We start from the raw sequence: 63,941 nt of genomic DNA, 5'->3' as shown, positions 1-63,941 counted from the left end.
TCTTCTTCCTCTTCTCCTTCTTCTTCTTCTTCCTTCGTCTTCTTCTTCCTTCTTCTTCTTCTTCCTTCTTCTTCTTCCTTCTTCTCCTTCTTCTTCTTTTTCTTCCTTCTTCTTCTTCCTCCTCCTTCTTCTTCTTCTTCTCCTTCCTACTTCCTCCTCCTTCCTCCTCCTCCTCCTCCTTCTTCCTCCTCCTCTCCTTCTTCTTCCTCCTTCTTCTTCCTCCTTCCTCTTCCTCCTCCTTCTTCCTCCTTCTTCTTCCTCCTTCTTCTTCCTCCTCCTTCTTCCTCCTTCCTCCTCCTTCTTCCTGCTTCTTCTTCCTCCTTCTTCTTCTTCTTCCTCTTCCTTCTTCTTCTTCTTCTTCCTCCTTCTTATTCTTCCTTCTTCCTTCTTCTTCGTTCTTCCTTCTTCTTCCTTGATCTTCTTCTTCCTCCTTCTTCCTTCTTCTTCTTCTTCCTCCTTCTTCCTTGATCTTCTTCTTCCTCCTTCTTCCTTCTTCTTCCTTGATCTTCTTCTTCCTCCTTCTTCCTTCTTCTTCCTTGATCTTCTTCTTCCTCCTCCTTCCTTCTTCTTCCTTGATCTTCTTCTTCCTTCTGCTTCCTTGATCTTCTTCTTCCTCATTCTTCCTCCTTCTTCCTTCTTCTTCCTTGATCTTCTTCTTCCTCCTCTTCTTGCTTGATCTTCTTCTTCCTTCTTCTTTCTTCCTCTTCTTCCTTCTTCTTCCTTGATCTTCTTCTTTCCTCCTCCTTCCTTCTTTCTTCCTTGATCTTCTTCTTCCTCCTTCTTCCTTCTTCCTTGATCTTCTTCTTCCTCCTCCTTCCTCTTCCTTCTTCTTCCTTGATCTTCTTCTTCCTCCTCCTTCCTCTTCCCTTGATCTTCTTCTTCCTCCTCCTTCCTCTTCCTTCTTCTTCCTTGATCTTCCTCTTCCTCCTTCTTCCTCTTCCTTCTTCTTCCTTGATCTTCTTCTTCCTTCTTCTTCCTTCTTCTTCCTTGATCTTCTTCTTCCTCCTTCTTCCTTCTTCTTCCTTGATCTTCTTCTTCCTCCCTCTTCCTTCTTCCTTCTTCTTCTTGATCTTCTTCTTCCTCCTTCTTCCTTCTTCTTCCTTGATCTTCTTCTTCCTCCTTCTTCCTTCTTCTTCCTTGATCTTCTTCTTCCTCCTTCTTCCTTCTTCTTCCTTGATCTTCTTCCTTCCTTCTTCTTCCTTGATCTTCTTCTTCCTTGATCTTCTTCTTCCTCCTTCTTCCTTCTTCTTCCTTGATCATCTTCTTCCTCCTTCTTCTTCCTTGATCTTCTTCTTCCTCCTTCTTCTTCCTTGATCTTCTTCTTCCTCCTTCTTCCTTCTTCTTCCTTGATCTTCTACTTTCCTTTTTCTTCCTTCTTCTTCCTTGATCTTCTCTCTTCTTCCTTCTTCCTTCTTCTTCCTTGATCTTCTTCTTCCTCCTTCTTCCTTCTTCTTCCTTGATCTTCTTCTTCCTCCTTCTTCCTTCTTCTTGCTTGATCTTCTTCTTCCTCCTTCTTCCTTCTTCTTCCTTGATCTTCTTCTTCCTCCTCCTTTCCTCTTCCTTCTTCTTCCTTGATCTTCTTTCTTCCTCCTTCTTCCTCTTCCTTCTTCTTCCTTGATCTTCTTCTTCCTTCTTCTTCCTTCTTACTTCTTCTTCCTTGATCTTCTTCTTCCTCCTTCTTCCTTCTACTTCCTTGATTTCCTTCTTCCTCCCTCTTCCTTCTTCCTTCTTTTTCCTTGATCTTTCTTTTTCCTCCTTCTTCTTCCTTGATCTTCTTCTTCCTCCTTCTTCTTCCTTGATCTTCTTCTTCCTCCTTCTTCCTTGATCTTCTTCTTCCTCCTTCCTTCCTCTTCCTTGATCACTTCTTCCTCCTTCTTCCTTCTTCTTCCTTGATCTTCTTCTTCCTCTTCTTCTTCTTCTTCCTTGATCTTCTTCTTCCTCCTCTTCTTCTTTCTTCCTTGATCTTCTTCTTCCTCCTTCTTGCTTGATCTTCTGCTTCCTCCTCCTTCCTTCTTCTTTCTTCCTCCTTCTTCCTTCTTCTTCCTTGATCTTCCTCCTTCTTCCTTCTTCCTTCTTCTTCCTTGATCTTCTTCTTCCTCCTCCTTCCTCTTCCTTCTTCTTCCTTGATCTTCTTCTTCCTCCTCCTTCCTCTTCTTCTTCTTCCTTGATCTTCTTCTTCCTTGATCTTCTTCTTCCTCCTTCTTCCTCTTCCTTCTTCTTCCTTCTTCTTTTCTTGATCTTCTTCTTCCTCCCTCTTCCTTCCTTCCTTCTTCTTCCTTGATCTTCTTCTTCCTCCCACTTCCTTCTTCTTCCTTGATCTTCTTCTTCCTCCTTCTTCCTTCTTCTTCCTTGATCTTCTTCTTCCTCCTTCTTCCTTCTTCTTCCTTGATCTTCTTCTTCCTCCTTCTTCCTTGATCTTCTTCTTCCTCATTCTTCCTTCTTCTTCCTTGATCATCTTCTTCCTCCTTCCTTCCTTCTTCTTCCTTGATCTTCTTCTTCCTCCTTCTTCCTTCTTCTTTCTCCTTCTTCTTCCTTGATCTTCTACTTCCCTCCTTCTTCCTTCTTCTTCCTTGATCTTCTTCTTCCTCCTTCTTCCTTCTTCTTCCTTGATCTTCTTCTTCCTCCTTCTTCCTTCTTCTTCTTGATCTTCTTCTTCCCCTTCTTTCCTTCTTCTTGCTTGATCTTCTTCTTCCTCCTTCTTCCCTTCTTCTTCCTTGATCTTCTTCTTCCTCCTCCTTCCTCTTCCTTCTGCTTCCTTGATCTTCTTCTTCCTCCTTCTTCCTCTTCCTTCTTCTTTCTTCCTTGATCTTCTTCTTCCTTCTTCTTCCTTCTTCCTTCTTTCTTCCTTGATCTTCTTCTTCCCTCCTTCTTCCTTCCTACTTCCTTGATTTCCTTCTTCCTCCCTCTTCCTTCTTCCTTCTTCTTCCTTGATCTTCTTCTTCCTCCTTCTTCCTTCTTCTTCCTTTATCTTCTTCTTCCTCCTTCTTCCCTCTTCTTCCTTGATCTTCTTCTCTTCTTCCTTCTTCTTCCTCTTCTTCTTCCTTCTTCTTCTTCCTTATTCCTCTTCTTCCTTCTTCTTCCTCCTTATTCCTCTTCTTCCTTCTTCTTCCTTCTTCTCCTTCTTCTTCTTCTTCCTTCGTCTTCTTCTTCTTCTTCTTCTTCTTCCTTCTTCTTCTTCCTTCTTCTCCTTCTTCTTCTTTTTCTTCCTTCTTCTTCTTCCTCCTCCTTCTTCTTCTTCTTCTCCTTCCTACTTCCTCCTCCTTCCTCCTCCTCCTCCTTCTTCCTCCTCCTCCTTCTTCTTCCTCCTTTCTTCCTCCTTCTTCTTCCTCCTTCCTCTTCCTCCTCCTTCTTCCTCCTTCTTCTTCCTCCTTCTTCTTCCTCCTCCTTCTTCCTCCTTCCTCCTCCTTCTTCCTGCTTCTTCTTCCTCCTTCTTCTTTCTTCCTCTTCCTTCTTCTTCTTCTTCTTCCTCCTTCTTATTCTTCCTTCTTCCTTCTTCTTCGTTCTTCCTTCTTCTTCCTTGATCTTCTTCTTCCTCCTTCTTCCTTCTTCCTTCTTCTTCCTTGATCTTCTTCTTCCTCCTTCTTCCTTGATCTTCTTCTTCCTCCTTCTTCCTTCTTCTTCCTTGATCATCTTCTTCCTCCTTCTTCCTTCTTCTTCCTTGATCTTCTCTTCCTCCTTCTTCCTTCTTCTTCTCCTTCTTCTTCCTTGATCTTCTACTTCCTCCTTCTTCCTTCTTCTTCCTTGATCTTCTTCTTCCTCCTTCTTCCTTTCTCTTCCTTGATCTTCTTCTTCCTCCTTCTTCCTTCTTCTTCCTTGATCTCTTCTTCCTCCTTCTTCCTTCTTCTTGCTTGATCTTCTTCTTCCTCCTTCTTCCTTCTTCTTCCTTGATCTTCTTCTTCCTCCTCCTTCCTCTTCCTTCTGCTTCCTTGATCTTCTTCTTCCTCCTTCTTCCTCTTCCTTCTTCTTCTTGATCTTCTTCTTCCTTCTTCCTTCTTCTTCCTTGATCTTCTTCTTCCTCCTTCTTCCTTCTACTTCCTTGATTTCCTTCTTCCTCCCTCTCCTTCTTCCTTCTTCTTCATTGACTCTTCTCATCCTTCCTTCCTTCTTCTTCCTTTATCTTCTTCTTCCTCCTTCTTCCTTCTTCTCCTTGTCTTCTTCTTCTTCTTCCTCTTCTTCCTCTTCTTCTTCCTTCTTCTTCTTCCTTATTCCTCTTCTTCTTCTTCTTCTCCTTTTCTTCTTCCTTCTTCTTCCCTTCTTCTCTCTTCTTCTTCGTCTCTTCGTCTTCTTCTTCTTCTTCTTCTTCTTCCTTCTTCTTCTTCCTTCTTCTCCTTCTTCTTCTTTTTCTTCCTTCTTCTTCTTCTTCCTCCCCTTCTCCTTCTTCTTCTCCTTCCTACTTCCTCCTCCTTCCTCCCTCCTCCTCCTTCTTCCTCCTCCTCCTTCTCTTCTTCCTCCTTCTTCTTCCTCCTTCCCCCTTCCTCCTCCTTCTCCTCCTTCTCTTCCTCCTTCTTCCCTCCTCCTTCTTCCTCCTTCCTCCTCCTTCTTCCTGCTTCTTCTTCTCTTCTCTTCTTCTTCCTCTTCCTTCTTCTTCTTCTTCTTCCTCCTTCTTATTCTTCCTTCTTCCTTCTTCTTCGTTCTTCCTTCTTCTTCCTTGATCTCTTCTTCCTCCTTCTTCCTTCTTCCTTTCTTCTTCTTCTTCCTCCTTCTTCCTTGATCTTCTTCTTCCTCCTTCTTCCTTCTTCTTCCTTGATCTTCTTCTTCCTCCTTCTTCCTCTTCTTCCTTCCTTTATCTTCTTCTTCCTCCTCCTTCCTTCTCTTCCTTGATCTTCTTCTTCCTTCTGCTTCCTTGATCTTCTTCTTCCTCATTCTTCCTCCTTCTTCCTTCTTCTTCCTTGATCTTCTTCTCCCTCCTTCTTCTTGCGTGATCTTCTTCTTCCTTCTTCTTTCTTCCTCCTTCTTCCTTCTTCTTCCTTGATCTTCTTCCTTCCTCCTCCTTCCTTCTTCTTCCTTGATCTTCTTCTTCCTCCTTCTTCCTTCTTCTTCCTTGATCTTCTTCTTCCTCCCTCCTTCCTCTTCCTTCTTCTTCCTTGATCTTCTTCTTCCTCCTCCTTCCTCTTCTTGATCTTCTTCTTCCTCCTCCTTCCTCTTCCTTCTTCTTCCTTGATCTTCCTCTTCCTCCTTCTTCCTCTTCCTTCTTCTTCCTTGATCTTCTTCTTCCTTCTTTCCTTCTTCTTCCTTGATCTTCTTCTTCCTCCTTCTTCCTTCTTCTTCCTTGATCTTCTTCTTCCTCCCTCTTCCTTCTTCCTTCTTCTTCCTTGATCTTCTTCTTCCTCCTTCTTCCTCCTTCTTCCTTGATCTTCTTCTTCCTCCTTCTTCCTTCTTCTTCCTTGATCTTCTTCTTCCTCCTTCTTCCCTTCTTCTTCCTTGATCTTCTTCTTCCTTCTTCTTCCTTGATCTTCTTCTTCCTCCTTCTTCCTTGATCTTCTTCTTCCTCCTTCTTCCTTCTTCTTCCTTGATCATCTTCTTCCTCCTTCTTCTTCCTTGATCTTCTTCTTCCTCCTTCTTCTTCCTTGATCTTCTTCTTCCTCCTTCTTCCTTCTTCTTCCTTGATCTTCTACTTCCTTTTTCTTCCTTCTTCTTCCTTGATCTTCTTCTTCCTCCTTCTTCCTTCTTCTTCCTTGATCTTCTTCTTCCTCCTTCTTCCTTCTTCTTCTTCCTTGATCTTCTTCTTCCTCCTTCTTCCTTCTTCTTGCTTGATCTTCTTCTTCCTCCTTCTTCCTTCTTTCTTCCTTGATCTTCTTCTTCCTCCTCCTTCCTCTTCCTTCTTCTTCCTTGATCTTCTTCTTCCTCCTTCTTCCTCTTCCTTCTTCTTCCTTGATCTTCTTCTTCTTCTTCTTCCTTCTTACTTCTTCTTCCTTGATCTTCTTCTTCCTCCTTCTTCCTTCTACTTCCTTGATTTCCTTCTTCCTCCCTCTTCCTTCTTCCTTCTTTTTCCTTGATCTTCTTTTTCCTCCTTCTTCTTCCTTGATCTTCTTCTTCCTTGATCTTCTTCTTCCTCCTTCTTCCTTGATCTTCTGCTTCCTCCTTCCTTCCTCTTCCTTGATCATCTTCTTCCTCCTTCTTCCTTCTTCTTCCTTGATCTTCTTCTTCCTCCTTCTTCCTTCTTCTTCCTTGATCTTCTTCTTTCTCCTTCTTCCTTCTTCTTTCCCTTGATCTTCTTCTTCCTCCTTCTTGCTTGATCTTCTGCTTCCTCCTCCTTCCTTCTTCTTTCTTCCTCCTTCTTCCTTCTTCTTCCTTGATCTTCCTCCTTCTTCCTTCTTCCTTCTTCTTCCTTGATCTTCTTCTTCCTCCTCCTTCCTCCCTCCTTCCTCTTCCTTCTTCTTCCTTGATCTTCTTCTTCCTCCTCCTTCCTCTTCCTTCTTCTTCCTTGATCTTCTTCTTCCTCCTTCTTCCTCTTCCTTCTTCTTCCTTGATCTTCTTCTTCCTCCTTCTTCCTTCTTCTTTCTTGATCTTCTTCTTCCTCCCTCTTCCTTCTTCCTTCTTCTTCCTTGATCTTCTTCTTCCTCCCACTTCCTTCTTCTTCCTTGATCTTCTTCTTCCTCCTTCTTCCTTCTTCTTCCTTGATCTTCTTCTTCCTCCTTCTTCCTTCTTCTTCCTTGATCTTCTTCTTCCTCCTTCTTCCTTGATCTTCTTCTTCCTCCTTCTTCCTTCTTCTTCCTTGATCATCTTCTTCCTCCTTCTTCCTTCTTCTTCCTTGATCTTCTTCTTCCTCCTTCTTCCTTCTCTTTCTCCTTCTTCTTCCTTGATCTTCTACTTCCTCCTTCTTCCTTCTTCTTCCTTGATCTTCTTCTTCCTCCTTCTTCCTTCTTCTTCCTTGATCTTCTTCTTCCTCCTTCTTCCTTCTTCTTCCTTGATCTTCTTCTTCCTCCTTCTTCCTTCTTCTTGCTTGATCTTCTTCTTCCTCCTTCTTCTTCTTCTTCCTTGATCTTCTTTCTTCCTCCTCCTTCCTTCCTTCCTCTGCTTCCTTGATCTTCTTCTTCCTCCTTCTTTCCTCTTCCTTCTTCTTCTTCCTTATCTTCTCTTCCTTCTTCTTCCTTCTTCCTTCTTCTTCCTTGATCTTCTTCTTCCTCCTTCTTCCTTCTACTTCCTTTATTTCCTTCTTCCTCCCTCTTCCTCTTTCTTCTTTCTTCCTTGTCTTCTTCTTCTCCTTTCCTTCTTCTTCCTTTTCTTCTTCTTCCTCCTTCTTCTTCTTTCTTCCTGTTTCTTCTTCTTCCTTCTTCTTCTTCTTCTTCTTCCTTCTTCTTCTTCCTTATTCCTCTTCTTCCTTCTTCTTCCTCCTTATTCCTCTTCTTCCTTTCTTCCTTCTTCTCCTTCTTCTTCTTCTTCCTTCGTCTTCTTCTTCCTTCTTCTTCTTCTTCCTTCTTCTTCTTCCTTCTTCTCCTTCTTCTTCTTTTTCTTCCTTCTTCTTCTTCTCCTCCTTCTTCTTCTTCTTCTCCTTCCTACTTCCTCCTCCTTCCTCCTCCTCCTCCTTCTTCCTCCTCCTCCTTCTTCTTCTTCCTCCTTCTTCCTCCTTCTTCTTCCTCCTTCCTCTTCCTCCTCCTTCTTCCTCCTTCTTCTTTCCTCCTTCTTCTTCCTCCTCCTTCTTCCTCCTTCCTCCTCCTTCTTCCTGCTTCTCTTCCTCCTTCTTCTTCTTCTTCCTCTTCCTTCTTCTTCTTCTTCTCCTCCTTCTTATTCTTCCTTCTTCCTTCTTCTTCGTTCTTCCTTCTTCTTCCTTGATCTTCTTCTTCCTCCTTCTTCCTTCTTCCTTTCTTCTTCCTTGATCTTCTTCTTCCTCCTTCTTCCTTGATCTTCTTCTTCCTCCTTCTTCCTTGATCTTCTTCTTCCTCCTTCTTCCTTCTTCTTCCTTGATCTTCTTCTTCCTCCTTCTTCCTTCTTCTTCCTTGATCTTCTTCTTCCTCCTCCTTCCTTCTTCTTCCTTGATCTTCTTCTTCCTTCTGCTTCCTTGATCTTCTTCTTCCTCATTCTTCCTTCTTTCTTCTTCTCTTCCTCCTTCTTCTTCTTCTTCCTTCTTCTTCCTCCTTCTTCTTCTTCTCTTCTCCTTCTTCCTCTTCTTCCTTCTTCTTCCTCCTCCTCCTTCTCTCTTCTTCCTCTCCTCTCTTCTTCCTCTTCTCCTCTTCTTCCTTTCTTTCCTTTCTTCTTCCTCTTCCTCCTCTCCTCCTTCCTTCTACTCTTCTTCTTCTCTCATCCTTCTCCTCCTTCCTTCTTCTTCTTCTTCCTTCTTCCTCCTTCCTTCTTCTTCTTCCTCTTCCTCCTTCTTCTTCCTCCTCCTTCCTCCTCCTTCTTCCTTCTTCTTCCTCTTCCTCTTCCTCTTCCTCTTCCTTCTTCCTTCTTCTTTCTTTTTCTTCTTCTTCCTCTTCCTCTTCTTCCTTCTTTCTTCCTTCTTCTTCTTCCTTCTTCTTCTTCTTCCTTCCTCTTCTTCTTCCTTCCTCCTCCTTCTTCCTTCTTCTTCCTTCCTCTTCATCCTTCTTCCTCCTTCCTTCTTCTTCTTCCTCCTTCTTCTTCCTCCTTCTTCTTCTTCCTCCTCCTTCCTCCTTCTTCCTCCTCCTTCTTCCTCCTACTTCCTCCTCCTTCCTCCTTCTTCCTCCTCCTTCCTCCTTCTTTCTTCCTCCTCCTCCTTCTTCCTCTTCCTCCTCCTTCCTCCTTCTTCTTCCTCCTCCTTCTTCCTCCTTCTTCCTCTTCCTCCTCCTTCTTCCTCCTTCTTCTTCTTCCTCCTTCTTCCTCCTTCTTCTTCTTCCTCCTTCCTCTTCCTCCTCCTTCTTCCTCCCTCTTCTTCCTGCCTCTTCTTCCTGCTTCTTCTTCCTCCTTTCTTCCTTCTTCTTCTTCCTCCTTCTTCTTCTTCCTCCCTTCTTATTCTTCCTTCTTCTTCCTTCTTCTTCCTACTTCCTTCTTCTTCTTCTTTGATCTTTTTCTTCCTCCTTCTTCCTTGATCTTCTTCTTCCTCCTTCTTCCTTCTTCTTCCTTGAACTTCTTCTTCCTCCTTCTTCCTTCTTTTTCCTTGAACTTCTTCTTCCTTGATCTTCTTCTTCCTCCTTCTTCCTTCTTCTTCCTTGATCTTCTTCTTCCTTCTTCTTCCTCCTTCTTCCTTGATCTTCTCTTCCTCCTTCTTCCTTCTTCTTCCTTGATCTTCTTCTTCCTCCTTCTTCCTCCTTCTTCCTTCTTCTTCCTTGATCTTCTTCTTCCTACTTCTTCCTTGATCTTCTTCTTCCTCCTTCTTCCTTCTTCTTCCTTGATCATCTTCTTCCTCCTTCTTCCTTCTTCTCCCTTGACCTTCTTCTTCCTCCTTCTTCCCTTCTTCTTCCTTGATCTTCTTCTTCCTCCTTCTTCCTTCTTCTTGCTTGATCTTCTTCTTCCTCCTTCTTCCTTGATCTTCCTCTTCCTCCTACTTCCTTCTTCCTTCTTCTTCCTTGATCTTCTTCTTCCTCCTTCTTCTTCCTTGATCTTCTTCTTCCTCCTTCTTCCTTGATCTTCTTCTTCCTCATTCCTTCTTCTTCCTTGATCACCTTCTTCCTCCTTCTTCCTTCTTCTTCCTCTTTCTTCTTCCTTGATCTTCTTCTTCCTCCTTCTTCCTTCTTCTTGCTTGATCTTCTTCTTCCTCCTTCTTCCTTCTTCTTTCTTCCTCCTTCTTCCTTCTTCTTCCTTGATCTTCTTCTTCCTCCTCTTCCTTCTTCTTCCTTGATCTTCTTCTTCCTCCTCCTTCCTTCTTCTTCCTTGATCTTCTTCTTCCTCCTTCTTCCTTCTTCCTTCTTCTTCCTTGATCTTCTTCTTCCTCCTCCTTCCTCTTCCTTCTTCTTCCTTGATCTTCTTCTTCCTCCTTCTTCCTCTTCCTTCTTCTTCTTCCTTGATCTTTTTCTTCCTTCTTCTTCCTTGATCTTCTTCTTCCTCCTTCTTCCTTGATCTTCTTCTTCCTCCTTCTTCCTTCTTCTTCCTTGATCTTCTTCTCCTCCCTTGATCTTGATCTTCTTCTTCCTCCTTCTTCCTTCTTCTTCCTTGATCTTCTTCTTCCTCCTCTTCCTTCCTTCTTCCTTGATCATCTTCTTCCTCCTTCTTCCTTCTTCTTCCTTGATCTTCTTCTTCCTTCTTCTTCCTCCTTCTTCTTCCTTGATCTTCTACTTCCTCCTTCTTCCTTCTTCTTCCTTGATCTTCTTCTTCCTCCTTCTTCCTTCTTCTTCCTTGATCTTCCTTCTTCCTCCTTCTTCCTTCTTCTTCTTTGATCTTCTTCTTCCTCCTTCTTCCTTCTTCTTGCTTGATCTTCTTCTTCCTCCTCCTTCCTCTTCCTTCTTCTTCCTTGATCTTCTTCTTTCTCCTTCTTCTCTTCCTTCTTCTTCCTTGATCTTCTTCTTCCTCCTTCTTCCTTCTACTTCCTTGATTTCCTTCTTCCTCCCTCTTCCTTCTTCCTTCTTCTTCTTCTTCTTCTTTTTCTTCCTTCTTCTTCTTCCTCCTTCTTCTTCCTCCTTCTTCTTCTTCTTCTCCTTCTTCCTTCTTCCTCCTCCTTCTTCCTCCTCCTTCTTCCTCCTCCTCCTTCTTCTTCTTCCTCCTTCTTTCCTCCTTCTTCTTCCTTCCTTCCTCTTCCTCCTTCTTCTTCCTCCCTTCTTCTTCCTCCTTCTTCTTCCTCCTCCTTCTTCCTCCTCCTTCTTCCTCCTTCCTCCTTCCTCCTCCTTCTTCCTGCCTTCTTCTTCCTCCTTCTTCTTCTTCCTCTTCCTTTTTCTTCTTCTTCTTCCTCTTCTTCCTCCTTTTTCTTCTTCCTCTTCTTCCTCCTTCTTATTCTTCCTTCTTCTTCGTTCTTCCTTCTTCTTCCTTGATCTTCTTCTTCCTCCTTCTTCCTTCTTCCTTCTTCTTCCTTGATCTTCTTCTTCCTCCTTCTTCCTTCTTCTTCCTTGATTCTTCTTCTTCCTCCTTCTTCCTTCTTCTTCCTTGATCTTCTTCTTCCTCCTTCTTCCTTCTTCTTTCTTGATCTTCTACTTCCTCCTCCTTCCTTCTTCTTCCTTGATCTTCTTCTTCCTTCTGCTTCCTTGATCTTCTTCCTTCCTCATTCTTCCTTCTTCTTCCTTCTTCTTCCTCTTTCTTCCTCCTTCTTCTTTCTTCTTCTTCCTCTTCCTTCTTCTTCCTCCTTCTTCTTCTTCCTCCTCCTTCTTCTTCTTCTTCCTTCTTCTTCCTCCTCCATCTTCTTCTTCTTCCTTCTTCTTCTTCCTTCTTCTCCTCCTCCTTCTTCCTCTTCTTCCTTCTTCTTCCTTCCTCTTCCTCCTTCTTCCTCCCTTCCTTCTTCTTCTTCTTCTTCTTCTTTTTCCTCCTTCTTCCTCCTTCCTTTTTCTTCCTCCTTCTTCCTCCTTCCTTCTTCTTCTTCTTCCTCCTTCTTCTTCCTCCTTCTTCTTCCTCCTCCTTCCTCCTTTTGCTTCTTCTTCTTCTTCCTCTTCCTTCTTCCTTCTTCTTCTTCTTCTTCTCCTCTTCCTCTTCTCCTACTTCCTTCTTCCTTCTTCCTTCTTCCTTCTTCTTTCTTCTTTCTTTCTTATTCTTCTTTCTTCCTTCTTCTTCTTCCTTCTTCTTCTTCTTCCTTCTCCTTCTTCTTCCTTCCTCTTCCTTCTCCTTCTTCTTCCTTCCTCCTCCTTCTTCCTTCTTCTTCCTTCCTCTTCATCTTCTTCCTCCTTCTCTTCTGCTTCCTCCTACTTCCTCCTCCTTCCTCCTTCTTCCTCCTCCTTCCTCCTTCTTCCTCCTCTTTCTTCCTCCTTCTTCCTCTTCCTCCTCCTTCTTCCTCCTTCTTCTTCTTCCTCCTCCTTCTTCCTCCTTCTTCTTCTTCCTCCTCCTTCTTCCTCCTTCTTCTTCTTCCTCCTTCTTCCTCCTTCTTCTTCTTCCTCCTCCTTCTTCCTCCTTCCTCTCCTCCCTCTTCTTCCTGCCTCTTCTTCCTGACTCTTCTTCCTGCTTCTTCTTCTTCCTCCTTCTTCTCCTTCCTCCTTCTTATTCTTCCTTCTTCTTCCTCTTCTTCCTCCTTCTTCTTCTTCCTTCTTCCTTCTTCTTCCTACTTCCTTCTTCTTCCTTGATCTTCTTCTTCCTCCTTCTTCCTTCTTCTTCCTTGATCTTCTTCTTCCTCCTTCTTCCTTCTTCTTCCTTGATTTTCTTCTTCCTCCTTCTTCCTTCTTCTTCCTTGAACTTCTTCTTCCTCCTTCTTCCTTCTACTTCCTTGATGTTCTTCTTCCTTCTCCTCCTCTTCCTTCTTTTTCCTTGATCTTCTTCTTCTTCCTTCTTCTTCCTTGATCTTCTTCTTCCTCCTTCTTCCTCTTTCTTCTTCCTTCTTCTTCTTCCTTCTTTTTCCTTCTTCTTCCTTCCTCTTCCTCCTTCCTTCCTCTTCCTCCTTCCTTCTTCTTCTTCTTCCTCCTTTTTCCTTCTTCTTTCCTTCTTCTTCTTCTTCTTCTTCTCCTTCCTCCTTCTTCCTCCTCCTTCCTCCTTCTTCCTCCTCCTTCTTCTTCCTTCTTCCTTCTTCTTCCTTCTTCTTCTTCTTCTCCCTCCTCCTTCTTCTTCCTCCTTCCTCCTTCTTCCTCCTCCTTCTTCTTCTTCCTTCTTCTTCCTTCCTCTTCCTCCTTCTTCCTCCCTTCTTCTTCTTCTTCCTCCTTCCTTCTTCTTCTTCTTCCTCCTGCTTCTTCCTCCTTCTTCTTCCTCCCCCTTCCTCCCCCTTCCTCCTTCTTCCTTCTTCCTCTTCCTTCTTCCTTCTTCTTTTTCTTCTCCTTCCTCCTCCTTCCTCCTTCCTCCTTCCTCCTTCTTCCTCCTCCTTCTTCCTTCCTTCTTCTTCCTTCTTCTTCTTCTTCCTTCTTCCTCCTTCTTCTTCTTCCTTCTTCCTCTTCTTCCTCCTTCTTCTTCTTCCTTCTACTTCTTCCTCCTCCTTCTTCCTCCTCTTCCTCCTTCTTCCTTCTTCTTCCTTCCTCTTCATCCTTCTTCCTCCTTCCTGCTTCTTCTTCCTCCTTCCTTCTTCTTCCTCCTTCCTGCTTCTTCTTCCTCCTTCTTCCTTCTTCTTCCTTCTCCTTCTTCCTCCTTCTTCTTCCTCCCTCCTTCTTCTTCTTCCTTCCTCTTCCTTCTTCTTCTTCCTTCTTCTTCCTCTTCCTTCTTCTTCCTCTTCCTACTTCCTTCTTCTTCCTTCTTCTTCTTCTTCCTTCTTCTTCTTCTTCCTTCTTCTTCTTCCTTCTTCTTCTTCCCATTTCCCAATTTCCCTTTGAAAGTCTATGGGGTTGGGGCTCGATTTGCCATTGAAGTCTATGGGGCTCGATTTGCCATTGAAGTCTATGGGCTCGATTTGCCATTGAAGTCTATGGGGCTCGATTTGCCATTGAAGTCTATGGGGCTCGATTTCCCATTGAAGTCTATGGGGCTCAATTTCCCATTGAAGTCTATGGGGCTCAATTTCCCATTGAAGTCTATGGGGCTCAATTTCCATTGAAGTCTATGGGGCTCAATTTCCCATTGAAGTCTATGGGGCTCAATTTCCCATTGAAGTCTAGGGGGCTCAATTTCCCATTGAAGTCTATGGGGCTCGATTTCCCATTGAAGTCTATGGGGCTCGATTTCCCATTGAAGTCTATGGGGCTCGATTTCCCATTGAAGTCTATGGGGCTCGATTTGCCATTGAAGTCTATGGGGCTCGATTTCCCATGAAGTCTATGGGGCTCAATTTCCCATTGAAGTCTATGGGGCTCAATTTCCCATTGAAGTCTATGGGGCTCAATTTCCCATTGAAGTCTATGGGGCTCAATTTCCCATTGAAGTCTATGGGGCTCAATTTCCCATTGAAGTCTATGGGGCTCAATTTCCCATTGAAGTCTATGGGGCTCAATTTCCCATTGAAGTCTATGGGGCTCAATTTCCCATTGAAGTCTATGGGGCTCAATTTCCCATTGAAATCTATGGGGCTCAATTTCCCATTGAAGTCTATGGGGCTCAATTTCCCATTGAAGTCTAGGGGCTCAATTTCCCATTGAAGTCTATGGGGCTCAATTTCCCATTGAAGTCTATGGGGCTCAATTTCCCATTATTGCTATGGGGCTCGATTTGCCATTGAAGTCTATGGGGTTGGGGCTCGATTTGCCATTTAAGTCTATGGGGCTCGATTTGCCATTGAAGGCTATGGGGCTCGATTTGCCATTGAAGTCTATGGGGCTCGATTTGCCATTGAAGTCTATGGGGCTCGATTTGCCATTTGAAGTCTATGGGGCTCGATTTGCCATTTGAAGTCTATGGGGCTCGATTTGCCATTGAAGTCTATGGGGCTCGATTTGCCATTGAAGTCTATGGGGTTGGGGCTCGATTTGCCATTGAAGTCTATGGGACTCGATTTGCCATTGAAGTCTATGGGGCTCGATTTGCCATTATTGCTATGGGGCTCGATTTGCCATTGAAGTCTATGGGGCTCGATTTGCCATTGAAGTCTATGGGGCTCGATTTGCCATTGAAGTCTATGGGGCTCGATTTCCCATTGAAGGCTATGGGGCTCGATTTCCCATTGAAGGCTATGGGGCTCGATTTGCCATTGAAGTCTATGGGGCTCGATTTGCCATTGAAGTCTATGAGGCGCGATTTCCCATTGTAGTCAGTGGGAGGCAGGGTGTGAACCCAGGCGCCAAGATGCAGTTTCTAGACCTGATGCTTGGGATTTGTTGAGCTCTGTGCTACAGGACACAGCAAAGGGGTCAGAAGAAGGGACCAGAAACAGCAGGGGGGACACAGGTCTCCAACGCTCTGAGAATACTGAAGAGTCTTACGGAGGCAGCAGAGCTGGAACGTAGGGGAGGGAGGAGACCGGCAGTCCCCCGGATAGGTGAGTATAATGGCTCTTCCATTGCAGGGAAGGCTGTATTCAGAATTATTTTAAACTGATGGGGTCATATTAAAGAGAAGCACAGACACCTTGCAGAGCGGAGCTAAAAGTCTGGTATTGGTAAGACTGGCTTCTGAATTCTTCATTAACCTCTTCTGCCTGGCCCATGTCAATAAACAGCCGACGGGAGCGCTGCCATTGCGGGTGGATGTTTCTAAACGTCACCCCGCACCCATTGCCTGTGCATGATCCCCTGTCCTCGGGACACAGCAGAACACAGATCGCTGTACGGAACCTCTGTGCGAGGTCCCGATCATGTGATCACTGATTGGCCAATCAGTGATCACATGCAGAGTAGTAAGCAAGATGTCACTGTTGACATCATTGCTTACTACGTGTGAAATCTGTTGTACCATGTGACAAGCTGTGACCAATCACAGCTCACACAGTATTTCTCAATGGCTGCAAGAATGCAACCAGAGAGGAGTAGAAAAGATTGCTTTTACAGCCTTTATGGGTGTAAAAGCAATCAGTGTTAAAAATAAACATTTCATCACCCCACACAAGTAGTAGTGTCACCATGGTGACACTGTACTGCTAGGGTGACAGTATGTTTACAAAAAAAAACCATAATAATATAAAAAAAATAAAAATGTAAAAAAAATTTTTTAATTATATTATTTGGTTATAAACTAATTTGGGTTATTTTTTTTTTACTAAGAAGATAGTTGAATACATTTTGGCCAAGATTTTTGAAGAAAATTATTTTTTTGCAAAATTTTAGAAGAAAAACACTTTTTTTTCCAAATTTTTGGACTTTTTCATTTATATAGAAAAAAAAATTAAAATCCCAGCGGTGAATAAATACCACCAAAATAAAGTTTTATCTGTCTCAAAAAAATGCTAAAAAATTCATATGGGTACAGTGTTGCATGACCGCGCAATTGTCATTCAAAGTGTCATAGCGCTGAAAGCTGAAAATTGGCCTGGACTGGAAGGGGGGGAAAGTGTCCGGACTGGAAGGGGGGAAAGTGTCCGGACTGGAAGGGGGGGAAAGCGTCCGGACTGGAAGGGGGGGAAAGTGCCCGGACTGGAAGGGGGGGAAAGTGTCCGGACTGGAAGGGGGGGAAAGCGTCCGGACTGGAAGGGGGGGAAAGTGTCCGGACTGGAAGGGGGGAAAGCGTCTGGACTGGAAGGGGGGGGGAAGTGTCCAGACTGGAAGGGGGGAAAGTGTCCGGACTGGAAGGGGGTGAAAGTGTCCGGACTGGAAGGGGGGAAAGCGTCTGGACTGGAAGGGGGGGGAAAGTGTCCGGACTGGAAGGGGGGAAAGTGTCCGGACTGGAAGGGGTGAAAGCGTCCGGACTGGAAGGGGTGAAAGCGTCCGGACTGGAAGGGGGGGAAAGCGTCCGGACTGGAAGAGGGGAAAGCGTCCGGACTGGAAGGGGTGAAAGCGTCCGGACTGGAAGAGGGGAAAGTGTCCGGACTGGAAGGGGGGGAAAGTTTCCGGACTGGAAGGGGGGGGGGGGAAAAGTGTCCGGACTGGAAGGGGGTGAAAGCGTCCGGACTTGAAGGGGTGAAAGCGTCCAGACTGGAAGGGGGGGGAAAGTGTCCCAACTGGAAGGGGGGGAAAGTGTCCAGACTGGAAGGGGTGAAAGCGTCCGGACTGGAAGGGGGGAAAGCGTCCGGACTGGAAGGGGTGAAAGCGTCCGGACTGGAAGGGGTGAAAGCGTCCGGACTGGAAGGGGGGAAAGTGTCCGGACTGGAAGAGGGGAAAGTGTCCGGACTGGAAGGGGGGGAAAGTGTCCGGACTGGAAGGGGTGAAAGCGTCCGGACTGGAAGGGGTGAAAGCGTCCGGACTGGAAGGGGTGAAAGCGTCCGGACTGGAAGAGGGGAAAGTGTCCGGACTGGAAGGGGGGGAAAGTGTCCGGACTGGAAGGGGGGGGGAAAGTGTCCGGACTGGAAGGGGGGGAAAGTGTCCGGACTGGAAGGGGGTGAAAGCATCCGGACTGGAAGGGGTGAAAGCGTCCGGACTGGAAGGGGGGGAAAGTGTCCGGACTGGAAGGGGGTGAAAGCGTCCGGACTGGAAGGGGGGAAAGTGTCCGGACTGGAAGGGGTGAAAGCGTCCGGACTGGAAGGGGGTGAAAGTGTCCGGACTGGAAGGGGGTGAAAGTGTCCGGACTGGAAGGGGGTGAAAGTGTCCGGACTGGAAGGGGGGGGGAAGTGTCCGGACTGGAAGGGGGTGAAAGTGTCCGGACTGGAAGGGGGTGAAAGCGTCCGGACTGGAAGGGGGTGAAAGCGTCCGGACTGGAAGGGGGGGAGAAGTGTCCGGACTGGAAGGGGTGAAAGCGTCCGGACTGGAAGGGGGGAGAAGTGTCCGGACTGGAAGGGGGTGAAAGTGTCCGGACTGGAAGGGGGGGAAAGTGTCCGGACTGGAAGGGGTGAAAGTGTCCGGACTGGAAGGGGGGGAAAGTGTCCGGACTGGAAGGGGGGGAGAAGTGTCTGGACTGGAAGGGGTTAATCAGTCCCAGCAATGGACATCAGTAATACATTCTTACTAGATCCTGTCTGTCAGGCAGCAATAAATCCTGGCGGAGTGGCGGATACAATATAGTGTAATGTGTCTGCGCAGCTGAGCCTGGGAATAATGTAATAGCCGCAAGGTCACAAATCCAGTGTGGGGGGGGGAGGGGGGGTCTGCAGTATATCGCACCCACTCCAATAGTATAGGCAACAGATGGGAAATGGGAATTTGTCAGCACAGTCACTTTGGGTTTGATTTACTAAAGGTGGAGAGTGCAAAATCTGGTGCAGCTGTGCATAGCAGCCAATCAGCTTCTAAGTTCAGCTTGTGCAATAAAGCTTTGACAATACAACCTGGAAGCTGATTGGTTTCTATGCAGAGATGCAGCAGATTTTGCACTCTCCAGTTTTAGTAAATGAACCCCTGTGTGTCCATGACACGGCGCCTCTGGGTACAGTAATTAACCCCCCTGGAGGTATTCCTGAGTGTAGCTCGGGGTAAAGTTTCAGCACCACAAGCGGTATCCCCCCCGAGCTACACTCGGGAATACACTGCAGCGTTGCTCCGGGATCTCCTCTGCACTTTCCTTGTCCTGCGCTCCCGCGATGTCCCTCCTGCAGTGTCCCCTGTAATGTCCTCCGGCCGATGCCGGCATCCGTCTTCTGGGTTCCGGTCCCTGCGACGTCGGGACGTACGGGGAATGGAAATGGCGGGAAATTCAAAAATGTGAAAAAGTGACATTCACTAAATACAGTAAAATCACATAGTATAACATTCCTGTATCAAACCATTTCACATACATTTTGTCCCGAGTGCTTTGTCCGGCGCTCTGCCTGCATTTTTACTGTTCTTTCTGCCTGGAAACTGAGAAACGCCCATGGCGTCCAAAAAGCGTCCCTTTAGGTCAGACGCGGTTTTAGACCGGCTAGAGAACAGCGATAGTAAATCAGAACCACTTGCAGAATTGAGTGATAATGATTGGTGGGGAAATTCCTCATCAGACACTGAAAACGATTCTGCGACTTTGCTCAGCGATGTGCGAACTTGGCGCTATATTTCACATTTCAGTGTTTTTGGTTTGATTATATTATTGAATTACATTTATTATTATTTTTTATGATTATTTATTAAATTATAATTTATGATTTCGTGTTTCAAGTTTTATCCTCCCCGGGATGTTTACTAGACTCTTGTTCGGACAGATTTCAGTGAGTTATTCCTAAAAATTACAGCCTACAATAAAAAAATACATATTTCCATGCAAAAAAATGTACCGCTTTGAGCACAGAAATATGGACATCATCAGACTGCTAGGGAGGTTCAATTTCATGTTTATAAAAACTGCTGCTGTTTTCTTCAGCAAAATATAAATGGTAGAGGAGACCTGCGGACATTTTCCTATGTTCATTGTCTGCAGGGCCACTTTCGAAACCGTAGTAAACTCTAGAAAGAAAAAAAGAACTTTTCCCCTGCAAGACAACAGCATAATGTGCTAGTTAGTGTGCATTGCATATTCACACATTTTGTGATACTTACCTAAACAAAGCCCTCCAGCGGTGCGCTGTGAAAGGACTTCCATCTTCACTTGGTCCTTCTTCCGGGTTCGTGGAATCTGGTGGCTTGAATGGTCGAGGCGCGATGACGTCACTCCCAACACATGCATGCGGGAGTCACTTCTTATGGCACACGGCTCTGAAAGAAAGGAACAGGCATTTCATTCCTTCAGGGCACAGGTGCCGGTGTTGCTACACAGGTAAATATCTCCTAAACGGTGCACAATTAGGAGCTTTATTTAAAGTACCTACACACAGTAAGCCTTATTATAGGTACAAGCAAAAAACAGACTTTACTACCACTTTAGCCTTTTCACGCCGGCCGCACACGAATGTGCGGCCTCCCAGCATCTGGGCCTAGACGCCGAGCGGACGCACATTTGTGTGCAATTAAGAAAAACATATGTGCTGAGAGCGCGCTCCCTGCCCACTCCCAGCACACATGTCTGGTAGTCACGGAAAGGCCCGATCTCCTCTTTCGATTGGGACCTTTCCCGATCATGTGAACGCCGTGACGGCAAATCACGGCGGTCACATGACCCTAAAACCCCGCCTCCTGGCTTCTGAAACCCTTAAAGGGCCAAGGGGTTAAAGATCGTGTGTCTCCCTATCAACCGGATATAGTGAATGCGGGGTCCGGGGAGAGCGGATATAGTGAATGCGGGGTCCGGGGAGAGCGGATATAGTGAATGCGGGGTCCGGGAGAGCAGATATAGTGAATGCGGGGTCCGGGGAGAGCGGATATAGTGAATGCGGGGTCCGGGGAGAATGGGATATAGGGAATGCAGGGTCCGGGGAGACCGGATATAGTGAATGCGGGGTCCGGGGAGAGCAGATATAGTGAATGGAGGGTCCGGGGAGAGCGGATATAGTGAATGCGGGGTCCGGGAGAGCGGATATAGTGAATGCGGGGTCCGGGGAGAGCGGATATAGTGAATGCGGGGTCTGGGAAGAGCGATATAGTGAATGCGGGGTCCGGGGACAGTGAATATAGTGAATGCAGGGTCCGGGGAGACCGGATATAGGGAATGCGGGGCCCGGGAAGAGCGGATATAGTGAATGCGGGGTCCGGGGACAGTGAATATAGTGAATGCAGGGTCCGGGGAGACCGGATATAGTGAATGCAGGGTCCAGGGAGAGCGGATATAGTGAATGCAGGGTTTGGGGAGAGCAAATATAGTGAATGCGGGGGCCGGGGAGAGCGGATATAGTGAATGCGGGGTCTGGGGAGACCGGATATAGGGAATGCGGGGTCCGGGGAGACCAGATATAGGGAATGCGGGGCCTGGGAAGAGCGGATATAGTGAATGCAGGGTCCGGGGACAGTCAATATAGTGAATTCAGGGTCCGGGGAGAGCGGATATAGTGAATGCAGGGTCCAGGGAGAGCGGATATTGTGAATGCGGGGTCTGTGGAGAGCGGATATAGTGAATGCGGGGTCCGGGAAGAGCGGATATAGTGAATGCAGGGTCCAGGGAGAACGGATATAGTGAATGCGGGGTCCCGGGGAGAGAGGATATAGTGAATGCGGGGTCCGGGGAGAATGAATATAGTGAAATGCGGGGTCCGGGGAGAGCTGATATAGTGAATGCGGGGTCCGGGGAGAGCGGATATAGTGAATGCAGGGTCCGGGGAGAGCGGATATAGTGAATGCGGGGTCCGGGGAGAGAGGATATAGTGAATGCGGGGTCCGGGGAGAATGAATATAGTGAATGCAGGGTCCGGGGAGAGCGGATATAGTGAATGCAGGGTCCGGGGAGAGCGGATATAGTGAATGCGGGGTCCGGGGAGAGCGGATATAGTGAATGCGGGGTCCGGGGAGAATGAATATAGTGAATACAGGGTCCGGGGAGAATGAATATAGTGGATGCAGGGTCCGGCGAGAATGAATATAGTGGATGCGGGGTCCGGGGAGAATGAATATAGTGTATGCGGGGTCTGGGGAGAATGAATATAGTGGATGCGGGGTCCGGGGAGAATGAATATAGTGTATTGCAGGGTCCGGGGAGAATGAATATAGTGGATGCGGGGTTTGGGGAGAATGAATATAGTGAATGCAGGGTCCAGGGAGAGCGGATATAGTGAATGCGGGGTCCGGGGAGAATGAATATAGTGAATGCAGGGTCCGGGGAGAATGAATATAGTGAATGCGGGGTTTGGGGAGAATGAATATAGTGAATGCAGGGTCCAGGGAGAGCGGATATAGTGAATGCAGGGTCCAGGGAGAGCGGATATAGTGAATGCAGGGTCCAGGGAGAGCGGATATAGTGAATGCAGGGTCCAGGGAGAGCGGATATAGTGAATGCAGGGCCCAGGGAGAGCGGATATAGTGAATGCAGGTTCGGGGCAGACTAGATATAGTGAATGCAGGATCGGGGCAGACTAGATATAGTGAATGCAGGGTCCGGGGTTTAGTAACATTTTAAGCACACCCTATGCCTGGTGTCTACTGGGACACTGCTGAGGCTGGGAACTACCCCAACTGCCTCTGTGCACCTGCTGTGCACTTAGACCGATGCTGCACTCTTCTCTTCCACTCGCTGGAATGACTCTGCAACTGGACCTCCCATAGGCAGCCCCTGATGGGCCCGGGCCCCCTTGCTGACCCATTCATGGTTACCCTACACCCATCCAAGTTCATGTTTTCAATAAAACATAGAAAAAGGATCCCATAGACTGATGATTATGCCAGACGAGTGACAGACTGTGTGCCAGGCTGCTAGGGCACCTACTGGGGAAAGAACTTTGGGGGCACATCAGTGGGCTCTCTAGGGGGTGAGCAGTTCCTTCGCATACGGTGTTTATCCATGATAAGCCTGGATCCAGTGTGGGGAGGCTCTGTTGTCTGCATGCTGTATATTGGGACACTGAAGGCTTTTATTACACATAGATTGTAAGCTCCGAGGATCAGGGCCCTCCTATCCCTCTTGTACTGAACTGTATTGTTGCTGTATTGTCTCCTGTTATATAGTAAAGCGCTGAGCAAACTGTTGGTGCCATAAATCCTGTATAATAATAATAATTATATATAAATCCTGTATAATATTAATAATATATAAATTCTGTATAATAATAATAATATATAAATCCTGTATAATAATAATAATAATAATAATAATATATAAATCCTGTATAATAATAATAATATATAAATTCTGTATAATAATAATAATAATATATAAATCCTGTATAATAATAATATATAAATTCTGTATAATAATAATATATAAATCCTGTATAATAATAATAATAATATATAAATTCTGTATAATAATAATATTATATAAATCCTGTATAATAATAATAATATATAAATTCTGTATAATAATAATAATAATATATAAATCCTGTATAATAATAATAATAATATATAAATTCTGTATAATAATAATAATATATAAATCCTGTATAATAATAATAATAATATATAAATTCTGTATAATAATAATAATAATAATAATATATAAATCCTGTATAATAATAATAATAATAATAATATATAAATCCTGTATAATAATAATAATAATATAAATCCTGTATAATAATAATAATAATATATAAATTCTGTATAATAATAATAATATATAAATCCTGTATAATAATAATAATAATATAAATCCTGTATAATAATAATATAAATCCTGTATAATAATAATAATATAAATCCTGTATAATAATAATATAAGTCCTGTATAATAATAAAGTCGGTGGTGAGTGATCACCATGTATTGTTGTTTTCAGTGGATATACTGTACATTGCAGTTCCAACCTTTGCCAGCCTCTGCCAGCCATATTCCTAGAGGAGCCGCTGTGTCAGCATTGTTATCCTTACTAATTTATTCCATTTGGTTTAAAGGAACTTAAGGAGGAATTCACTCGGATCCTGACTGCAAACAACCCTCATGCCCCCCAGAACATTGTGAGGTACAGTTTTAAGGTGAGTACCCAGGAGCACCTACCTCACAGACACACTTTTTCATTATGGCAGCACAGTGGCTAAATGGTTAGCACTTCCACCTGGCAGTACTCGGGTCGTTGGTTCGAATCCCAGCCATGGCACCACCCGTCTGGAGTTTGCATGTTTTCCCTGTGCCTGCGTGGGTTTCCTCCGGGTACTCCGGTTTTCTCCCACACTCCAAAGACATGCTGGTAGGTTAATTGGATCCTGTCTAAATTGTCCCTAGTATGTGTATGTATGAATGTGAGTTAGGGACCTTAGATTGTACGCCCCTTGAGGGTTAGGGACCTTAGATTGTACGCCCCTTGAGGGTTAGGGACCTTAGATTGTACTCCCCTTGAGGGTTAGGGACCTTAGATTGTACGCCCCTTGAGGGTTAGGGATCTTAGATTGTACGCCCCTTGAGAGTTAGGGACTGATGTGAATGTACAATATATATGTAACGGAAATTGACGGCGCTATATAAGTACCTGCAATAAATAAATATATATATTAATGTCTGATGTCATTGTGTAGAGGCAGCGGTCCCTCTGCAGAGGTCCGACACGCTCCTAATAAGTCAGATTTGCAACTCTCCAATCAGCATAGGCCAGGGGTGGGCAACTGTGGACCTCTAGCTGTTGTAGAACTACAAGTCCCATGAGGCATTGCAAAACTGACAGTTACAAGCATGACTCCCAAAGGCATGATGGGACTTGTAGTTCACCAACAGCTGGAGGGCCACAGTTGCCCACCCCTGGCCTAGAGCATGAGCTTTGCTGATAGCAGAACTAAAGGCCTTCGGAGAGATCCCACTGCTTCCACACAGAGGAAAGAGGTCTTTCTTCATTATGGAACAAACATGAGTGAAGTCAGGATTCCATGTTCCCAGTCACCAGCATTGATGGGCCGAACACCCCCCTGTTTGGATCACGGTCTACAGAATGTTCGACTGCGAACTTCGAACACGAACTGAACAATATACTGAACGGTATCTTCCTGCATCTGAGTATGTGGTCAGATCCCGCTCAGTGACTACAATCCGCCTTGAGTTCTATGATGACGTCACGTTTATTTTAGTAGTGAGACATTCATTCATGTTTCAGCTGTCAGTGGGGTTCTCCGCTGATAACTGAATGTCAACAGAATTGTCGGCATTGCCCAGATCCCCCCCCATGTGAATGAGTATGGGGTACATGGTACCGCCACCCATTCATAAAAAGTGTAGTGTAAAAAAAGGAAAGGAGACGGTCTTTCACAAGTCCTTTATTAAAAATAAAAATTTTAAAAAATGTCCCCCGAAGTAGATCCAACGTTATTCATGATGCCCGCCACTACAGCTACCCGGAAAACAAAAACCCTCCGCTCGCAATGTTATTATATAGTTTCATGACGTTACGAGGGGCGGGGTTCATCCCCACTCCCCCGTGATGTCATCACGTGCTGTAATTGGTCAAAGCATTGCACCTGGCCTGTGGTCAGGTGCATTGCTTCGACCAATCACAATGCACTGTCAGGGCCAAATGCATTGTGGGGCGTGGCAGGCAAATAGCCCGCTGAACGCCCATACCGTTCGTGTGTTCACTGAACACACAAATGGCCCTATGTTCAAGTCAAACTTAGGTTTGATTCAAATATGAAGCCCATCCCTAATCACCAATAACGGCTAAAGCATGTTTCACAGTCTCTGACCATTTTCTGCAGCAGGTATGCAATCTCAGACCATCTCCTATAGCATATTTTCAATCCATGACCATCTCTTGTAGTATTTCTTTAGTTTCTGACCGTCTCCTGCAGTATACCTGTAGTCTCTGACCATCTCCTGTACTGTGTCTGCAGTCTCTGACCATCTCCTGTACTGTGTCTGCAATCTCTGACCATCTCCTGTACTATGTCTTCAGTCTCTGACCATCTCCTGTAATGTGTCTGCAGTCTCTGACCATCTCCTGTACTATGTCTGCAGTCTCTGACCATCTCCTGTACTGTGTCTGCAATCTCTGACCATCTCCTGTACTATGTCTGCAGTCTCTGACCGTCTCCTGTACTATGTCTGCAGTCTCTGACCGTCTCCTGTACTATGTCTGCAGTCTCTGATCGTCTCCTGTACTATGTCTGCAGTCTCTGACCGTCTCCTGTACTATGTCTGCAGTCTCTGACCGTCTCCTGTACTATGTCTGCAGTCTCTGACCGTCTCCTGTACTATGTCTGCAGTCTCTGACTGTCTCCTGCAGTATACCTGTAGTCTCTGACCATCTCCTGTATTATGTCTGCAGTCTCTGACCATTATGTCTGCAGTTTCTGATCATCTCCTGTAGTATGTCTGCAGTCTCAGACCATCTCCTGTAGTATGTCTGCAGTCTCTGACCGTCTCCTGTAGTATGTCTGCAGTCTCTGACCATCTCCTGTAGTATGTCTGCAGTCTCTGACCATCTCCTGTAGTATGTCTGCAGTCTCTGACCATCTCCTGTAGTATGTCTGCAGTCTCTGACCATCTCCTGTAGTATGTCTGCAGTCTCTGACCATCTCCTGTATTATGTCTGCAGTCTCTGACCATCTCCTGTATTATGTCTCCAGTCTCTGACCGTCTCCTGTAGTATGTCTGCAGTCCCTGACCATCTTCTGCAGTATACCTGTAGTCTCTGACCGTCTGCTGTACAATGTCTGCAGTCTCTGACCATCTCCTGTAGTATGTCTGCAGTCTCTGACCATCTCCTGTAGTATGCCTGCAGTCTCTGACCATCTCCTGTACTATGTCTGCAATCTCTGACCATCTCCTGTAGTATGTCTGCAGTCTCTGACCATCTCCTGTACTATGTCTGCAATCTCTGACCATCTCCTGTAGTATGTCTGCAGTCCCTGACCATCTTCTGTACTATGTCTGCAATCTCTGACCATCTCCTGTAGTATGTCTGTAGTCTCTGACCATCTCCTGTAGTATGTCTGCAGTCCCTGACCATCTTCTGCAGTATACCTGTAGTCTGACCGTCTCCTGTAGTATGTCTGCAGTCTCTGACCGTCTCCTGTAGTATGTCTGCAGTCTCTGACCGTCTCCTGTAGTATGTCTGCAGTCTCTGACCGTCTCCTGTAGTATGTCTGCAGTCTCTGACCGTCTCCTGTAGTATGTCTGCAGTCTCTGACCGTCTCCTGTAGTATGTCTGCAGTCTCTGACCGTCTCCTGTAGTATGTCTGCAGTCTCTGACCGTCTCTGACAGTCCATGTTGTCTGTGTCCCTCCATGTGTGTTCTCTGAGCCATCATAACAGTCCATGTTGTCTGTGTCCCTCCATGTGTGTTCTCTGAGCCATCATAACAGTCCATGTTGTCTGTGTCCCTCCATGTGTGTTCTCTGAGCCATCATAACAGTCCATGTTGCCTGTGTCCCTCCATGTGTGTTCTCTGAGTCATCATAACAGTCCATGTTGTCTGTGCCCCTCCATGTGTGTTCTCTGAGCCATAATAACAGTCCATGTTGTCTGTGTCCCTCCATGTGTGTTCTCTGAGCCATAATAACAGTCCATGTTGTCTGTGTCCCTCCATGTGTGTTCTCTGAGCCATCATAACAGTCCATGTTGTCTGTGTCCCTCCATGTGTGTTCTCTGAGCCATCATGCCAGTCCATGTTGTCTGTGCCCCTCCATGTGTGTTCTCTGAGCCATCATAACAGTCCATGTTGTCTGTGTCCCTCCATGTGTGTTCTCTGAGCCATAATAACAGTCCATGTTGTCTGTGTCCCTCCATGTGTGTTCTCTGAGCCATCATAACAGTCCATGTTGTCTGTGTCCCTCCATGTGTGTTCTCTGAGCCATCATAACAGTCCATGTTGTCTGTGTCCCTCCATGTGTGTTCTCTGAGCCATCATAACAGTCCATGTTGCCTGTGTCCCTCCATGTGTGTTCTCTGAGCCATCATAACAGTCCATGTTGCCTGTGTCCCTCCATGTGTGTTCTCTGAGTCATCATAACAGTCCATGTTGTCTGTGTCCCTCCATGTGTGTTCTCTGAGTCATCATAACAGTCCATGTTGTCTGTGCCCCTCCATGTGTGTTCTCTGAGCCGTCATAACAGTCCATGTTGTCTGTGTCCCTCCATGTGTGTTCTCTGAGCCATAATAACAGTCCATGTTGTCTGTGTCCCTCCATGTGTGTTCTCTGAGCCATCATAACAGTCCATGTTGTCTGTGTCCCTCCATGTGTGTTCTCTGAGCCATCATGCCAGTCCATGTTGTCTGTGCCCCTCCATGTGTGTTCTCTGAGCCGTCATAACAGTCCATGTTGTCTGTGTCCCTCCATGTGTGTTCTCTGAGCCATAATAACAGTCCATGTTGTCTGTGTCCCTCCATGTGTGTTCTCTGAGTCATCATAACAGTCCATGTTGCCTGTGTCCCTCCATGTGTGTTCTCTGAGTCATCATAACAGTCCATGTTGTCTGTGCCCCTCCATGTGTGTTCTCTGAGCCGTCATAACAGTCCATGTTGTCTGTGTCCCTCCATGTGTGTTCTCTGAGCCATCATAACAGTCCATGTTGTCTGTGTCCCTCCATGTGTGTTCTCTGAGCCATCATAACAGTCCATGTTGTCTGCGCCCCTCCATGCGTGTTCTCTGAGCCATAATAACAGTCCATGTTGTCTGCGCCCCTCCATGTGTGTTCTCTGAGCCATCATAACAGTCCATGTTGTCTGTGTCCAGGAACGGGCCTACAGACCCATCAGCATCGTGGACCAGCTGGCTGTACACTTCTCCCTGGATGGAAACATGTTACACAAAGACTCGGACGAAGCTCGGCGGCAGAGGGCGAGGTTGGGAGTCATTGAAGGTGAGAGGTGACTTGCGGGAGCCATTTTGGCCAGTGTTGGGCTACTTTCATGCTTGGCAGCTCTGGTGTGTCATAGGAAGGCTTAACAGGAAACGTGCTGTGCTTTGAATGTTTGATTTCTCCTGCCTGTAAGCCAAGTTAAAGCGGAACTCCAGGCAAACATTTAAATACACAGATGAAATACATATAAGAGTTGTTTCATCTGAGAAATAATTGTTCTTTCTGTCCATCCAGTCCTGAGATTTAAACAGCTCTGCCACACAGCACAGCCAGGTCTAGCGCAGTAAAAAACATTTACTCACAGCCTGTAGCTGGACAGTGAAAGGAGAAGCAGCAGACTGAAGAACTAATCTCCCTGACACTCTGCTCTCTCCTCCTATCAGCATTTCAGTACAACTGATTGGCTCCGTGTGCTGCTTCTGCAGCCCCCAGTCTGAGCTTTGCTTTACGGGAACTGTAAGACACACTGTATGCATTTGCAAATACATTTAAAGTGTTAGTTCAGCTTTGCCAAAAAAAAAGAAAAGGTGAACTAACACCATATACTGCCCCATCCCCCGCCCTTCCATGTACTTACCCATGTCTATGCTATGTCATTTACAGTATATTTTAACAGAAAGTAATGTAAAACTGTTTTTTTCCACATTTTTGGTATTTTCATAGTAAAACATAAAAAACCCAATGGTTATTCATGTGGTTGTAAAGGCTGAAGGTTTTAATGCACAAAAACTCTATTGTCAGCTTCCCCCCCCCCATATACTTACCAAATCCTGATCCTGATCCAGCCCTGTGCCGAAGAGCAGCAGCACGGCTCTCTCTCCCTCCTCACTGGACTCGGTGAGAGATGAGGGAGCCATTGGCTCCTGTTGCTGTCAATCAAATCTTGTGACAAGGGGGGGGGGGGGCTAGGCCAAGCCACACTGTGTGTGTGTGTGTGTCAATGGCAGAGCCCATACATATTCCACTTATTAGACGCATAGGTGTGTGCACCCCAAAGCTGTGTGTGTGTGTGTATATATATATATATATATATATATATATATACACGGCTCAAAAAAATTAAACACTTTGAAAACCCATCAGATCTCAATGGGGAAAAATCTGCTGGATCTCTATCCTGACATGGACGGGGGATGGGTGAGGAACGTAAGGACGCCCCATCGTTTGATGGAAATGGAAATGATCGACCTACAGAGGACTGAATTCAAAGACACCCCAAAAATCAAAGAGAAGAAATGATGCAGCAGGCGAGTCCATTGTGCTGAAATGTCATTGCAGCAACCCAGAATGGCCCTCAGTAGTCTGTGTGGCCCCCACGTGCTTGTGTGCATGCCTGACAATGTCGGGAGAGGGTCCTAATGAGACCACGGATGGTGTCCTGGGGGATTTCCTCCCAGATCTGGACCAGGGTGTCACTGAGCTCCTGGACAGTCTGAGGTGCAACCTGGCGGCGTCGGATGGACCGAAACATGACATCCCAGAGGGGTTCTATTGGAATTAGGTCAGGCGAGTGTGGGGGCCATTCAGTGGTATCAATTCCTTCATCCTCCAGGAACTGCCTGCATACTCTCCCCACATGAGGCCGGGCATTGTAATGCCAGTTAAGGTGCCATTGTCTAGCCTGTAGAGGTCTGTGTGTCCCTCCATGGAGATGCCTCTCCAGACCATCACTGACCCACCACCAAAACGGTCATACTGAACCATGTTACAGGCAGCAGAACGTTCTCCACGGCTTCCCCAGACCCTTTCATGTCTGTCACATGTACTCAGGGGGAACCTGCTCTCATCTGTGAAAAGCACAGGGTGCCAGTGGTGGACCTGCCAATTCTGGTGTTCAATGGCAAATGCCAATCCAGCTCTATGGTGCCGGGCAGTGAGCACAGGGCCCACTAGAGGACGTCGGGCCCTCGGGCCACCCTCATGAAGTCTGTTTCTGATTGTTTGGTCAGAGACATTCACACCAGTGGCCTGCTGGAGGTCATTTTGTAGGGCTCTGGCAGGGCTCATCCTGTTCCTCCTTGCACAAAGGAGCAGATACCGGTCCTGCTGATGGGTTAAAGACCTTCTACAGCCCTGTCCAGCTCTCCTAGAGGAACTGCCTGTCTCCTGGAATCTCCTCCATGCTCTTGTCTCCTGGAATCTCCTCCATGCTCTTGAGACTGTGCTGGGAGACACAGCAAACCTTCTGGCAATGGTACGTATTGATGTGCCATCCTGGAGGAGTTGGACTGCCTGTGCAACCTCTGTAGGGTCCAGGTATGGCCTCATGCTACCAGTAGTGACACTGACCCTAGCCAAATGCAAAACTAGTGAGAAACAGTCAGGAAAGATGAGTAGGGAAAAAAATATCAGTGTCCTCCACCTGCAAAACTATTCCTGTTTTGGGGGTTGTCTCATTGTTGCCCATCTAGTGCACCTGTTGTTAATTTCATTAACACCAAAGCATCTAAGACTGGTGAACAACCCCCTCTGCTACTTACCTGACCAGATCCATATCCCAGGATGCTAGACTCTGATTACAATGTCTTCCTTTAATGTTTTTGAGCGGTGTGTGTATACATACATATAGAGACACACACTCCTATGCAGCTCATAGATTTACACAATTTGCTTTTCTTCCACCACAAGTAGAAGGAAAGAAAATCACTGGATGGGGGAATCCCTGCTGCTGCTCTATTGTCTTGTGACAGTGGGAGGTTTCCTCACCATCAGAATACAATGATCACTGCTGGCAGCTATAATCACAGACAGTTATCGCACCAAAAGAGCCCGACAGGCTGGTTGTACTGTCGATGGACTTCAATGCATCCAGCCTGCCTATAAACGGATTGAAAAAGGCTGGTTCCTGTTGAACCGGACGAATTTTGATCTGCCTGTGGCTGGCCATATAAATAAATGTACAAAAGAATATTAAGATGAGAGTGAGAGAGGAAGAAGAGAAACAAATAGGAAGGAAGGAAGGAAGCTTCCTTTGTATCAGAGTACTCACCGGGAGGCGGGAGGGAGGGAGGGAGGGAAGAGACTTCACTCACAGTGGTTGGATGGATCGACGGGCTGCACTTTCCCTCTTCTGACTGCTGGGTTTCAAACTTCCCACCCACACATCTCCTTCTCTGGGGCACAACATTGTTGGGGAGTGTGGGCAGAGCAGACACAGGAGGAGGAGGAGCAGAACCAGCTCTCTCTCTCCTCTCCCGTCCGTTGGGGCCCCCACAGTGGCATCAGAGCAGCCAGGGAAGCAATTGCCTCCTGACCCAGTCCGCCCCTGCCTCCAACAGTACCAATTCTTCTACAGCAGCCACTGGACTTTACAGTGCACTGAGCGTGTATGGAGGGGGCGGAGCTGGGGGCGGGACAGAGGAGGATGATGAGGCGGAGCAGGCAGAGCACTTCTTCATACTGGCAAGGAACAACACCGCTGATTGCTGTGGTGGAGACCAGGGTTGGGGGGGAGGGGATAGTTTCTGGATCCAAGCTTAAACACATTTAATGGTAAGGACGGGGACTCTGCAGCTGTTCCTTCTGTTGTAAAATGATGACACAGGCTGGGTCAAAGCCGCCACGGAGCAGCATTCAGTTGTGAAATAATAATGCGCTCGGGATGATTTGGGTGTGCTCAGGCACATCCGGCACACCCCCGTGCACACACCTGTGATTCGATGTGGCTTCCTATGATGGCACATTGAGAATAGGAGGAGTCAAGAGTTCCGGTGGGTGACTGGAGAGGGGTGGACACAGTGTTCATCCTTTCATTGAATGAGGGGTGGACCTGATGCTGATCCTTCCTATGATGGCACATGGAGAATTGGAGGAGTCAAGAGTTTCGGTGGGTGACTGGAGAGGGGTGGACACAGTGTTCATCCTTTCATTGAATGAGGGGTGGACCTGATGCTGATCCTTCCTATGATGGCACATGGAGAATAGGAGGAGTCAAGAGTTCCGGTGGGTGACTGGAGAGGGGTGGACACAGTGTTCATCCTTTCATTGAATGAGGGGTGGACCCAGTGCTGATCCTTCCCTTGAATGAGGGGTGGACCTGATGCTGATCCTTCCTATGATGGCACATGGAGAATTGGAGGAGTCAAGAGTTTCGGTGGGTGACTGGAGAGGGGTGGACACAGTGTTCATCCTTTCATTGAATGAGGGGTGGACCCAGTGCTGATCCTTCCCTTGAATGAGGGGTGGACCTGATGCTGATCCTTCCTATGATGGCACATGGAGAATTGGAGGAGTCAAGAGTTTCGGTGGGTGACTGGAGAGGGGTGGACACAGTGTTCATCCTTTCATTGAATGAGGGGTGGACCCAGTGCTGATCCTTCCCTTGAATGAGGGGTGGACCCAGTGCTGATCCTTCCTATGATGGCACATGGAGAATAGGAGGAGTCAAGAGTTCCGGTGGGTGACTGGAGAAGAGGAGGATTGGAGCTGCTCTGTTCAGAACCATTGCACAGAGCAGGTAAATATAACATGTTTGTTATTTAAAAAAATATTACTTTACAATCGTTTTAGGTACCAACAAAAAAAAGCTCCATCTGTCTACAAAAAATGATATAAAACTTATTTGACTACATTGTTGCGGAGTAATTGTCATTACAGGCCGGTACCTAAGTGGTTAATCATTCTCAAAGCCACTGGTTAGTATTACTTGAGCTCAGTTTTTGTAACTGGCCCCTACAAGCCGTTTCTGCCCTTAAAGGTTTCCCTATACAGAAACATCTCAGACACCCCCGATGTAGGCAAGCGGGCCCGCAGTTTTGCATACAATAATATTACAGTTTCTGTTATTCAAATTATATACCGGAGCAGAAAGAATGAAAGGAAGAAGAGAGCCGACTACCCTGGCGATGATCACAACCACTTGTGAGATGTATTCCTACCACATGTGTTGGTGTTACTTTCAATAAATGGTTATTAGAGAGGAAACTGCAGCTTCGGGTCCCCCTCTGTGACAGCGGCATGCCGTGTGAGAGCGCAGAGCTTACCTAGCTGAGACTGCTCTCTTCTGATCTTACTTCTCTGAGTGTAACTCTCTTCCTTTTCTTTGTGTTCTGCAGAGACTCAGACCAGCGAATCTACAGAGCCAGGAGACAAAGACACAGATGGGAAGTCTGACGCTCAGGTACTGGTCATACATCCATGCTGGTTGTGCTGTACCAGGGCATGGGGCCTTCCTGGTACTGATACTTCCCCTGAATGAGGGGTGGACAAAAGTGCTCATCCTTCGATTGAATGGGTTAGACCCGGTGCTGATCCTTCGCTTGAATGCAGGTTGGACCCGTGGTGATCTTTCCCTCAAATAGTGGGTAGACACGGGGCTGATCCTTCCCTTGAATGAGGAGGGGACCCGGCGCTGATCCTTCCCTTGAAAGGGGGGTGGACCCAGTGCTGACCCTTCCCTTGAATGGTGGGGTGGACTCAGTGCTGATCCTTCTCTTGAATTGGGGGTGGACTTGGTGTTGATCTTTCCCTTGAATGGGGGGGGGGGTGGACTTGGTGTTGACCTTTCCCTTGAATGGGGGGGTGGACCTAGTGCTGATCCTTCCCTTAAATGGTGGGGTGGACCCAGTGCTGATTCTTCCCTTGAATGGTGGGGTGGACCCAGTGCTGATCCTTCCCTTGAATGGTGGGGTGGACCCAGTGCTGATCCTTCCTTTGAGTGGTGGGGTGGACCTGATGCTGATTATTCCCTTGAATGGGGGGGGGGGGGTGGACCTGATGCTGATTATTCCCTTGAATGGTGGGGGGGTGGGCCCAGTGCTGACCCTTCCCTTGAATGGGAGGTGAACCCAGTGCTGATCCTTCTTTTGAATGGGGGGAGGACTTGGTGTTGATCCTTCCCTTGAATGGGGGGGGGTGGGGGTGGACCCAGTGCTGATCCTTCCCTTGAGTGGTAGGGTGGACCTGATGCTGATCCTTCCCTTGAATGTGGGTTGGACCTAGTACTGAGCCTTCCCTTGAATGGGGGGTAGACCCAGTGCTGTTCCTTCTGTTCAATGGGGGGGTGGACCTGATGCTGATCCTTCCCTTGGATGGGGGGTGGACCTGGTTTTGATCCTACTCTTGAAGGGGAGTTTAACCTGGTGCTGATCCTTCCCTTGAATGGGGGGTGGACCCAGTGCTGATTCTTCCCTTGAATGCGGGTTGGATCCAGTGCTGAGCCTTTCCTTGAATGGGGGGAAGTGGACCCAGTGCTCATCCTTCTGTTCAATGGGGGGGGTAGACCTGGTACTGATCTTCCCTTAAATGGGGGGGTGGACCTAGTGCTGATCCTTCCCTTGAATGGGGGGTGGACCCAGTGCTGATCCTTTCCTTTGAATAGAGGGTGGACCTGGCTGGTACTGATCCTTCATGGTGACTGAGCAGCTGCACTGTGCACCTATCACAATGCTTGTCTCAGGTCTTCACATATCCGGCTTATCGATTAGGAAAAATACCCATGGCAACCAAATTCCAGAGTCTTGAATCATCATTTCTATTGGTTGGTATGAGTCACAGCTCTCGATTTGCTGTTTGCATTTTATCCAAAGCTAGTTTTATGGGTTTTTTGGGCCTGTTGATCTTGCTCAGAAGAATATATCAGTGACAGTTGTGTGGGAGTGGGTGGTGACATCAATCAGCCGTCATTAGCCATGCCCATGCTATTGCCCAGGTCTGTTTCTCTATGCTTCCTGCAGAATGCTCACAAGACCAACGAGTCACCAATCTCTAAAATCGACCGTACTAGTGTCTGCAGAGACGTTGGTAACAGATTAGACACCCATAGGCAGCCACTGCTGGGCTTGGCTGATGGGACCTGGGCCCAGTACAGCTTGTACCTAGTATGAGGGCTGCCCATATACATATATGTAATATATTCGACCAAGCTGGCTTTCCACACAGTCATCTCCTGTAGCCACACCTCTCAGAAGCATTTAGCCTCAGTTAGGCTTAGTCGTAGAGGTGTGAGTGGCCAGGATGGGCCATCAGCTCTTACTAAGTGCTGGGTGCCCTTCGATGGTGTTATGTTAATGTAACTCATTACATAAAGGTCAATTCTCACGGTGGGGGACCTCGCTATGTGTTTTTTGGCACTGAGGCCACTGCAACGTTGCACGCTCTTTTCTTACCTGCCTGGGCCTTTTTGGCTTGGACTGGAGGACTTCTTTTATTCTGGCCAAAAGGCCCTCCATTGTATTGCACACATCTTTGAAGCACTTATCCTCTTCCCCCTCCCCTGTTTTATTTGCCGTGTGTCACTTGCACTTTTTGCATAGCACATATGCACCCCCAATTTAGTAGGGTGTAGGTCCTCGGACTTGCTGTGAACATCTTGGGGGGGAGGGCACATGGGTTCTTGTTCAGGCTTTTCCCCTCCCATGGGGTCTCCCTTCTGGGGAGCCCCACCTAGTACTTGGAATGGCCTTGCTTCGGCAGGTCTCCTAAAGAAAGAGGTCCACCTGGTTTTGACCAAGTGGGCCATGAGTATTCCAGGCCATAGCAGGAGCCCATCGTCCTTGGGGATCAGGGCCAGGGTCCTTTCACTTCGGAGGACGATCATGTGTGCACCCTATGCACGTTTGTTGCGTGCTTGCTTTTTTATGCACCAGTGTTAAGTTTTGTGACTGTTTCACTACACTTTGCATAAAGGTGAAAGGTACTTAGCCATTTAATGCCCGCCTGCGATGTACTGCAGAGGGGTGGCCATGGTAGGTAAAGCAACATACCCATACGTCGCTGCCTCGGGTATCGGGTGTGCGCATGTGGGGGCCTGTCAGCAAGTCCCTGCCAATGATTCATGGCTAGGACCTGCTGATCCGCTGTGTACAATCACAGCCCAGAGCCCTGTGTTGCCAGTCCCACACAAGGCTCTGTACAGAGGGAAAGATCTCTGTGTTTTTCATCCCTGCAATGCAGGGATGAGAAAGAGAGATCTATTCGTAAAAGCAGCACACTTTACACATATTACACGTTGTTAGGCACACATTTACCCCTTGGTTGCCCTAGATGTTAACCCCTTCCCAGCCAGTGTCATAAGTACAATGACAGTGAATAGTATTATCACTGATCACTGTATTAGTGTCACTGGTAAAGTCAATGGCAGTTGTTGAGTTCCTCCCACCGTTAGTTAGTGTCAGATTGCCTAACGCCCTATCACAGTCCCATTATTAAAGCTGCTTATCACCACCATTAGCAGTATAAAAAAAAATAATAAATAAAAATTCCAGTATATAGTTGTGTTCAAAATAATAGCAGTGTGTTGAAAAAAGTGAATGAAGCTGAAAATCCTTCTAATAGCTTTTATTTCCATCCACACAAATGCATTGGGAACACGACACATTCTATTCCAAATCAAAACATGAAGAAATATATATCAAATTTGTGTTGTTCCTCTAAAAAAAATGGAAGAAAAGTGAATATTAGACGGTTCAACAAAATGGCAGTGTTTGTATTCTTCTTTACAAACTCAAACATTCACTATATAAACTGAGAAATGTTTGAAGATTTTGCTTTCCTTTGAATGACTTCATGAATATTTGGTTGTAGTCGCACTGTTTCTGAGAACTGCTGTACATCTGTGTTGCATGGAGTCACCCAACTTCTGGCCCCTGTGATCAGGTATTCCAGCCCAGGATGATTGGACCACATTCCACAGTTCTTCTCTATTTCTTGGTTTTGCCTCAGAAACGGCATTTTTGATGTCACCCCACAAGTTTTCTATTGGATGAAGATCCGGGGATTGGGCTGGCCACTCCATAACGTCCATCTTGTTGGTCTGGAACCAAGATGTTGGACGTTTACTGGTGTGTTTGGGGTCGTTGTCTTGTTGGAACACCCATTTCAAGGGCATTTCCTCTTCAGCATAAGGCAGCATGACCTCTTCAAGTATTCTGATGTATTCAAACTGATCCATGATCCCTGGTATGCGATAAATAGGCCCAACACCATAGTATGAGAAACATCCCCATATCATGATGATTGCACCACCATGCTTCACGGTCTTCACAGTGTACTGTGGCTTGAATTCAGTGTTTGGGGGTCATCTGACAAAGTGTCTCCGCCCACTAGACCCAAAAAGAACAATCTTACTTTCATCAGTCCACAAAATGTTGCGCCATTTCTCTTTAGGCCGGTCAATGTGCTCTTTGGCAGATTGTAACCTCTTCAACACGTCTTTTCTCCAACAGTGGGACTTTGCGGGGACTTCTTGCAGATAGCTTGGCTTCACATCGGCGTCTTCTAATTGTAACAGTCCTCACAGGGAACGTCACACCTTCTTTCATCTTCCTGGAGCTGATTGTTGGCTGAGTCCGCGCCATTTTGGCTATTCTTCTATCCATTCCAATGGTAGTTTTTCGCTTTCTTCCACGTCTTTAAGGCTTTGGTTGCCATTTTAAAGCATTTGCCATCATTATAGCTGAGCAGCCGATCATTTTCTGCACTTCTTTATATGTTTTCCCCTCTCCAATCAACTTTTTTAATCAAGGTACGCTGTTCTTCTGAACAATGTCTGGAACGACCCATTTTCCTCAGAATTTCAGAGAGAAATGCACTGTAACCAGCATGTACAACATTTGCTGCCTTCCTTCCTTAAATAAGGGCAATAATTGCCACCTCTTTTTCAAAGAATGAATGACCTCACTAATAGAACTCCACACGGCTATTATTGTGAACACGCCCCTTTCAATGAGTGATTCAATGACACAGAATCAGCAGCATGCATGTCATGACTGTTGGGTCTGTTGGATTTCTATTACTCTACTACACCTGCTAGGAAATTATCTGCCATGTAGAAATATCATTTCCACCAAAAACAGTGATTGATCCAGTTAGTGATGTCTGACTGCTAATATTTTGAACACAACTGTATATACTTTAGTTTGTAGACGCTATTCACGTAAACCAATCAATATACATTTATCGAGATTTTTTTTATTTATTTTTTTTATCAAAGACATGTAGCAGAATACATTTTGGACAAAATTTATGAAGAGATTTGATTTTTTTTTCTTAATTTTATTGGATATGTTTTATAGTAGAAATTAAAAATATTTTTTTTTACAAAATGTTAATTTATTTTTTCATTTATAAAAAAAAATAGAAAAAACAGTGGTGATGATATACCACCAAAAGAAAGCTCTATTTGCGTGAAAAAAATTATATAAATTTTGCTTGGGTACAGCACTGCATAACCGCGCAATTACCAGGTAAAGTAGTGTACTGCGGTATAGGGGAAAAAATGGCCTGGGCATGAAGGGGTGTAAAACCTTCCGGAGCTCACATTGCTATAATAAAAAAAAAAAATAAATAAATAAAAAAACAAATTCCTTCCCTTTGAGAAAAAGGTAAGGATAGCAGCGTGAGGTCAGATTTGGTGCAATCAGGGATTTAATTGGTGTATGCTGTGGTTGTGTCCCCAGACAAGTGAAGAATGGACAGAAGGTGAAGAAATATCATCCAGGAACAAGAAGGAGAGAAAACTGACCAACCAGTTCAATTTCAGCGAGAGAGCGTCCCAGAGCATTAACAACCCCCTGCGGGTGAGTCCCGGGAATGGCGGCGGATTCATATGATCATGTTGATACGATGTTCATCTCACACATCTCACTGTATTCATGTTCTAGGAGCGAGCGTCTCAGACAGAGCCGCCTCCAAGGGCCACCTTCTCCTCCACTGCAAACCAGGTACCTTTATTCTCTGTGCCATTATTATTATAAAGTAGGTGAAGTGTTTTATAGCACAGCTGCACGCAGAAGCTCCCCTTTTTATTTATTTAGAAAAAAAGGTCCTGTGAAAAAACACATGCATCCTGTTATCACTGTAGTGAATGTAGACAGGGACAGGCTGTAAAGAGACTGCAGCAGTATTAAAATGTATCAAAAGGTAAAAACCTCTCGAGGGATAGGACCGCTGGAGCAAAGGTAAGTGGTCAGGAGCACGTATCGCACAGAGTGCAGTGGTCAGGAGTGCATATCGTACAGAAAGCAGTGGTCAGGAGTGCATATCGCACAGAGTGCAGTGGTCAGGAGTGCATAGCGCGCAGAGAGCAGTGGTCAGGAGTGCATATCGCACAGAGTGCAGTGGTCAAGAGTGCATATCGCACAGAGTGCAGTGATCAGGAGTGCATAGCGCACAGAGAGCAGTGGTCAGGAGTGCATAGCGCACAGAGAGCAGTGGTCAGGAGTGCATAGCGCACAGAGAGCAGTGGTCAGGAGTGCATAGCGCACAGAGAGCAGTGGTCAAGAGTGCATATCGCACAGAGTGCAGTGATCAGGAGTGCATATCGCACAGAGTGCAGTGGTCAGGAGTGCATATCGCACAGAGTGCAGTGGTCAGGAGTGCATATCGCACAGAGTGCAGTGATCAGGAGTGCATATCGCACAGAGTGCAGTGGTCAAGAGTGCATATCGCACAGAGTGCAGTGGTCAGGAGTGCATATCGCACAGAGTGCAGTGGTCAGGAGTGCATATCGCACAGAGTGCAGTGGTCAGGAGTGCATATCGCACAGAGTGCAGTGATCAGGAGTGCATATCGCACAGAGTGCAGTGGTCAGGAGTGCATATCGCACAGAGTGCAGTGGTCAGGAGTGCATATCGCACAGAGTGCAGTGGTCAGGAGTGCATATCGCACAGAGTGCAGTGGTCAGGAGTGCATATCGCACAGAGTGCAGTGGTCAGGAGTGCATATCACACTCTCTGCTGCAGAGAGACTCATACAGGGGATCGGTTCCAGGCCCCCCACCCCCACAGTGTTGCTGAGTTTCCTCGTTTTCTTCCCACCGGCAGCTGCAAGCACACAATAGGATCCTGCAGGATGGTGAGTGTGGGAAAGGTCCAGTAAATATGTCACATTTACCAGCCCCTTTCTTTGCCGAAATGAACACAATGAGTGAACAGTACGATTCACTCACTGTGTTCATTCATACCCCAAGCATAGTAAACTGTGGTTATTTTTTTTTTAAACCACACTCCCTGAACTGGATGAGAGACGGAACTCTCAGTTGCAGCAGGAGAAGAGATCTGCCTGTCATATCCAGCATTAATGAAACTGTCATTTCCACAGGAATCAGCAGAACTTTGGACCTAGCATAGTCTTCATGAAGTCAATGATTTCACTGGTCGCCCTTCCTATTCTTCTTCACCATGGTGACACTGTACTACTTGTGGGGGGTGATGAAGATTTTTTTTTTACACTGATTGCTTTTACATCCATAAAGGCTGTAAAAGCAATAATTTCTCCTTCTCCCTGGCTGCATTCTTGCAGCCATTGAGAACTACTGTGTGAGCTGTGATTGGTCACAGCTTGTCACATGGTACAAGGCTGTTGTGAATAGCTCTGTACCATGTGATCTCTGTGATCATTCACAGATTTCACACGTAGTAAGCAATTATGTCAGAAGTGACATCTTACTTACTACTCTGCATGTGATCACTAATTGGCCAATCAGTGATCACATGGTTGGGACCTCACACAGAGGTCCCGTACAGCGATCTGTGTTCCATTGTGTCCGGAGGGCAGGGAGCGTGCACAGGCAATGGGTGCGGGGTGACGTTTAGAAACGTCCACCCGCATCGACATCGTTCCCGTCTGGCCGTTTATCGACATGGGCCGGACCGGAAGGCAATGGATGCGGGGTGACCAGGGGCGGACTGACAACTCATGGGGCCCCTGTGTCCTTGCCCAAACTCTAAAAAGCCTATGAAAAAGGTATCAGGTGTATCTCATGGGGCCCCCTACTGACCCCGGGCCCTTGGACAGTTTCCAAATGGTCAGTCCGCCCCTGGGGGTGACGTTTAGAAATGTCCACCCCCATCAGCAGCGCTCCCGCCTGGCTGTTTATCTACAAGGGCTGGATGGGAAGAGGTTAATGAAGGATTCAGATGATCACTGATTGGCCAATCAGTGATCACATGGTTGGGACCTCACACAGAGGTCCCATACAGCGATTGGTGTTCCACTGTGTCCGGAGGACAGGGAGCGCGCACAGGCAATGGGTGCGGGGTGACGTTTAGAAACGTCCACCCGCATCGGCAGCGCTCCCGTCTGGCCGTTTATCTACAAGGGACGGGCCGGAAGAGGTTAATAAAGAATTCAGAAGCCAGTCTTACCAATACCAGACTTTTAGATCCGGCTCCGCAAGGTGTCGCGTGCTCCCAGGGAGCGCGCACAGTCCAAAATGGCGGGCGCCGTTTATGAACGGCAACCCGCTCCTGCACTGCTCCCGTCCGGCCGTTTATATACATGGATGGGCCGGACGGGAAGTGGTTAATAAAAAATTAAAAACCCAGTGGTGATCAAATACCACCAAAAAAGCTATATTTTTGTGAAAAAAAATATAAATGTCATTTGTGTACAGTGTTGCATGACCATGCAATTACCAGTAGTGCAGTGCTAAATAGCAAAGAGCTCAAGTGGTTGAAAAAATTAGCATTTACCATGACTTGGGAAGCAAATGTTGAAGTTCTGTCCAATGACATTTGTCAAGTCTCTGTCGGCATTCTGCTGAAAATCTGCCTGTGTATGGCCAGCCGAGGGCACCGTTCCTCTCCGAGATTTGGGATGAGATTTGGTGGTCTGCACTGCGCTCCTCGTTGGAGGATCTGACATGAGGCTGAACAGAACAATAAAGAATTCCAAAACCTGAAAAAAGTTTCCAGATTGGCGTTCCCTGATCACTGATTATCATAGATCAGGGGCGGACTGACAACTCATGGGGCCCCCGGGCAATAGGGGGTCATGGGGCCCCTGTGTCCTTGCCCAAACTCAAAAAAGCCTATGAAAAAGGTACCAGGGGCATCTCATGGGGCCCCCTACTGACCCCGGGCCCTCGGGCAGTGCTCGAATGGTCAGTCCGGCCCTGTCATAGATCACAAACCTTCGTACTCCTGGTCAGGGATTGGTTGGATGAAGGGCGGCACGGGAAATCATGTGACTTTCTCTATTGTAGTGGGAAATCTATGACGCCTATGTAGAGGAATTACAGAAACAGGAGAAGATGAAAGAGAAGCAAAAGGCACCGGCGGGCAAGAAAGAGGAGGAAACCAATTCCAGGAGGAAACTGCCCACTGCCGAATCTCAGGTAGGTATCATGCTGTGTCCATCGTTTCCACCATTACTGTGCTGACTTCCTGCTCTGCACACCGTCTGTGCCCATTATGAGGGGTTCCCACCATCCCCGTGCTGAGTTCCTGGGTCTGTACACCAGCTGTGCCCATTATGAGGGGTTCCCACCATCCCTGTGCTGAGTTCTTGCTCTGTACACCCGCTGTGCCCATTATGAGGGGTTCCCACCATCCCTGTGCTTAGTTCCCGGCTCTGCACACCGTCTGTGCCCATTATGAGGGGCTCACAGCAACCCTGTGCTGAGTTCCCGGGTCTGTACACCCGCTGTGCCCATTATGAGGGGTTCCCACCATCCCTGTGCTGAGTTCCTGCTCTGCACACCCACTGTGCCCATTATGAGGGGTTCCCACCATCCCTGTGCTGAGTTCCTAGGTCTGCACACCCGCTGTGCCCGTTATGAGGGGTTCACACCATCCCTGTGCTGAGTTCCCGGGTCTGTACACCCGCTGTGCCCGTTATGAGGGGTTCACACCATCCCTGTGCTGAGTTCCCGGGTCTGTACACCCGCTGTGTCCATTATGAGGGGTTCCCACCATCCCTGTGCTGAGTTCCTGGGTCTGTACACCCGCTGTGCCCATTATGAGGGGTTCCCACCATCCCTGTGCTGAGTCCCCGGGTCTGTACACTGTCTGTGTTTATTTTGAGGGGTTCCCACCATCCCTGTGCTGAGTTCCCCGGTCTGTACACCCTCTGTGCCCATTATGAGGGGTTCCCACCATCCCTGTGCTGGGTTCCCGGGTCTGTACACCCTCTGTGCCCATTATGAGGGGTTCTCACCATCCCTGTGCTGAGTTCCCAGGTCTGTACACCTGCTGTGCCCATTATGAGGGGTTCACACCATCCCTGTGCTGAGTTCCCAGGTCTGTACACCCGCTGTGCCCATTATGAGGGGTTCACACCATCCCTGTGCTGAGTTCCCGGGTCTGTACACCCTCTGTGCCCATTATGAGGGGTTCTCACCATCCCTGTGCTGAGTTCCCAGGTCTGTACACCTGCTGTGCCTAATTTACCTAAAATAGACCTGTCAGCAGAACATACAGTCCTGTTTCACAATGTCATGGAGGTGCACACAGTTGTGGGATATCAGGGGTGAAGTGCTGAGTTCCTCTCGGTATCTGTTTACTGAGCACACCCAGAGTGGGTACAGAGGAGGAAAGGCCCTAAATTGCCTATGTGTAGTATATAGTGCTGACAGGTTCTCTTTAGTGTTCTCTTTCCATCTGTTCATTGCGAGGTCTTCTGCCTTTATACAGTTTGAGTTTAGAATATGTAGGATGATTCTGATCATTTTTCATTTTTTGGCGCAGAGCGATGACATCAGCAAAGTTGCGAAGTCTAGTAAGATCATGGAGAGGATGGTGAACCAGAACACATTTGATGACATCACACAAGGTATTGTTCACATACATAGAGAGGAGGCTTCAGGGACTATAGAGATCTGCTTGGATATCCTCTGACCAGGAGGGTACATGCAGGTCACCATATGAGGAGGACATCTCAGAGACTGTAGAGATCTCCTCAGGTATCCTATGGCCGGGAGGGTACATGCAGGTCACCATATGAGGAGGACATCTCAGAGACTGTAGAGATCTCCTCAGGTATCCTATGGCCGGGAGGGTACATGCAGGTCACCATATGAGGAGGACATCTCAGAGACTGTAGAGATCTCCTCAGGTATCCTATGGCCAAGAGGGTACATGCAGGTCACCATATGAGGAGGACATCTCAGGGATTGTAGAGATCTCTTCAGGTATCCTATGGCCGGGAGGGTACATGCAGGTCACCATATGAGGAGGACATCTCAGGGACTGTAGAGATCTCCTCAGGTATCCTATGGCCGGGAGGGTACATGCAGGTCACCATATGAGGAGGACATCTCAGGGACTGTAGAGATCTCCTCAGGTATCCTATGGCCAAGAGGGTACATGCAGGTCACCATATGAGGAGGACATCTCAGAGACTGTAGAGATCTCCTCAGGTATCCTATGGCCGGGAGGGTACATGCAGGTCACCATTTGAGGAGGACATCTCAGGGATTGTAGAGATCTCCTCAGGTATCCTATGGCCAGGAGGGTACATGCAGGTTACCATATGAGGTGGACATCTCAGGGACTGTAGAGATCTCCTCAGGTATCCTATGGCCGGGAGGGTACATGCAGGTCACCATATGAGGAGGACATCTCAGAGACTGTAGAGATCTCCTCAGGTATCCTATGGCCGGGAGGGTACATGCAGGTCACCATATGAGGAGGACATCTCAGAGACTGTAGAGATCTCCTCAGGTATCCTATGGCCAAGAGGGTACATGCAGGTCACCATATGAGGAGGACATCTCAGGGATTGTAGAGATCTCTTCAGGTATCCTATGGCCAGGAGGGTACATGCAGGTCACCATATGAGGAGGACATCTCAGAGACTGTAGAGATCTCCTCAGGTATCCTATGGCCAAGAGGGTACATGCAGGTCACCATATGAGGAGGACATCTCAGGGATTGTAGAGATCTCTTCAGGTATCCTATGGCCAGGAGGGTACATGCAGGTCACCATATGAGGAGGACATCTCAGGGATTGTAGAGATCTCCTCAGGTATCCTATGGCCAGGAGGGTACATGCAGGTCACCATATGAGGAGGACATCTCAGGGTATGTAGAGATCTCCTCAGGTATCTTATGGCCAGGATGGTACATGCAGGTCACCATATGAGGAGGACATCTCAGGGACTGTAGAGATCTCCTCAGGTATCCTATGGCCAGGAGGGTACATGCAGGTCACCATATGAGGAGGACATCTCAGGGACTGTAGAGATCTCCTCAGGTATCCTATGGCCAGGAGAGTACATGCAGGTCACCATATGATGATGAGGAGGCCTCTGAAATGATAGAGATATATGCTTGGGTATCCTGTAGCCAGGATGTTAGATGCAGGTCACCATATGATGAGGAGGAAACCTCAGGAACTTTAGAAACCTTCTTGGGTATCCCATGGCTAGGATGGTACATACAGGTCACCATATAAGGAGGGGGCCTCAGAGACTATGGAGATCTTCTCAGGTATTCCATAGTCAGGATGGTAGTTACAGGTCACTATGTGATGAAGTGTGAGGGACTATAAATTTATGCTTGGGTATCCTATGTCCTGAATAGTAGATGCAGGTCACCATATAAGGAGGAGGAAACTCAGGAACTTTAGGGATCTTTGGTATCCCATGGCCAGGAAGGTAGATGCGGGTTACCATAAAAGTGGGAGGCCTCAGGGACTATGGAGATATGCTTGTTATTCCAATGGGCAGGGCGCTAAATGCAGCTCACCATGTGATGTGGAGGCCCCAGGAACTATAGAGATCTTTTTGGATATCCCATGGCCAGGGTGGTACATGCAGAACACCATAGTAGGAGGATCCCTCAGTAACTATAGAGATCTTCTTGGATACCCCATGGTCAGGATGGTAGATGCAGGTCACCATAGTAGGAGGAGGCCTCAGTAACTATAGAGATCTTCTTGGATACCCCATGGTCAGGATGGTAGATGCAGGTCACCATAGAAGGAGGAGGCATCAGTAACTATAGAGATCTTCTTGGATACCCCATGGTCAGGATGGTAGATGCAGGTCACCATAGTAGGAGGATCCCTCAGTAACTATAGAGATCTTCTGGGATACCCCATGGTCAGGATGGTAGATGCAGGTCACCATAGTAGGAGGAGGCCTCAGTAACTATAGAGATCTTCTTGGATACCCCATGGTCAGGATGGTAGATGCAGGTAACCATAGAAGGAGGAGGCATCAGTAACTATAGAGATCTTCTGGGATACCCCATGGTCAGGATGGTAGATGCAGGTCACCATAGTAGGAGGATCCCTCAGTAACTATAGAGATCTTCTGAGATACCCCATGGTCAGGATGGTAGATGCAGGTCATCATAGTGATCCCTCAGTAACTATAGAGATCTTCTTGGATACCCCATGGTCAGGATGGTAGATGCAGGTCACCATAGTGATCCCTCAGTAACTATAGAGATCTTCTTGGATACCCCATGGTCAGGATGGTAGATGCAGGTCACCATAGTGATCCCTCAGTAACTATAGAGATCTTCTTGGATACCCCATGGTCAGGATGGTAGATGTAGGTCACCATAGTGATCCCTCAGTAACTATAAGAGATCTTCTGAGATACCCCATGGTCAGCATGGTAGATGCAGGTCACCATAGTAGGAGGATCCCTCAGTAACTATAGAGATCTTCTGAGATACCCCATGGTCAGGATGGTAGATGCAGGTCACCATAGTGATCCCTCAGTAACTATAGAGATCTTCTTGGATACCCCATGGTCAGGATGGTAGATGCAGGTCACCATAGTGATCCCTCAGTAACTATAGAGATCTTCTGGGATACCCCATGGTCAGGATGGTAGATGAAGGTCACCATAGTGATCCCTCAGTAACTATAGAGATCTTCTTGGATACCCCATGGTCAGGATGGTAGATGCAGGTCACCATAGTGATCCCTCAGTAACTATAGAGATCTTCTTGGATACCCCATGGTCAGGATGGTAGATGTAGGTCACCATAGTAGGAGGATCCCTCAGTAACTATAGAGATCTTCTTGGATACCCCATGGTCAGGATGGTAGATGCAGGTCACCATAGTGATCCCTCAGTAACTATAGAGATCTTCTTGGATACCCCATGGTCAGGATGGTAGATGCAGGTCACCATAGTAGGAGGAGACCTCAGAGACTATAGAGTTCTGCTTGGGTATCCCACAGCCGGATTAGTGATTGCAAGTCACCATATGAGGAACCCTCTGCATATGATCATCCTATGGGGACAATTAAGCTGAAAGTACAGATGTCCTGCAGGTTTAGCTTCTTCCCAATCCTGCAATTTCTGACAATTTCTTTTGATGAATGCAATTCATATCATATTTTTGAAAAACACACCCAAAACCAAAGAGCCTGTTTAAACCTAAACTGGAACGCGTCCAGCCAATGTTCTATTATTTGTAACTACCAAGTGGACTTCATACACACGGACCTCACACTCCATAACAGCAGTGTGAACAGCCAAGGCATTTGTGAAGCTTTCAGAGTAGTTTTCTTGGTGCCAGGGCTCCCAATATGATCAATGTTTAGGGTGCTTCAAAGACATGAAGGACTTGTTTACACTTGCAGTGCCCTCCGAAGAGTGATCCACAGTACATCATTATCCAGAGGGTGTTGACAAGTGGTGGGAAGGCAACATAATGCCTGTTTTGACTCCTTAAACCCTGCACTACCACACTGCAATTGTGCACGCTGTAGATGGTTGTGGGGTGGTTGCAGCGTGGCCCTTGTTCAGACAGATGGGTTGCATTCCGTGGGCAGTACTGCATGCCAGACATGGCAGAGGTTAGTTTTTGTCATGCACATGGTGTTACGGAACCGGACCCCGACTGCTCGAGGGTATTTCCGTTAGACTCCCGCTTCCCTGTCCGAACACAGATCCACGGACACAGATCCACGGGCACAGATCTACGGACACCACTTGAAGTAAAACCAGGAAATAAGACTGCTTTTACCACAGACACGAGATATATACATCCAAGGGAACAACCCCCCCTCACTGCATATGGACACAGGGCGGGGCAAACCAAATCTAGCAACATGAGACACATCAGCAGACACCCCCCACCAAGCCAATACACAAACACATACATCCCATAATAGTTTGCTCCCAAGCAAGACACACAATAGAACAATGGGATACACCACATGGCAGTAAACAATGAACAACCCCCCACCCCAATATTAGGACAGATCACCCTGTACCCCTAACAGGCACAGGGTGACTTACACATAAGAGGTATATGGGGAGCTGAGACAGGGGTCTCCCCACCTCTCCAAAGGGGGCTGTGTTCCATGGGCCCCCCATCCAAAGACACTCCCGTCACACATGGCATGTATACGCCCCTGTGTGCCCCTGAATCAAGGTATAAAAATGCTCCAGTACCTGTATTGCTGCCCTCCTACCCCTCCTTATACTTTCCTCACTCGATCCAGCGTTGTACCCATTTGTAGAGGCTTTGCCCGCCCTCACAGGCTTCTGGTTCCTGCTGCTGTCAGTCAGATCCTGTGATGAGGGAGCAGGGGGCGGGGCCTGGCCGTGCTGTGTGTGTCTATGGATGCAGGCAGTGCAGCTCAGGATCGAGCCAGCAGGTGTGCCACCATAGAAAGAGGCATCCTACGGTGTCACACAGTGACTTAATGGTTAGCACTTCTGCCTGGCGGGACTAGGGTTGCTGGTTCAAATCCCAACTACGGCACCACTTGCCTGGAGTTTGCATGTGCTGCTTGTGGGTTTCCTCCGGGTACTCTGGCTTCCTCCCACACTCCAAAGACATGCTGGTAGGTGAATCGGCTCCTGTCTACATTGGTCCTAGTATGTATATGTATGAATGTGAGTTGGGGACCTTAGATTGTACGCCCCTTGAGGGTTACCCTAGGTTCACATCTGTGTGGGTGGTGCCGCTGTGGACCCGCACAGAGAAATGCAGACCTGCGGGCGGGTGCCATTACTTCTAATGTGCCCGCGGCACCACCCGCACAGATGTGAACCTAGGGTAACACTCGAGAGGCGTACACTCGAGGGCCGCCCACACTAGAAAACGCAACCACACTGGGAACCTCGGGTGCCTTTTCCAAAGAAGTGCCGGGACTTCTCTGCGTGTCACAGGGCACAGGAGTCCATTCAAATGAACGGGCTCTCGTACCCGTGCAAAACGTGGCCCGCATGGCCACATAGATGTGATCAGGGGGTCAGGAACTGATGGGAATGTACAATATATATGTAAAGCGCTGCGTAAATTGATGGCGCTATATAAGTACCTGAAATAAATAAAATAATAAATAATAAATGGCGGCACGCCAAGAAGAGGTGGAGCCAGGAGCACCGGCAGGGGACCCCAAAAGAGGAGGATCAGGGACACTCTGTGCAATTCTGTTTTGCACAGAGCAGGTAAGTAAAACATGCTTGTTATTTAAAAAAATAAAACTCAATCGCATGTTTTTACCATCCCCCAACTGAAAGTGTAAACCAGCGGGGATGCTGGGATTTGTAGTTTGTGGGGTTGTGCAGAAGCTGCTGAAGTGACATCGCTCTATTAACATCGTCTCTTGTATCTTCAGACTTCAAGTACTTTGAGGATGTCGCTGACGAGTTCCGGGAACAAGAAGGAACGCTTCTGCCGCTATGGAGGTTTCAGTACGATAAAGCCAAACGCCTGGCTGTGACTGCCCTCTGCTGGTGAGTACAGGAAGTGGAAGTAATGTGCCCAAGGCTGGTACTGTCTAAATAAATTCTTCCTGTGAATTGTCCATGAAAATGAAATGATGAGATCCACTGTGACGATGGGAGCCTAGAGTAATCCTGTCATTAAAGGGGGTGTATGGTGGTGTGTGTGTTTGTTTGTTTTTTTCACATAGCTGACCTTTCTTTTCTCAGGAATATTATTTATTGCATTCAGTAAATGTAAAATTTTGCACATTAATATTTTTTTATAATTACACTCACTGGCCACTTTATTTTCCTCTTTGCACTTTTACTCACAAGTTGTGTTCCTTGCTGTAGTCACCTCTGTGATGGCGTGTCTAAGCTGGCAGCCATGCCCTGTGAATTATTATTATATAGGAGTCACACTCACCGGCCACTTTATTAGGTACACCTTGGTAGTGCCAAGAAAGTCTCCCCCACACCATGACACCACCACCACCAGCCTGAGCCATGGGTACAAGGCAGGATGGATCCACCACTCCATGACACCACCACCACCAGCCTGAGCCATGGATTCAAGGCAGGATGGATCCCCCACACCGAGACACCACCACCACCAGCCTGAGCCATGGATACAAGGCAGGATGGATCCCCCACACCATGACACCACCACCACCAGCCTGAGCCATGGATTCAAGGCAGGATGGATCCACCACTCCATGACACCACCACCACCAGCCTCAGCCATGGATTCAAGGCAGGATGGATCCCCCACACCGAGACACCACCACCACCAGCCTGAGCCATGGGTACAAGGCAGGATGGATCCACCACTCCATGACACCACCACCACCAGCCTGAGCCATGGATTCAAGGCAGGATGGATCCCCCACACCGAGACACCACCACCACCAGCCTGAGCCAGGGATACAAGGCAGGATGGATCCCCCACACCATGACACCACCACCACCAGCCTGAGCCATGGATACAAGGCAGGATGGATCCCCCACACCATGACACCACCACCACCAGCCTGAGCCATGGATACAAGGCAGGATGGATCCCCCACACCGTGACACCACCACCACCAGCCTGAGCCATGGATACAAGGCAGGATGGATCCACCACATCATGACACCACCACCAGCCTGAGCCATGGATACAAGGCAGGATGGATCCACCACACCATGACACCACCACCACCAGCCTGAACCATGGGTACAAGGCAGGATGGATCCCCCACACCATGACACCACCACCAGCTTGAACCATTGATACAAGGCAGGATGGATCCACCACACCATGAAACCACCACCACCAGCCTGAACCATTGATACAAGGCAGGATGGATCCTCCACACCATGACACCACCGCAAGCCTGAACCATTGATACAAGGCAGGATAGATCCATGCTTCCATGTTGATTTCGACAAATTTCGACCCTACCATCTGAATGTCGCAACAACCAATTTTGGTGAGCCTGTGTGAATTGCAGCCTCTGTTTCCTGTTCTTAGCTGACAGGAGTGGCACCTGGTGTGGTCTTTTGCTGCTGTAGCCCATCTGCTTCAAGGTTGGACATGTTGTGCATTCAGAGATGGTATCCTGCATACCTTGGTTGTAACGAGTGATTATTTGAGTTACTGTTGCCTTTCTATCATCTGAAACCAGTCTGCCCATTCTCCTCTGACCTCTGACATCAAGACATTTTCCGCCACACAACTGCCACTCACTGGATATTTTTTCTTTTTAGGACCATTCTCTGTAAACTCTAGAGATGGTTGTGTGTGAGAATCCCAGGAGATTAGCAGTTTTTGGAATACTCAGACCAGCCCATCTGGCACCAACAACCATGCCACGTTCAAAGTCACTTAAATCCCCTTTCTTCCCCATTCTGATGCTCTGTTTGAACTTCAGCAAGTCGTCATCACCACGTCTAGATGCCTAAATGCATTGAGGTTCCGCTATGTGATTGGCTGATTAGCAATTTCTGTTACAAAGGAATTGAACAGGGGACCTAATAAAGAGGTTGGCGAGTGTAGAAAGTGCCAACAGTTTATGCAGTGCTTTCCAATCTAAACCAGAGATCTCCAAACTACGGCCCTCCAGGTGTTGAGGAACTGCAAGTCCCACGAGGCCGTGCAAGACTCTGACAGCCACAGGCAAGACTCCCAGAGGCAGAGGCATGATGGGACTTGTAGTACTTCAACAGCTGGAGGGCCATAGTTTGGAGACCCCTAATCTGAAGGGACAGAGTTAGGAGGGCCCTGCTCATAAGAGTTTATAATCTAGTAGGGTGGGGCAAGTGGTACAAAAGGTTATAACTGAGGGGGGGGTGAGCGGATGGAAGAGTTTAAAGTTCAGTTAGTTGGAGGCGTAATAAGCTTCCCTGAAGAGATGGGTTTTCAGGGATCGTCTAAAGGCAGACAGAGTAGTTGATAGCTGGACAGACTGAGGTAGAGAGTTCCAGAGGATAGGAGAGGCTCTGGAGAAGTCCTGGAGATGAGCATGGGAGGAGGAGACAAGGGAAGAACTCTGTCTGGTCTTACAGATGGATAAGGTGGTGTTTAGGCCTAGAGCTTCCTTCCTAAAGTGGTTTCAGCCTTTCACCTCAACCAGGATATTGTTCTTCCATCTCTCTGTCCAGCTGTGGTGCGCTGGAAGGACATTTCTCTTCACTACCTCAGTCAGGCAGGGGCAGACTGACAACTTATGGGGCCCCCGGGCAATAGGGGATCATGGGGCCCCTGTGTCCTTGCTCAAACTCAAAAAAGCCTATGAAAAAGGTACCAGGCAGGGGCGGACTGACAACTCATGGGCCCCAATAGGGGATCATGGGGCCCCTATGCCCTTGCCAAACTCAAAAAAGCCTATGAAAAAGGTACAGGGGGCATCTCATGGGGCCCCCTACTGACCCCGGGCCCTCGGTCAGTGCCCGAGTTTCCAAATGGTCAGTCCGCTCCTGGTCAGGGGTGTATTTAGATTTTGTGTTGCCCTAGGCAACACAAAAATCCACCCCCCCCAGCAGAGAGAGCGAGAGAACCTGACACCGACCAACACCCCGCCCTCCAACAATACCCCTGCCCCTCCCATCTCCCCCCCACCCCAGCCTTCCACTACCATCTCCCCCCATACACTAGCCAACCCCTCCGGTAGGGAGAGAGAAAGACCGTCACCTTCACAGTTCTGGTCATCCCCGGGAATCAGAGTCAGGCTCTGCATACACTGTCAAACAGCCTACAGTTTCTCTTGGATCCCACTTGGTCCCCATACTGTGTGTTGTCCCTTCTTCCATCCTTTCTTCCAGGGGGGTCGGCGCTGCCTCCCTGAAAATGCCGCCCTAGGCAAATGCCTTGATTGCCTTGTGGTAAATACATCGCTGAGCTCAGTGTAGTTTGTGCTGTGCGGTTTTTGTCTCTCAGCCACTGCCATCATTAGAAAGATGAGTACCGTTTGAATATTTCTGATGAATATTTCTTGAAAGGGAAGAAAAAGCTTCCCATCGCACCATTTCCCAGATCATCATAGAAGCTTCGGGTCTTTAAAGTGGGACTTCACCCTCTCAGTCAGCACATTTTAGTCCTTGCTGCTAGCATTAGTAAATATAAAGGACAGAATACTATATTTGCTTGTTTTTAAATGTTTTTTTTATATTTCTTCAGTTACTTCCTGGTTTCCAGGCCTAGGCAAATGATATCATACATCCAGGGAGTCTTCATGGAGGGTTTTTCTCATCTAAGCACACCCTCCTGCTGCATGCCTGAGCTAAGGGCAAAATAATTCCAGGAAGTAAATGCCACATTCATTTTCTGCCCTTACTTAAGATGGCCACGGCCAGGAATGCTAAGGGGGTGTTTTTCAACGTGATTGCTCAGCAAGATAAAGCATGGAGACATGGATGAAAGGGGGAGTTTGCTTTGGATAATAAAAATGAAGTAACTACTTCCAGTCCGGACACTTTCCCCCCTTCCAGTCCGGACACTTCCCCCCTTCCAGTCCGGACACTTTCCCCCCCTTCCAGTCCGGACACTTTCCCCCCCCTTCCAGTCCGGACACTTTCCCCCCTTCCAGTCCGGACACTTTCCCCCCCCTTCCAGTCCGGACACTTTCCCCCCCTTCCAGTCCGGACACTTTCCCCCCTTCCAGTCCGGACACTTTCCCCCCTTCCAGTCCGGACACTTTCCCCCCTTTCCAGTCCGGACACTTTCCCCCCTCCAGTCCGGACACTTTCCCCCCTTCCAGTCCGGACACTTTCCCCCCCCTCCAGTCCGGACACTTTCCCCCCCCCTTCCAGTCCGGACACTTTCACCCCCTTCCAGTCCTGACACTTTCACCCCCTTCCAGTCCTGACACTTTCACCCCCTTCCAGTCCTGACACTTTCACCCCCTTTCCAGTCCTGACACTTTCCCCCCCTTCCAGTCCAGACACTTTCACCCCCTTCCAGTCCGGACACTTTCACCCCCCTTCCAGTCCGGACACTTTCACCCCCCTTCCAGTCGGACACTCCCCCCCCCCTTCCAGTCCGGACACTTTCACCCCCCTTCCAGTCCGGACACTTTCACCCCCCTTCCAGTCCGGACACTTTCACCCCCCTTCCAGTCCGGACACTTTCACCCCCCTTCCAGTCCGGACACTTTCACCCCCCCTTCCAGTCCGGACACTTTCACCCCCCTTCCAGTCCGGACACTTTCACCCCCCTTCCAGTCCGGACACTTTCACCCCCCTTCCAGTCCGGACACTTTCACCCCCCTTCCCAGTCCGGACACTTTCCCCCCTTCCAGTCTGGACACTTCCGCCCCCCCCCCTTCCTGTCCGGACACTTTCCCCCCCCCCCCCCTTCCAGTCTGGACACTTCCCCCCCCCCCTTCCTGTCCGGCACACTTTCCCCCCCCCCCCCCCTTCCAGTCTGGACACTCCCCCCCCCCCCCCCCCTTCCTGTCTGGACACTCCCCCCCCCCCCCCCCCTTCCTGTCCGGACACTTCCCCCCCCCCCCCCCCTTCCAGTCCAGGCCAATTTTCAGCTTTCAGCGCTATCGCACTTTGAATGACAATTGCGCGGTCATGCAACACTGTACCTATATGAATTTTTTTGAGGCAGATAAAACTTTATTTTGCTGGTATTTATTCACCGCTGGGATTTTTATTTTTTTGCTATACAAATGAGAGTCAAGAAATAAAAAAAAAAAAGTGTTTTGAAAATAAATCTTTCTTCATAAATCTTGGCCAAAATGTATTCATCTATCTTTTTAGTAAAAAAAAATTTTAGTAAAAAAAAATGACCCAAATTAGTTTATAAGCAAATATTATAATTTAATAAAAAACATTTTTACATTTTTATTTTATTTTTTATATTATTATTTATGTATTTTTTTTTTAAACATACCAGTTTCCCTAGCAGTACAGTGTCACCATGGTGACACTGTACTAGTGGGGGGTGATGAAGATTTTTTTTTTTTTTTTACACTGATTGCTTTTACACCCATAAAGGCTGTAAAAGCAATAATTTCTCCTCTCTGGCTGCATTCCTGCAGCCATTGAGAAATACTGTACAAGCTGTGATTGGTCACAGCTCGTCACATGGTACAAGGCTGTTGTGAATGGCCCTGTACCATGTGATCTCTGTGATCATTCACAGATTTCACATGTAGTAAGCAATGATGTCAGGAAGTGACATCTTGCTTACTACTTTGCATGTGATCACTGATTGGCTAATCAGTGATCACATGATCGGGACCTCACACAACGGGACCTCCGGAGGACACAGTGGGCACCGATCATGTTGCCACGCGCTCCCAGGGAGCATGCACAGGAAGTAAATGCAGGAAGACTTTGGAAACGTCTTTGGCAGCGCTCCCGTCCGTCCGTTTATCTACATGGGCCGGACGACACGTATTTGTGTGAATTAAAAAAAAAATGTCATATGGGGTACAGTGTTGCATGACCGAGCAATTGTTATTCAAAGTGCGACTGCACTGAAAGCTGACAATTGGCCTGGACAGGAAGGGGGTAGAAGTGCCCGGTAGGCAATAAGCCACTACAGTCCGGCTTCCGTCCCCTACACTCCACCGAAACCGCCCTCCTCAAAATCACCAACGACCTACTAACCGCCAAGCCAAAGGCGACTATTCTGTCCTCCTCCTCCTGGACCTCTCCGCGGCCTTCGACACAGTTGACCACCCCTCCTCCTTAATAAACTACTCTCCCTTGGCATCAGAGACACCGCTCTCTCCTGGTTCTCCTCGTACCTATCCCGACGCTCCTTCAGTGTCACCTACAATGGTGCCACCTCCCCTCACTCCCCCTCTCTGTTGGGGTCCCCCAGGGCTCTGTCATTGGACCCCTTCTCTTCTCCATCTACACCTCCTCCCTTGGCAAACTCATACACTCCCACAGCTTCAACTACCATCTCTACGCTGATGACACTCAAATCTACCTCTCCACCCCTCACCTCACCTCCACTTTCTCACCTCACCGCCGCCATCACTCACCTAAACGACATATCAGACTGGATGTCGCTCCATTTCCTCAAACTCAACCTCTCCAAAACCGAGCTTCTCGTCTTCCCTCCTGCCCGCGCCCCCCCCCCCATCCTATCCATCACTACTAACATCACCACCATCAATCCCGCCCCGCAAGCCAAAGTTCTTGGAGTCATTCTGGACTCTAACCTCTCCTTCCAACCTCATGTCAAATCTCTCACACACACATGTAGACTCCACCTCCGCAATATCGCCAAAATACGCTCCTTCCTTACCCCAGACACCACTAAACTACTCGTACACTCCCTCATCATCTCACGCCTGGACTACTGCAACTCCCTCCTCACCGGCCTACCCCAGTGCAGGCTATCCCGCTTCAGACCATCCTCAACTCAGCGGCTAGACTCATCCACCTCACCACCCGCTCCACCTCTGCCACCCCCCTCTGCCTCTCCCTCCCCTGGCTCCCTATCGCCCAACGCATCAAATTCAAACTACTCACTCTGACCTACAAAGCCATTCACAACACTGCCCCTGACTACCTCACAACCTGATTCCCAAGTACCACCCTACCCGTACCCTTCGCTCTTCACAGGACCTCCTTCTATCTTGCTCCCTGGTCTCCTCCTCACCACGCACATCTGCAAGACTTCTCCAGGTCCTCCCCCATCCTCTGGAACTCACTACCCCAACCCATCAGACTGTCACCTTCCCTCCTCACCTTCAGACGCTCCCTGAAAACCCACCTCTTCAGGGAAGCCTACCCCACCCTCACCTAACTGCTGCTCTTCCTTCATTCCTCCTACCACTCCATCCCCCCACAGCCACTTCCTCCTGTACCACTACCCCCTCCCTCCCAGATTGTAAGCTCGAAAGAGTAGGGCCCTCTTACCCCTCGTGTGCTGTTTGTAGTTGCTGTAATGTTTCATGTATTGTCCCCCCTCTATTGTACAGCGCTGAGCAAACCCTTTGGCGCTATATAAACTCGATGTAATGTAATAAGTTCATCTGTGTATTTAGGCGTTTGCCTGGAGTTTAGCTGTAAGATGAACTTGTACCCCATTTAAATCCTAAAGTGGTTCCAAAGTCTAAGTGTTTTCCAGCTTAATACATTTCTGCAATCGGGTAAAAGATTTCCCCCATCCCTAAAACTTACCTGACTCCTGTCACTGATCCAGCGCTGTTACCAGTGGCTTACTTAGGTTCGTGATGCCCTGGGCAACACAAAAATCTGCCATCTCCCCCCATGGAGAGACCCTGACACCAACCAACACCCTCCTCCCTGGCAAAGAAAGCCTGGTATTGACCAACAACACCCCACCCCCACCGAGAGAGCCTTCCACTACCACCGCCCCCATACACTGACAACCCCACCACCCCCACCCTGGCGAGAGAGAAGACACTCACCTTCATAGCTCCGGACCTGCCCGGGAACAAGAGTCAGGCTCTGAATACACCATTAAGCAGCCCTCAGCCTCTCTCAGATCCCACCTGCTCCCTATGCTGTGTATGTCCCTTTTTTCGGTGGGCGGCGCTGCCCCCCTGAAAAATGCTGTTGCCCCCCCTAAAAAATGCTGCCCTAGGCAAATGCCTTGTTTGCCTTGTGGTAAATACACCCCTGGTTGTTACAGCTGCAACCTCTCCCTCTTCCTGGTTTCCCAGGAGAAATGGGAGGGCAGTGGAGTTATTAGCTCCTATTATTGTCAGTCAGACTCCTGTGAGAACAGAGCAGGGGTGTGGCTTACTGGCGCTGCGTGTGTCTATGGACTGACACAGCCCTGCTTGGGAGCACGCCCGCACGGGTGCCCCCATAGCACATGGCTTGCTACGGGGGAAGTCATAAGAAGACGGAACAGAGAGCACCAAAGAGCAAGTAAGGGACTGTTTTATGCAGTATTGTTGCGCAGAGCAAGTAAATGTAAGATCTTTTTTTTTTCTTGCGCCCAAAAAAGCTTTAATTTAACTTTAAAAATAGAAGTCCTGTTCCGGCCGTGCACCTCTCTGATTTAGTGTCACTTTGTTTCCTGAGGACCTGGTTTCCCTGGCCATTGTGAATGCCTCAATAGCTGGTAAGGAGAGTCTCAGCGGACAGGTGACTACAGTGCAAATAAAATGTAGCTGTCATCGATCATCGGGCTCCACACACGTTACAGATTGTGACACCGAATTGAATGTATTTGTTCTTTTCATAACGGGAAATCCCATCTCTAACCCTCTTCCAGTTCATGATCAGCGTACACGCAGGGAAAATGGAAGGTGTTCCTTTCATTCATAATTCAGTAGGAAGGGACCCAGGAGGGAGCAGTCGGGCAGATGTGATCACTTGGCATGGCTGGACGCACACAGGAAGATGTGTCCCTGCTCACCATGAGGTGACATCTGTCTGTACACTGCAGCACCGCACACTGCTGCCTGTTCTCATGTGACTTTCCCAGTGGACTGAAGCAGCATTAACACCTTCCTTTCCTGTTCACCATCATCAGGACAAACAGAGATTTTCAACAAGCTGGGCATCTCTGAATGGGCCGATCCTCACCTGAGAGTCACACTGGGCTGTTGGTTGGGGTAATGGTTAGTGTGGAGGCATGTGCCCTGCACTGGGGTCCAGCTAGGATGGTACAGGGCCTTGAAAAAAGTCTTCCTACCCCTGAAATGTCCCCGTGTTGTCATGTTACAATGTATTCCTCCCCTGAAATGTCCCCCATGTTGTCATGTTACAATGTATTCCCCCCTGAAATGTCCCCCATGTTGTCATGTTACAATGTATTCCTCCCCTGAAATGTCCCCCATGTTGTCATGTTACAATGTATTCCCCCCTGAAATGTCCCCCATGTTTGTCATGTTACAATGTATTCCCCCCCTGAAATGTCCTCCATGTTGTCATGTTACAATGTATTCCCCCCTGAAATGTCCCCCATGTTGTCATGTTACAATGTATTCCCCCCCTGAAATGTCCCCCATGTTGTCATGTTACAATGTATTCCCCCCTGAAATGTCCCCCATGTTGTCATGTTACAATGTATTCCCCCCCTGAAATGTCCCCCATGTTGTCATGATACAATGTATTTCCCCCTGAAATGTCCCCCCATGTTGTCATGTTACAATGTATTCCCTCCCCCTGAAATGTCCCCCATGTTGTCATGTTACAATGTATTCCCACCTGAAATGTCCCCCATGTTGTCATGTTACAATGTATTCCCACCTGAAATGTCCCCCATGTTGTCATGTTACAATGTATTCCCCCCCTGAAATGTCCCCCATGTTGTCATGTTACAATGTATTCTCCCCTGAAATGTCCCCCATGTTGTCATGTTACAATGTATTCCTCCCCTGAAATGTCCCCCATGTTGTCATGTTACAATGTATTCCCTCCCCCCTGAAATGTCCCCCATGTTGTCATGTTACAGTGTATTCCCACCTGAAATGTCCCCCATGTTGTCATGTTACAATGTATTCCCCCCTGAAATGTCCCCCATGTTGTCATGTTACAATGTATTCCCCCCTGAAATGTCCCCCATGTTGTCATGTTACAATGTATTCCTCCCTGAAATGTCCCCCATGTTGTCATGTTACAATGTATTCCTCCCTGAAATGTCCCCCATGTTGTCATGTTACAATGTATTCCTCCCTGAAATGTCCCCCATGTTGTCATGTTACAATTGTATCCCCCCTGAAATGTCCCCATGTTGTCATGTTACAATGTATTCCCCCCTGAAATGTCCCCCATGTTGTCATGTTACAATGTATCCCCCCCTGAAATGTCTCCCATGTTGTCCTGTTACAATGTATTCCCCTGAAATGTCCCCCATGTTGTCATGTTACAATGTATTCCCCCCTGAAAAGTCCCCCATGTTGTCATGTTACAATGTATTCCCCCCTGAAATGTCCCCATGTTGTCATGTTACAATGTATTCCCCCCTGAAATGTCCCCCATGTTGTCATGTTACAATGTATTCCCCCCTGAAATGTCCCCCATGTTGTCATGTTACAATGTATTCCCCCTGAAATGTCCCCCATGTTGTCATGTTACAATGTATCCCCCCTGAAATGTCCCCCATGTTGTCATGTTACAATGTATTCCCTCCTGAAATGTCCCCCATGTGTCATGTTACAATGTATTCCCCCTGAAATGTCCCCCATGTTGTCATGTTACAATGTATTCCCCCCTGAAATGTCCCCCATGTTGTCATGTTACAATGTATTCCTCCCTGAAATGTCCCCCATGTTGTCATGTTACAATGTATTCCTCCCCTGAAATGTCCCCCATGTTGTCATGTTACAATGTATTCCTCCCCTGAAATGTCCCCCATGTTGTCATGTTACAATGTATCCCCCTGAAATGTCCTCCATGTTGTCATGTTACAATGTATCCCCCTGAAATGTCCCCCATGTTGTCATGTTACAATGTCCCCCATGTTGTAATGTTACAATGTATTCTCCCCTGAAATGTCCCCCATGTTGTCATGTTACAATGTATTCCTCCCTGAAATGTCCCCCATGTTGTCATGTTACAATGTATTCCCCCCTGAAATGTCCCCCATGTTGTCATGTTACAATGTATTCCCACCTGAAATTTCCCCCATGTTGTCATGTTACAATGTATTCCCACCTGAAATGTCCCCCATGTTGTCATGTTACAATGTATTCCCCCCTGAAATGTCCCCCATGTTGTCATGTTACAATGTATTCCCCCCTGAAATGCCCCCCATGTTGTCATGTTACAATGTATTCTCCCCTGAAATGTCCCCCATGTTGTCATGTTACAATGTATTCCTCCCCTGAAATGTCCCCCATGTTGTCATGTTACAATGTATTCCCTCCCCCCTGAAATGTCCCCCATGTTGTCATGTTACAGTGTATTCCCACCTGAAATGTCCCCCATGTTGTCATGTTACAATGTATTCCCCCCTGAAATGTCCCCCATGTTGTCATGTTACAATGTATTCCCCCCTGAAATGTCCCCCATGTTGTCATGTTACAATGTATTCCTCCCTGAAATGTCCCCCATGTTGTCATGTTACAATGTATTCCTCCCTGAAATGTCCCCCATGTTGTCATGTTACAATGTATTCCTCCCTGAAAATGTCCCCCATGTTGTCATGTTACAATGTATCCCCCTGAAATGTCCCCCATGTTGTCATGTTACAATGTATTCCCCCCTGAAATGTCCCCCATGTTGTCATGTTACAATGTATCCCCCCCTGAAATGTCTCCCATGTTGTCCTGTTACAATGTATTCCCCCTGAAATGTCCCCCATGTTGTCATGTTACAATGTATTCCCCCTGAAATGTCCCCCATGTTGTCATGTTACATGTATTCCCCCCTGAAATGTCCCCCATGTTGTCATGTTACAATGTATTCCCCCTGAAATGTCCCCCATGTTGTCATGTTACAATGTATTCCCCCCTGAAATGTCCCCCATGTTGTCATGTTACAATGTATTCCTCCCTAAAATGTCCCCCATGTTGTCATGTTACAATGTATCCCCCCTGAAATGTCCCCATGTTTGTCATGTTACAATGTATTCCCTCCTGAAATGTCCCCCATGTTGTCATGTTACAATGTATTCCCCCTGAAATGTCCCCCATGTTGTCATGTTACAATGTATTCCCCCTGAAATGTCCCCATGTTGTCATGTTACAATGTATTCCTCCCTGAAATGTCCCCCATGTTGTCATGTTACAATGTATTCCTCCCCTGAAATGTCCCCCATGTTGTCATGTTACAATGTATTCCTCCCCTGAAATGTCCCCCATGTTGTCATGTTACAATGTATCCCCCCTGAAATGTCCTCCATGTTGTCATGTTACAATGTATCCCCCCTGAAATGTCCCCCATGTTGTCATGTTACAATGTCCCCCATGTTGTAATGTTACAATGTATTCTCCCCTGAAATGTCCCCCATGTTGTCATGTTACAATGTATTCCCCCCTGAAATGTCCTCCATGTTGTCATGTTACAATGTATTCCCCCTGAAATGTCCCCCATGTTGTCATGTTACAATGTATTCCCCCTGAAATGTCCCCCATGTTGTCACGTTACAATGTATTTATTGGGATTCAATGTGATAGACCAACACAAAGTGACACATCATTGTGAAGTGGAAGGAAAATGAGAAATGGTTTTCAGCATAAATATCTGAAAAGTGTGGCGGCATTTGTATTCAGCCCCCTTACTCTGATACCCCTAACTAAAATCTAGTGGAACCAATTGCCTTCAGAAGTCACCTAATTAGTAAATAGAGTCTCCTGTGTGTCATGTAATCTCAGTATAGATACAGCTGTTCTGTGAAGCCCTCAGAGGTTTGTTAGAGAACATTAGTGAACAAACAGCATCATGAAGGCCAAGGAACACACCAGACTGTAGTGCAATTCATCTTGTCCTGCGATCCCCGCTGTCCTCCCACTGTGTCCTCCGGCCAATGTACTTCCAAATTTTCAGTGGTTTTGGTTTTGTTGACATTATTGAATTTTATTTTATTACTATTATATTATTTATTATTTATAATTATTTATTATATTATAATTTATGATTTCGTGTTTCAAACTTTATCATCCCCGGGATGTTTACTAGACTCTTGTTCGGACAGATTTTAGTGAGTTATTCCTAAGAATTCCAGGCCTACAATAATAGCGACATAATCAGACCGACGGGGAGGTTCAAGCAGGGTTGGGTTATAAATCAATCTCCCAAGCTCTGACCATCTCACGGAGCACTGTACAATCCATCATCCGAGAAAGGAAAGAGTACGGCACAACTGCCAACCTACCAAGACATGGCCGTCCACCTAAACTGACAGGCCGGGCAAGGAGAGCATTCATCAGAGAAGCAGCCAAGAGGCCCATGGGAACTCTGGAGGAGCTGCAGAGATCACAGCTCAGGTGGGAGAATCTGTCCTCAGGACAACTATTAGTCGTCACTCCACAAATCTGGCCATAGAAGTCCCGTTTGCAGTTTGTGAGAAGCCATGTGGGGGACACAGCAAACACGTGGAGGAAGGGGCTCTGGTCAGAGGAGACCAAAATTTAACTTTTTGGCCTAAAAGCAAAACGCTATGTGTGGGGGAAAACTAACACTGCACATCACCCTGAGCACACCATCCTCACCGTGAAACATGGTGGTGGCAGCATCATGTGGTGGGGATGATTTTCTTCAGCAGGGACAGGGAAGCTGGTCAGAGTTGATGGGAAGATGGATGGAGCCAAATACAGGGAAATCTTAGAAAAAAACCTGTTAGTCTGCAGAAGACTTGAGACCCGGGACGGAGGTTCCCCTTCCAGCAGGGACAATGACCTGAAACATCCAGCCAGAACTACAATGGAATGGTTTAGATCAAAGCATCTTCATGTGTTAGAATGGCCCAGTCACAGTCCAGACCCAAATCCAATGGACAATCTGTGGCCAGACCTGAAAATTGCTGTTCCCAGACGCTCTCCATCCAATCTGACAGAGCCTGAGCGATTCTGCAAAGAAGAATGGGCAGAATGTCCCTCTAGATGTGCAAAGAGACATCCCAAAAAGACTTGCAGCTGGAATTGCAGCCAAAGGGGATCCTACAAAGTATTGACTCCGGGGGGCCGAATACAAATGCCGCCACACTTTTCACAGATTTATTGGTCACAAATGTTGGAAACCATTTCTCATTTTCCTTCCACTTCACAATTATGTGCCACTTTGTGTTGGTCCATCACATCCAATCCCAATAAATACATTGTAACATGGCAACATGGGGGGGGGGGGATACATTGTAACATGACAACATGGGGGGGATACATTGTAACATGACAACATGGGGGGAGGGGATACATTGTAACTTGACAACATGGTGGGAGGGGGGAATACATTGTAACATGACAACATGGGGGACATTTCAGGGGGGGAAATCATTGTAATATGACAACATGGGGAACATTTCAGGGGGGGGGAATACATTGTAACATGACAACATGGGGGACATTTTTCAAGGCGCTATAAATACAGAAAAATCTGTGTGTGATTGTTTTACTTCATGATTTCATAAGATTCTTTGCGGTAAAAGCAAGGAAGCATAATAACCTCTGTGGTATACTAATATGCTTTACTAAACAAAAATGCTATACATACTATAAATGTTTGAAAGCCACTCCCGGCATGTAAAGCATCACAAAATATACAACAAAAATATGCATGAGCGGACGAACCAGTCCAACAAGTTCATTAGCATTTCTGCCAACATCACTTCCTGTAGCATGAACCCGTCAACCAGTCCAAGGAATGTAATTAGCATTCCTACCAACATCACTTCCTATAGTATGAGCTCACGAACCAGTCCAACGAGTTCATTAGCTTTCCTGCCAACATCACTTCTTGTAGCATGAGCCCATGAACCAGTTCAACGGGTTAATTAGCATATGAAAAGGGAAAGCACAGCTTCTACTTATGCTAAACTATGTTTTTGCCATAAAAGT

General features: G+C 47.3%; 1 protein-coding gene across 1 annotated transcript; it reads left to right on the top strand.

Annotated features, from left to right (window-relative positions):
• Positions 1 to 22,781: 22,781 nt before the first annotated feature.
• LOC149436270 (dynein intermediate chain 2, ciliary-like) lies at positions 22,782 to 49,051 on the top strand (the record flags this gene model as incomplete). Its single annotated transcript, XM_089661790.1, has 8 exons — positions 22,782 to 22,862; positions 27,545 to 27,671; positions 32,726 to 32,790; positions 38,069 to 38,188; positions 38,273 to 38,332; positions 41,596 to 41,727; positions 43,079 to 43,163; positions 48,930 to 49,051. Coding segments are annotated over 8 exons (792 nt in total), but the record flags the coding sequence as incomplete, so codon positions are not given.
• Positions 49,052 to 63,941: the final 14,890 nt, after the last annotated feature.

The sequence above is a fragment of the Staurois parvus genome, unplaced genomic scaffold, assembly GCF_062004578.1.
Source record: "Staurois parvus isolate SC_StPar_1 unplaced genomic scaffold, SC_StPar_1.0 ptg001385l, whole genome shotgun sequence".
Taxonomy (NCBI): Eukaryota; Metazoa; Chordata; class Amphibia; order Anura; family Ranidae; genus Staurois; species Staurois parvus.
The sequence above is the reverse complement of the archived record's forward strand: the minus strand, read 5'-3'. Positions and strand labels throughout refer to the sequence as shown.